General features: G+C 43.6%; 1 protein-coding gene and 1 long non-coding RNA gene across 3 annotated transcripts in view; both read right to left on the bottom strand.

Moving 5' to 3' along the window:
• Positions 1 to 11960, bottom strand: part of PRRC2B (proline rich coiled-coil 2B) — a 103258-nt gene extending 91298 nt beyond the window's left edge. The window contains 1 exon segment of the mRNA XM_077147246.1: positions 11771 to 11960. The gene's annotated coding sequence lies outside the window, so the exon portion shown is untranslated.
• Positions 11961 to 21626: 9666 nt separating this feature from the next.
• LOC143672812 (uncharacterized) lies at positions 21627 to 64757 on the bottom strand. Of its 2 annotated transcripts, none has more exons than XR_013170052.1 (5): positions 63775 to 64757; positions 62944 to 63093; positions 28664 to 28836; positions 26894 to 26975; positions 21627 to 21713 (listed from the first exon to the last, which is right to left on the bottom strand). It is a non-coding gene; the product is annotated as an uncharacterized LOC143672812 (long non-coding RNA). The 2 variants fall into 2 exon arrangements; XR_013170046.1 differs by lacking the exon at positions 21627 to 21713 and adding an exon at positions 24586 to 24803.
• Positions 64758 to 72089: the final 7332 nt, after the last annotated feature.

Here is a 72089-nt window from a genome sequence, read left to right as displayed (position 1 = left end):
TGTACATGTTAAAGAGTGCTCTGAAAGCTAAAAAAAATATATATATATTTAGTTGAGAAAAAGACAGATGTATCACACAGCCCTTCCTTTCCAGCTCGACACCGGGCAAATAGAAACATAAAAATACATAGCTCTATTTCAGTTTTCCCTTCTTTTTCTCCTTCAAATGATAATGAATTAGCAGGTAAGAAGTACTTTGCAAATGCCACCTAAATCTGCGTTCTTCACTGTAAAATCTGATTTAACAGAGAACATAAATTGGAAATGGCATTTGTATTGGATTGTTCGTTCTAACCACATCAATAGCAAGGTTTCAGAGAGCCACTGACACATAAACAGACATAGACTGAATCTGTTAGATTCACATGAACCATCAGTCTCCCCCACCCATCCAGGAGCCAAGGCACTTGAGAAAGGTCTAATCAGGAGGGAATTAAGCCTGGGAAAAAACTCTTACCTGACTATAATTTGAAATCATGCTAGCAGAAAGCCAAGGATGTACCACCTGCCCAATCCATCAGACCACTGGTCGTAGGACATAAGTGCTTTAAAATTTATGAGTCACCATTGTAAATTCAAAACTACTGCATGCTACTGATACACACCCAGTAAAATAAATTCAAATGATACTGAAGTGTGGGGAACAAGTCAATTTCACCAAAAAGGTAACTACTGATAACAATTTGGTAGATATCCTCCACATCTTTTTCTTTGCTTTTCAGCACATAATTGTGGTCTTCAAATTTTCTTCTAAAAATGTGGACATTTACAGTACAGTATTATGCTACAACCTGCCTTATTATCTTAATTTATTGTGGTCATCTTTTCAAGAAAACACATATTGATCTACCTCACTCTTTGAAATGCTGCATAATATTCCACTGTGTAGTTATACCATATTTTATTTACCCATGGCCTACAATTAGATATTTAAATTATTTCCAGCTGTATACTATGACAAATACTGCTACAATCAACATCTTAGTACATGCATCTTCACCCATAGACCAATATTTTTGTGCCACCTGACATTTCCATGAAGCACATTTTTAGGTTTGTGCCCAGGGAACTGAAAAGCAGGCAAAACAATCCTTCGTAAACTTACTTCAGACAAAATGCTAGAAGAGAAATGAGAACTATAATTCCATCCAAAGAAACCAGCAGTGCTGCATGACCCCAGACCTTTAAGAAGGTAAATTATACTGGGAGTCAGATGCCTTTAGCAGCAGATACCTGGAGGGACCCAGAGCCCAGACCACTTAAAACAATTTTTCTTTCCAACCCTCCTCCAATAGTCTACGCTCCCAGTTTAGCTTACAGGCAGAAAAGAGGCAACTGTGGCTTGTCTTCAGAAGCTCCAAAGAAGAATCCTTAACAACGTGCCATTCCACCCTGGATTTAATTTCTCCCTTTGAGAAAATACTACATCAGGTTCCCTGAATAATATCGTAGCTCTGAATATTTTTTCTAACAGTCTGCTGAGATGGGTGCCCTTATTATCACCCCCTATTTACAGATAAGGAGACTGAAGTTCAGAGGTGAAATAACAGGCCAAACTCACACTTGCGCTCTGTATCACACTGTCATATCATCTTTTTTTTTTTTATGCTGTATGGTGGGGTCACATTTCATTATTCTTCCATGTGAGTATCCCATTATTGCAGAATCATTTGTTGAATTTTTGTTTGTTTTATTGGTTTGTTTTGCTTGTTTGTTTTTTTGGGGGGAAGTACATGGACTGGGAATCGACCCCAGGTCTCCTGCATGGCAGGCGAGAATTCTACCAATGAACTACCTTGCACCACTTGCCATATCATCATATGCCAAAATGGGGGTGGGGAGGGGCCAGGATGTTTGTTTATATAGAGATGGTTCATCAACAATTCAGATCCAGCAAATCCCCCTTCTCTTTGATAAGAATAGATAATCCAAAGATATTAAGGGGGGAATGGTAAAAGGACTGAATGGATTTAAGGGTCTCTAGCAAAACCCAAAGGGTTGTTCCCCCGAATCCACTTCTTTTCCAAGCCTCAGATGCTAAAGGAATCCTAGGACAATTAAAGGCACAAGACCAAATCTGGAGTAACAAAGAGGGAGAACCCAAAAGTAAGAGCCAAGTGCTCCCCAGGAGTTTTCACAAGTATGCCAAGTTGTGATTTTAGCAAGGGGGAAAAGAGGAACATTTGTCCTCACTTCAAATACATAATGTTATTCACATATTTATAACAAGCTAATGTTACAAAGACCTTACCTGCAGATCCCTTGCCCTGCCACTAATAGAACTCCATTCTCACAACTCCCTGAACCCTTCCCACTCCATTAACATCCCCCCCTCCAAAATTCCTAAAATATTATTAGTGTTTTATGCTATCCCCTGACCTAACCAGTTCACATCATAGGGTACACTGGTCCACCTGCCTCCACCGCCCAACCTCCCTATGTCAACACCAAACTATTTACCTGTACCTAATATGCTCTGAGATCTCTGGAGAGCAACAATTGATTAAATTTATGCTTTGCCACCACTGAGTTCTACCAATACAGTGCTATGATTTGTCCAGAAAGTGCAAAGAATTACAACGCCTTTTTTTTTTTAATCACTTAAGAGGACAGGAAAGGACTGAAGTGATCCTGCTGGAATCATGTGTAAAATAGCTAACTCTTACTTAACTTTATTTACATTGAGATATACCTATAAACATTCACAGCCTCTGTTTTCCAATGGTCACTTTAGTTTTAGACTTTATGTGCATAGTTAAAATATTTCTATTGGTGAAAAGCAACTGTTTTCAAGACAGCATTCACCTCCTGAAAATGGATCTTGAAAAAGGATAGCAAGGATGAAGGAATGATTTCATTTTCTACTTTGTGTACTTCTGAAGTGTCAGACGTTGTAACAAGCCTGTACAGTTACAATTTTTTTAAGGTCTCAGTAAACTGAGCATATACCTTCTACTTATACCTATACCCATAGAGAATACCTTATACCATTCCTGACCTGAACAGGTGCCCTGCATTGCACTAAAAACGTTACAGGAATTATGTCTATCTTCAGAGCAATGTTGTGAGATAAGACCCATCACTATTCGGCAATACTGAGACTCAAAGAGACTTTCCCACACTTCTATAGCAGATAAGTGGCAGAACAGAACATTCATACCTGTCTGATATCAAATCAGGGCTATAGTACGCTAAGCTGCAGCGTTTCTCTTGCAGCTGGAACCCAAGAATGGCCTTAACATATATACCTTCCAAGAATTTAACTAAAACTCTCCAAAAACTGAACAGACTCAACACAGGGTGGCAGCCAGTAATCACAAGCCTTTGTTAGCTAGAAGAGCTCTCCACAGTGGTATTTACCTTGGAGAGAGAAATGGATGGCAAAAAGAGCTCGTTTGCCCCACAGGAGGTCCTTGTTGATTAAGATGTCAGTCTTGGCTCCTGTAGGTGAGGGCAAGGGCTATTTGATTTGGGTCCAAGCTGCAGCATAGCACAGGATTCAGCACACAATTAGAAACCCCAACATTTAGTAAACAAACAAGCCCCAAGTGTATAAGTCTGCCTACTCCAAACCCCCAGGCCCTTCCCTAGTGCTGAATCCAGCAATCATTAATAGCTATTGTTTATTGAGAGCTTGCTTGCCTTGTGCCAGGCACTTTAAAAAATACTTCACATACATGACCCTCTGAATCCTCCCACCGAGTCTATGAAGTATTACTATGCATATTTTGCAGACAAAGAAAACAGACACAAAAAGGTGAAACAGTTGACCCCAAGTCACCTAGTTCACAAGTGGTGGAACTTGGATTTGGAGACTGCTGACCCAAATCTGGATCACTGTATTACGTACTTCATGCCTACTAAAGAGAGCCATTCATCATTAGGAGAAACAACAGAGGAGTAGGCAAGGCATTTCAATGATTTCTCTCTAGGTTCAAGCTAACAGATAACAAGCCCCGAAGAGCCACAACAATGTGATTCCACATTGTACCTCCTTTGGGCACTCATCTTTCCAGAGCACAAATCTTTACTGACCCAACCTGATGAAATAGCATCCAGGCATTTCCAGGTGCTTCGTTTCTGCAGTCATTTCAAAGATGTTCACTAGGTGTGAGCTGTAATAAATACACAGAAAAACAGGGGACCAGAGGCCAAGTGGTGGAGCAGGGAACTGAACCAATCTACAAAACAGCCATTTTCAAGAGAAAGCACAAAGGATCAGCCTCCAAATAAATTCCATGTGAATAGTAAGAAATATTAACAGCCACAAAACAACCAAGGGCTGCAAAATGTGAGCCTCAGAAATCTCCAAAAGGACTATGTGAAAACTTCAAATGGAGGCAGTATTGGAATTTTCCCTGCCAAGCTCTAGTGCATAAAAGCTTGGAAAAAATATCCCAGGTAGCATCATTTGGGTTGACACTGAAATTCAAGCATAGATCTGACTACTCACAGCACTCGCTACAAACCCCTTCTTCCCCACATGGGCCTTTACGTAGTGAGATGCCCAGAGCAATTCCTTCCATGGCCATTTCTGCACTGGAAGACCACAGTGAACAGAGTTGAGAGTTTCTAGGCTATGCTTGTCCAAACGATCAAATCACAAGAAAGTCCTTCACTGACTATAGCAATCCTGAAAACAGTGATTGCTTCTGACTTGAGAAATGTGCACCCCAAAATGCTATTCATTTAGAAAATTCACACTGCGGAAACACTCACATGTATTATTTTATATAAACTGGCACAATATTTTTGAAAAGGAACTTGGCAGAATCTTTACCAAAATTCTATTCAATTAGAAGAGTCCATGCTGCAAAAACACTCTTCTACCCTATTATAAATCGTATGTTTTTGAAAAGAAATTTGGCAGAATTTTACCAAATTGTGTAATGTCCAAAAATCGGAAATAGCTCAATAGGAGATGGGTTAAACCAAGATTATTCACAAAATAGTTTCTGCAGTTGCTAAAATGATACAATCCATGTTTGCACTGTCATGAAGCATGCCAGCACATTTTATTAAGTGAAAAGAGCAGCATGCTTTAAGAATGCAAATACATGTGCGTGGTTAATGGGCAAAACATTTTTCTGGAAGGAAATCCCAATAAACTTCTCCAGGTGGTTTCCTTTCACAAAGGGATTGGGAAAGAGTCTTTGTACCTGTGTATTCAGCTTGAATTTTCTAACTGCATGCTAATAATGCCTTTTTTCTTTTTTTTTTTTTTTTTTGAAGTCCACTGGGTATATCTGGGCCATGGGGGTATGAGCATTTTTTTGTTTTCTTCTTTATACACTTACATATTTAAAACAAACAACTTAATAAAGATTTTTAAAACATTAAAAGAATAGGGTAGTTCTGTATATATTAATATGGGAAAATGCCCATGATATATTTGCTTGAAAAGCGTAAGTTGCAGGACAAGAAAGAGTATGATTCTGTTTTTGTTTAAATATTCTACATAGGGTCATATTTATATGTGCAAAGAAAGTCTAGAACGGTAAAGACACCAAACTGTAAAGAGTGATTATTGCCTGGCAACGTGTGTGGGGGGGCCTTCTTTTCCTTTTGGTACACTTGTATTTTTTTTTCTTTTCTTTACAATGAGCATGTAATACTTCTGCAATTTAATTTTTTATCAGTGGGGTGGGAAAAAAAAAACAACATAAAAGTCTGCATTATATTTCAGGACAACATTCTACTCTCCCAAACTATTTCTGAACACTCAGCCCATTCAAGGCCCAACAGGTCAACAGGCAGTAGTGGCGGTACCCCTCCCAGCCAGACCTGTGTTTTCTGTACCAGCCTGAAACAGAGCAGTTCTTTAAGCTCTCAACTGCATGTAAACAGCACCTGCTGGAAAAGGCTCTAGAAGATACAAAGGAAACATGGAAAGTGTGTTCTGAAGATGACCTCCTTTTTCCACTTGGGCCTAAGTGACATACCCTTCCAATATCAAAAATTAAGAATTGCCGTAGCCCAAACAACTCAAAAGAGAGGTATGGAAAGATCAAAGGTGGTGGTGGAGTTATACATAGAAGACAGGGTTAACAAATATGAATGCTGAATCATTAAATTGATATCTCTTTTAGTCTCCAGTATTTTAGAGCAGCTAGAAGTAAAAACCTAAAATTGTGAAACCGTAACCCATGTCAGTCTGAAATATATTCTACAACTAATTGTGGTGCTGTGCTTTGAAATTTATAGCTTTTTTGTATATATGTCATTTTTCACAAAAAAAGAAGGAAAAAAGTCGACTGTGATGATAAAAAAAATATTTAAGCCCTCTAGCCTCCTATGTTCTGGAGCAGCTAAAAGGAAAAATATGAGAGGATAGCATGGTAACCCACGACAAAGTCTGGGATCTGTCCTGTAACCACTTGCTGAAGAGTGCTTTGAAAACTATTGCTTTTTATTTCTTTGCTTTGTGTATATATATATATATATATACACACACACACACTATACTACAGTAAAAAACGTTAAAATTCTAAAACAAAGTGCTGCAAAGAAAAACAATACGTACAGGGCTACAAAAGAATCATGGAAGGAGATGATGACATAATTAGATTAAAGGGTTCATGATGGCCTCTTTAAGGAAGTGTTGCTACCTTCCCACTAGACCCTAAGTGCTTGACAAATGCACATAGGGTGTCCACAACTCCATGTCCCAGAACAATAAATGACTTGGCCAAAGTCAAATCTGTAAATATAGACTCCAAGTTGCCATCATCAAAGGCTTAAGCAGGATTCAGATGCCCATAACTTAGTGGCTCATGAAGAAAGCCACCTTGGGCTCAAGGATGGAGACTGAAGGAGAAAATCAATACTGAGCAGAAGATACTGTGCATGCCCTCTGACCTGGAAATTCCACTTATGGGAAATAATCAGCCATGAGGACCAAGACTTACATGCAAGGATATTCCTTCAAGTTTTGTTTATAAAAGCAAAAAACGGGTAACAATCCAAAGTTCAAATAAAGATTTAAATAAATCAGGGCATATCCATATAAAAATAATTATACAGCTTTTAAAATCATATTTTCAATAATTTAGGTAAATACATTCTTGCGTTAAGTGGTAAATGCAAAACTGTAACACAGTATTGTTCTAATTTAAAATATATATATAAATATAAAATGAGAGGAAAGAAATATATCAGAATCTTTACTGTAATTATCTTAGGTGAGATTACACGTGATTTGTACTTTTATTTCTGTCTGTATTCTTTTCGATATTTTCCCTTTTTTTTGTCAGTGAAAATACTACTTTTATGAAGAGGAAAAAATGTACTTAAGGGAGCTCACGGAGTATCTGTTGACTGTTAAGTGAATTAACAATGGTGTTGCTTCTACAACACCATAAAGACAAAGACTGAGGGTTCTTCTTGGAAAGGAAGAAGAAAGGATATAGACCAGAGCTATGAGCTAAAAAGAAACTTGCTGCAGAAATCAAAACAGAAGAAAATAACATAAGAGAGAATGTGAAAGAACAACTGCGACTCGAGATAAGACTTCATTTTGTCCAATGATACCCCCTACTGCATAAAAAGCTTTAGAAACCAATGTTTAGAAACAAGCATTTTACACGCACAACCAAGCCCTCAATCTCAGGCAAAAGATGTTTCTCAGGTCACATGGAAAATCAACAAATACAGCTTAGACCAAAGCCAACTAAGACTTCTGGCTCAAGTCACCAAGGCAAGCCTCCCTCCTGATACAGAGAGATGTCCCACGTGCCACCCACAGATATAAACAGTGATATCACCAATAACTAAGGCCCAGATCTGTGAGCTCCCAGAGGTGAGGAGGCCCAGTCTAAATTGCACCTTTTAAACCTAAAAGCTCATCATAAACAAATTCATTTCATGAGAACAGTGCACAATCTTCCATTTTTCACTCTCCTATCTCCAGCACCACAGGGAGTGTGCCTTTCTTTCTTTGTCCAAATGACAATGGCAAACTCAAGGTTCCTTTACAAACCCCAGAATGAATCTTAAATAAATCGAGTTTTGATTTAAAAAGACAGTTTACTTAGCCCCAACTTTCTACACAAAATTTATTTAAAACCAAAAAAGATGAGATTCAGAACACAAAGCCCAATAGTTTTCTGCTGGAAATTTTATTTTTCAGGGGGGAAATGTACTGCTTTAAAATATTGTCTAGATAGGCTCTATTTAATACCTGCCCAGCCAAACAAGCATACATTTCACAGTAGAGAAGCTTCATTATCAAACTTAGAAATACATATACTCGCCCACCTAGCATATTTTAGTTTGAAATAGAAACCAACATAGAAGTGATCAATTTTAAACAGTAGAAAATGAGATATATAACCACCATACAGCCACTAGCAACATGAGACAGTAATTTCTGCAAGACAAAAGCAAAAACAAAAACTTAAAAGTACAATAAAATAATCCTTCAGGAAAAAAAAAAAGAGAACTGAAATTTAAAGGGAGATGATGAACAGGCCAACCAAAAGGCATAACAAAAACCCCCTGCCAAGCCCACGGTAACTATTCCCCTACTGAAACTTGTTCTGGCTTATCCTTCCTGAAATTCTACTCTCCCCCAGGTTCTTTTCCAGTTCTTCCTTCCTCAGGCACTTTCCCCATTTGGGCCTGAAGGAGACAGGAGATGACCCCACCTACCTTCCCCACACACCCCTCACCTAGCTACCGGCTGAGGCTTGGCCCTTTCATTGTTACCCTGGCAATCAGCATCAGGGAGTCCGTCGATAATTAAAATTCACACAAAGCTTGATGGGAGAGGGAGCTAATTTGGTCTTTTTCCCCAAATAACCAGCAAGCAAACAAGTAATGAGCCAGACGAGTCTGGGCTTACCATGCAGTTAGATGGCAAGATCGGCCCAGTAGCAGGAAGGAAATTTAAAAAAATCAAAGGTGACAAGACCCCGCTAAGCCATCTCAGTCCCAGAGCCAGGAGCAAGCCAGGAGGAGACTCCACAGAGGCTTTAGGGAAAAAAAGGAAAGATGGTTGTGGGAATGCCAAAAGGTGATCGAAACAAATTTCCCACCAGGCTGCAAAAGAACTGTATGTTTATGCAGTGTTATGGCAGGTGGGGGGGTGGGGGGTGGGGGGTGGGGCTGTTTATCAATAAGTTATGGGTTTAGACAAGAAGCAATCTGGGTCTCACACCTCACCTGGAGTCTGGGCTTCTTGGGCCAATCTATCCCTTGTAGCAGCCTCAGTCCTTCCCAATGGTCTCTAATAAAACATCAGCAACACCTAGGTTTGGTTAAGGCTAATAAATGGTTTCTGATAAACATCCAAGATACCCAGGTTAGGTTAAGCTCCCAAACTCTTCTAAGCCAGAGTCTGGTGGTTCCAGCGGTTGGGTGGTATTAATGACATAAAAGCATTAAGCTAGGGACATAATTTCGAGTGGAGTGGTTACAGTTACATCAACCAGGAGAACAGGAGAAAGTGGTAAAGAATTAGAGGAAGGCACCAGAAACATGGGCAAACAAAGAAAACAACATACATTTTCATCACCTTCCTATAAATTAAGCACTTTTTTACAAATCATATCTAAGGCTCCAAGGACACAGGCATAATTATTCTCATTTTATAGATGCAGGAACGGAGGCTCAGAGGCTTGCGTAAGGTAACCCCATGAGGACCAGAAACCAGGTTGGGAGGCTCCAAGACCCACACTTGCCTGAATAAGTAGAGGTTTCCCAAATGATTATTTGCCAATCCCAAAGGAAACCAATTATCCTCAAAAGATAGGGCTCCCAGGGCCTCTGTTCATTGTTGTCCTGAGTATCTTGTACGTTTCCAGCTCTGCCTTAAACCAAGATGGAGGAACGGAATCCAGATGGGCAAGTATCTGGGGTCCAGGGACAGTGATCTACTACCACAATACCCAGGACTATCAAGTTAAGGGCTCCAAATACTACTCTTTCCCATCTCTGTCTCCCCACAGGGGTCCAGCATCTAATGAGTGCCCAATAGTATACTGTGCCTTGAATTTCTTCTCCCTTGTCTGAGCCGTAGTCCAGCACCCATGACATCTACCTGCGTAGTTCAGCTCTACAGGTGGGACAAGAGGCTAACTTCTGTCTTAAGACTTGATGGAAGGTACATAAACAGCTGTAGGAGGAACAATTCTCCAGCACCAACTGCACACCAGGCACTCTGCTAGGCCCTTTACTATCATCCCAACCCTACCAGATGGAGGGTAAAATGTTCCAATTCATATCAACAAAAACTCAGTCCTAAAGTCTCTGGGTTTTGAGGCGAAAGAAGCAGAATTTACACTCCAAAGCCTGAGCCTCCCCAACCCCACATCACACCACAGCACTGGGCACAGACAAACCTAAAAGGCTGCCTTCAGATTTGAAGAAGACTTGCTGAGACTTCAGATGGACAGTTAACAAAAACCAAAAGGACAGTGACGTATAAAACCACCAAAAATGCACACAAACCTCGAAAAGAATCTTTCAAGGAAAGTTTAACAATCCTGTAAGCGGAAGAGTTTTAAAGGTTTCTCCCAAGCAGCCATTTAGCAAATGACACACTCAGGAGATCCTCCTCAGCCCCCCTTTACCGGCTTCCTTGAAATTCGCCGGTCCCTGAAAGAAAAACACCTCTTCCTGCCTAAAGGTGGGATCCGACCCCTCACGGTATTAAAAAGGAAAGAAAAGAAAAGAAGGTAAAAATCACCGTCTAATTTTATGGAAGCAAATCCACACGTCAGAGGTCCACAATTTGAACAGTGATGTGTTTCTTACTTAGAAGGGAGGCGGGGAAAAAAAAAAGAAAAAAGAACGGGGGTAAAAAACCCAAACCATCTGGTAGGCCCTGAGAAGCGACATCCTGTTTGTTATTAAACCTTTTTAGCAACAGAGCATTAAGTATTTTGAAAATAACCCTCTTGTTCCCACACTCAATCCGAAACTGTCTCTGGAAGCTATTAACCTCCCTAAGCCTTGCACACAGTCCCACATTAGGGGACATACGGGGGAGGGGGCAGCCTGCCCCCTGCCCCACGCCCCAAATCGGCTCTCCGACTGCCATTCCCAGCTCTCGGGTCTACCTCCACACCACGGAATTCCACCTCCGGGTGGTGTTTTGCAAAAGTAATGGTGGGAAAGGGGCTCGGCAAACCTTCCTTGGTATTTCCAGACCACAGACGCATTCTCGGTCCCTGGAATCTGGAGGCGGAAAGCCGACCTCTGGGACTCTGGCGGACCCCCCCCCCCGCCCGCCACCATCAGACTGTTAAACAAGGTGGGAGGGGGCGACCCAGCCGCGGTCTGGGCCCCAAGCCGGAGACTGGCCTCGGCGCTCAACCCCGGGCTTCGCGCTGCGCTCAGGCCCCGCCAGGCTCCAGAAGCGCGGGGCGGCTGGCCGGGCCCTGTGAGCAGCGCCGCCGCACGCCCCAGCCCGGCCGGCAGAGCCCCGCTGCACCCGCGCTCGCCAGTCCGAGCCCGGAGGCCGCGCGGCGCCACCACAACAATGGCGAGCGGGCCCCGAGTCGGCCCGCGCCGCCGCCGCTCCCCAGGCCCGCCCGGCGAGACCACGGCCCTGCAGCCCCAGCACTACTGGGAAACGGCGGCGACGGCGAGGATCGAGCCCGGCCACGCTCGCGGATAAAGGTCGGGCCAGGCCGCGGGGCTCGCCGCTGTCAGTCAGTGGGCGCTGGAAACAAAGCCCCGGCACGACCGTGCCGCCTCCGCGCCTCCATCTTAGCGCCGCCGCCGCCCACGGCCCGGCCCCGCGCCGCCCCGCGCCCCCGGGGCCCACCTGGTCTGGTTCCGCGGGCACGACTGGGCCAGGCGACGGCGGTCGGGCGGCGGTCGGGCGCGGAGGCGGCGGGATGGCGGCGGATTGCGAGGCGGCGGCGCGGGCTGCTCGCTCGCTCGCTCGCTCGCTCCCTCCCTCCCCGGCTCGCTCGACAACAGCTCGCAGGAGCTTCGGAGCCTGTGTCTCGCCGCTCGCCTCCCTCTAGCGTTCGGCTCCCCGCCCCCCGCCTGCCGCCGCCCCCGCCTCCTCCGGCCTCCTCCTCCCGCCGCCGCCGCCCGCAGCCGCGCCTCAGTCTGAGTGCAGCGCCCCCTGCCGGGCCTCGGGGGAAGGATCGGCGGCCGCGCGCCGCCCGCCCCGCCCCCGGGGAGCTGAGGAAGGGGAGGGGGGCCAGGAAAAGAGGGACAGGGAAGAGGAAGCAGACCCGGGAAGGAGGCTGAGGAAAGAATGAGGAGGGATTGTGAAAGAGGGACATTGGGAAGAGGAGAAGACCCGGGGGATTGGGCTAGGAAGAGAAGCGAAGGAGGTCTGGGAAGAGGGTCTGGGTAGGAGAGGCAGAGGTGGCCCGGAAGAAGGGGCACTGGGATGGAGGGGGCGAGGGCGGGTGAGGCCCAGATCGCTGCCGCCTCCCCCTTCAGAACTGAGGAGCCTCCTGACACTGTAAACCCGGATTTCGTTAAAATATGTAGATAATATATGCACAGAAAGGAAACAGAAATAATACATTGTTAAAACAAAAGACAAGATTGTTGCACAGTATAGATACTGTATCCCACTTTGTAAACTAAATCATTTTGTAAAATGAAAAATAATACTGTTGAGCATGTATATGTATAAATGCAAAGCAAAAAAGTTTGGGAGAATGCACTATTGGGGAGAGCTACGGAGGATTTTTGCTCTTGATTCTAGATGCCTTACCAATTAAGGTGAAAAAGATAAAGAATTAGCAATTAGGGTGAAAATGATCAACAATTTGAAAAAGCGCAGAAAAAAGGAAAAGTAGCTGGGGTCTGCAATCCAAATCATCCCACTGCCCTTCTTCAGACACTTTTCCTAATATACTGTAAGCACTCACTGGGGCCATACCGTATGTTAAACCCCTTGGCATGGATGGTCTCATTTAGTACCAGCTCTGGGGCAGGTATTATTGCCCCAATTCAAAGGTGAGAAAAAGGAGTTTCTGAGAAGTAAGTTACTTAACATATAGCTAGACAGTGACCCAGGAGGATGGTTAACTCACATCAGACTAACTAACCCCAAAGGCCAGTATCATAAAAATCCTAAAATACAGGCCCATCTTCATTGTGTTAATCCCTTCCACATACATTGGAAGGAAATGTGGTACATGGGTATTAGGATTGTGGGTAATTTTATAGTCTCCTTTATGCTTTTCTGAATTTTCCTACATTTTGTCTATGGTCATTTTCAATGTTTACCTTTCTTTAAAATAATCAAACTTGCATTGCCTTCTCACCAGTGTCTTCATTCCTTAACCACTTCCACAAAACAGGTAGGATACCATCCTAATCTCCATTTCTATCTAGTTCCTTGACCTTAAACTTATCTTCCAAAAGGCCCATCAAACCTACCCCATCCTCATCACAGAGCCAGCATTTGAACTCAGCAATTCCAGCCTTCAGAACTTGAGCATTTTTGCAAAGGGGGCTGTGTCCGTGTTCTGTGGTTTTCAATGACGGCAAGAGTCTATGATTTCTCCTGCCTCCAGGACTCGGAAGGTACCCATCCCAGCTCCTGCTGGAATTCAGAAGCCAGAGAGGACAGAGACAGAAGGAAGAAAGAGAGAGCAGAGCATGTCAGCTTGACCAACCCCCCTGGAAACACTTAGCCCCAAGAGATTGCCTGTCAGGTAGAGGGAACATTCGGGGAGACATTTTCAAATCATCAAAGTTACTATAAATGAAACAACATCTGACCAGAGGTAGAATATTGAAAGAAAGCAAGAAATAGGTAGAAAAGACAGCGCAAAGCTGGGAAGAGTTGGCACAAAAACCAATCAATAAGGTTGTTTTGTTTTGTTTTCTTATTAAATATTAGGGCATTTGCAACCCTGCAAACTGAACCAGTATAGATAGAAGGATCCAGAGAGGGCATTTCACTCATCCCTCATGGCCTAATGGAGATTTTATGGCTATACAATTGTATTTTTCCCAAAATGTGATCACTCGTTTTTGTTACATTGAAATTTAACATTTTTGTATAATACTTATAAATGTATTCTTTATCCTTGATTTTTTTAAACTTTTTTTATTGTAGAGTATAACATATATACAAAGTAAAGAAATAAAAAGGCAATGGTTTTCAAAGCACTCTTCAACAAGTGGTTACAGGACAGATCCCAGAGTTTGTCATGGGCTACCATACCATCCTCTCATAGTTTTCCTTCGAGCTGCTCCAGAATATAGAAGGCTAAAGGGCTTAAATACATTTTTATGATCACAATTGACTTTTTTTTCCTTCTTTTTTTGTGAAAAATAACATATATACAAAAAAAAGCTATACATCTCAAAGTACAGCACCACAATTAGTTGTAGAACATATTTCAGACTTTGACATGGGTTACAATTTCACAATTTCAGGTTTTTACTTCTAGCTGCTCTAAAATACTGGAGACTAAAAGAGATATCAATTTAATGATTCAGCATTCATATTCATTTGTTAAGTCCTTTCTTCTCTGTATAATTCCACTATCATCTTTGATCTTTCCATCCCTCTCTTTAGGGGTGTTTGGGCTATGGCAATTCTAAATTTTTCATATTGGAAGGGCCTGTCACTAATATGGGGTAGGGAGATGGAACTACCTGATGTTCTGGTGAGGCTGGGCTAGGTTTCAGGACTTATCTGGACCCATCTGGAGGTCGTAGGTGTCTGGAAAGTTACTCTCATGCCTGGAACCCTTGTGGAATCTTATATATTGCCCTAAGTGTTTTTTAGGATCGGCTGGAATGGTCCTGGTTGGGGGTGGGCAGGTTATGATAGGTAGCAAGATCTACCTGAAGCTTGCATAAGAGCAACCTCCAGAGTAGCCGCTAGACTCTATTTGAATTCTCTCTGCCACTGATACTTTATTATCTACACTTATTTTCCCCCTTTTGGTCAGGATGGAATTGTTGATCACACAGTGCCAGGTCTGGATTCATCCCTGGGAGTCCTCTCCCATGCTGCCAGGGAGACTTTCACCCCTGGATGTCATGTCCCACGTAGGAGAAAGGGCAATGATTTCACTTGCAGAGTTGGGCTTAGAGAGACTAAGGCCATATCTGAGGAACAACAGAGGTCCTCCAGAAGTAACTCTTAAGCATGCCTATACGTAGTCTAAGCTTCTCCGCTACCTCCATAAGCTTCATAAGAGTAAGCCTCATGATCGAGGGCATGGCCTATTGATTTGGGTGTCCCTAAAGTCTGACACAGTATCAGGGGGTTCCCTGATGGAAAGGTTTAATAGTTCCATATTCTTTCTCCCCTCCCTCAGGGGACTTTGCCAAAACTTTTTGATCATCTGCTTAATATACTCTAGGATGTTTCCAGGCATTACAATAATCCATACCAGATTAAAGGACCTCTTTCTTTTTTTTTTATTTTAAAAAACTTTTTTTATTGTGAAATACAACAGATATACAAAAAAAGCAGTAAGTTTTGAAGTACATTTTAACAAGTAGTTATTCAACAGATTTCAAATTTGATATGGGTTACAGTTCCACAATTTCATGTTTTTCCTTCTAGTTGCTCCAAAACACTGGAGACTAAAAAGAAATATCAGTGGAATGATTCATACATACCCATTTGAGATTCGTACTCATTTGTTAAATCCTATCTTCTCTGCTACTTCACCTTCTCCTCTGATCCTCCTCCCAATCTTTAGGGTTATTCGGGTTTTGTCCATTCTAACTTTTTTCATATTGAAAAGGGGTGTCAACAATATGGGCTAGGGGGATGGAACTGGTTGATGTTCTTGAAGAAGCTGGTACCTCTGGGTTTCAGGACTTAGCTGAAGGACCTCTTTCTTATTCAGTGCTTCCTGTGTTTCAATTGTTCAAATGAGTTATACAGATAGGTTGAATTAGATTCTACACTACAGAAAATTTCAATTCCAGATCAAATAAACCTTTCTTCCATCGGTCTCAAAAAATATGTGTGGTTCTGTCTTCCTTACCCCATGTTCTGAATTACTTTAACCCCAACCTGTTCTGCTTTGTTCTTATCTCTAAATATCAGGTTATATATATAAAATAGCCTCTCAAAGTCCAGAAATAATAATCACCACTCTGGACATAATGTGTCTGCTGTAAGAATTTACTATCTAGCCCCTTATTTTCTTATAGGCATTTTCTAAAGCTGACCATAGCGCTGTTGTTTTTTGTTTCTGGCTTATTTTGTCTTACCAAATGTCGCACATGTTCATGCACATTGTTACATGCCTTACGGCATTGTTCCTTTTGTAGCAGCACAACCTTCGTTCATAAGTATACACTATCGTTCGCCAATCTAATTCTCTGTCAGGGCATCCTTCAGCCACCTTTATGCTGGTCATAAAAGTGGAATAATATAGTAGCTATCCTTTTGTGTGGCTAACTTCAGCACTATGTCTCCGAGGCTCATCCATCTTGTCATGTGCTTCAGGATGTCATTTTGTCTTACTGCTGCATAAGTATTTCATCCTATATATATACCACATTTTGTTGATCCACTCATCTGTTGATGGGCATTTGGTTTGTTTCCGTCTTTTGGAAGATAATGCTGCTATGAATATCAGTGTGCAAATGTCTGTTTGTGTCGTTGCTTTCAGCTCTTCTGGGTATATACCAAGAAGTGCTATTGCTGGGTCATAGGGCAACTCGATATTTAGTTTCCTAAGGAATCACCAAACAGTCATCTATAGGGACTGCACCATTATACATTCCCTTATGCAGTGCATAAGTATTCCAGTTTCTTCACATACTCTCCAACATTTATAGTTTCCTGTGTGTTTAATAGCAACCATTCTTATAGGTATGAGGTGGTATCGCATTGCAATCTTGATCTGCATTTCCCTTATAGCCAGTGACCTACATATGTCTGTTAGATCTAATTCATTTAAGTTATTTAACTTCTCTATTTCCTTGTTGATCTTTGTCTGATTATTCTATCTATAGAGGAGAGTGGTGTATTGGAGTCTCCTACTATTATTGTTGAAACATCTATCACTCCCTTCAGTTTTGCAATATCTATCTCATGTATTTTCGAGCTCCTTGATTGGGAGCATAAACATTTATGTTGTTTCTTCTTGGTGAATTGACCCTTTAATTAGTATATAGTGTCCTTCTTTGTCTCTTATGATGTTTTTACACTTAGAGTCTGTTTTGTCAGATATTAGTATTACAACTTGCATGGAAGATCTTTTTTCATTTGTGCTGGTTTGAAATGATATTTGTACCCTAGAAAAAACATGTTTTAATCCTAATCCCATATTGTAAAGGCAGCCATTTCTTCTCATTCCTTTTCAAGATTGTATGTTTGAAACTGTAATCAGATCATCTCCCTGGAGATGTGATTTAATCAAGAGAGATTGCTAAACTGGATTAGGTAGAGGCATGTCTCCACCCATTTGGGTGGGTCTTGATTAGTTTCTGAAGTCCTGTGATAAGAGGAAACATTTTGGAGAGAGAGATTTCTGAGAGACCAGAGAATGACCTAGCCATGAGAAGCAGAGTCCACCAGCCAGCAACCTTTGGAGATGAAGAAGGAAAATGCCTTCCAGGGAGCTTCATGAAACAGGAAGCCAGGAGAAGAAGCTAGCAGATGATGCCGTGTTTGCCATGTGCCCCTCCAGATGAGAGAGGAACCCTGACTATGTTCACCATGTGCCTTCTCACTTGAGAGAGAAACGCTGAACTTCATCGGCCTTCTTGAACCAAGGTATCTTTCTCTGGATACCTTAGATTGGACATTTCTATAGACTTGTTTTAATTGGGACATTTTCTCGGTCTTAGAACTTAAACTAGCAACTTATTAAATTCCCCCTTTAAAAAGCCATTCTGTTCCTGGTATACTGCATTCCAGCAGCTAGAAAACTAGAACACCATCCTTTCACTTTCAATCTATTTGTATCCTTGTGTCTAAAATGAGTCTTTTGTAAGCAGCATATAGCTGGATTATGTTTCTTAATCCATTCTGCCAATCTCTATCTTTTAATTGGCAAGTTTAGTCCATTAACATTCAAAGTTATTACTGAAAAGGTGTTTCTTGATTCCACCATCTTATCTTTTTTATTTTATTTGTCAGATCTACATATTCTTTTCCCTCTTTCTCTTTGTATTATTTGAATTACCCTTAGTGACATTCTTCAATTCTGTGCCCTCTTCCAGGCCTCCCTCTCCTGTCTTTTTTTTTTCAGCCAGCAGAACTCCTTTTAGTATGTCTTGTAGAGCCAGTCTCTTGTTGACAAATTCTTTCAGGACTTCTTTGCCTGTGAAAACTTTAATCTCTCCCTCAATTTTGAAGGACAATTTGGTTGGGTACAGAATTCTTGGCTGGAAGGCTTTCTCTTTCAGGATCTTGAATATATCATACCACTGCCTTCTTGCCTCCAGGATGCTAGTTGAGTAGTCTCAACTCAGTCTTATTTGATTTCCCTTATATGTAGTAGATTGTTTTTCTCTTGCTGGTTCAGGATTTTCTGTTTCTCTTCAACATCTGACAGCTGATTAGTATGTGCCTCAGGGAAGGCCTATTTGTATTTGTTCTATCTGGAGTTCTTTGGGCTTCTTTGACTTGTATATTTATGTCCTTTATGAGGGTTGGGAAGTTTTCCCCGATTATATCCTCAACTACTCTTCTCATTCTGAGACACCAATGATTCTTATATTTGGGCGCTTTGTTTTCTATCATTTCCCTGAGTTCCCATTCAATTTTATCCATCTTTTTTGCCATTCACTGTTTTGAGTCTTTGAAGTCAATTATCCTGTCCTCTATATCACTTTTTCCTTCTTCTTTTTCTTCAAATCTGGTGTTGTGTGCCTCTGATATGTTTTTTATTTGGTCAACGGAGTCTTTACTCTCTGTGATTTTGCTATTTTTCTATTTATTTTTTCAAATTCCTCTTTGTGCTCTTCTACTGTCTTCTTGAACTCCTTTATTCATTTGATATCCCGCTTATTTTACTAAGTAGAGCTGTATAAACATCTTTGATGAGTTGTTCCAGCATCTATGTCTCTTCTGGTGCTTTAATTTTGGTCATTAGGCAGGGCTATATCTGTCTGCATTGTGATATGCTTAATGATCTTCTGCTGTCTACATGGCATGTAAATATCTTGATTTACTTTGGGAGTTCATTTCTTTCAGTAATCTAAGGCCTTGTGTTTGCGGGATGGTTGTACAACAGGGAGCAGGGTACTGGGTGGGCACTCAGTACGGTGATTTGTTTCAGGGCAGGTATTGCTGCAGGTTGGGGATGCTACACTAGTGCTTGTGAACATGGGCACCCAGCGACCAGGGAGGATGTAACTATGTGGGTGCACCAGTCTGGGGGGCATAACCCTGGTGTGCACTGGTCTAAGGCATGGGACCCTTTCTGCACATGCGTAGAGCTGTGGCAGCAGGTTGGCATTATGCCTTCGTGGCCTGGGGGCAGATGTGACCCGGCTGCACGGGTGAGCACTTTCTCAGAACTGGGAAGTGAGGCTGAGGGCTGTGCGAATGCGCAGTTCTGGGACTGCTGTAAAGTTCGGTTCCCAGAGCTGAATGACGTGATTGGGGGCTGTGCGCATGCGTGGGCCTGGGAGTGCCCTAAACAGATGTGCTGAGCTGAGGCTATGCGGCACTATGGGCAGGGATAGCCTAGGTATGGAGGTTAGTGCCTACAACCTTTATGTGCTGGCAACAACCTGCAGGGAATAGGGAAGGGGAGGTACTGCTCTAGAGGGGTGCAGCAGAGGTGGGTTGGGCTGCACTTGGGGTGGGGGTGTGGGCAGGTACATGCGCTGGGGGCTGGAGGGGTGGGAGCACCTGGAGGGTGGGGAAGGGGAGCAGGTGAGGGGTTCAGGTGCTTGGGGTGTGGGGTGAGTCGCTGGTCATGGGGCTGCGCCGGTGAGGGTAGTGCGCCAGGGAACACGGCCTGGCTTACTTTCTGGTCCTGCGCTCTCGTCCATGCGCTCCCGCGGGCTCCAGCTTTCTGTCTCTCAGTTCCTTGATCTCTGCAACCAGGGCTGCCGCATGTGGTGCAGAAGGCTCTCCCAGGTCAGCCACACTCCCGTATTGCCACCTCAGTCGCCCTCCTGTCCCTTCTCTAACTTTTCCTTGAAGCAGGGCTAAGCTCGAGCTATTCTAGTCGGCCATCTTCCTGGAAGTCCCTATCCTTGATTTTTTAAAAACTATATATGGCCACATATGGATCTTCTTTGCATTCATTCTGCATGGAATATGTAAAGCCATGTTATTTGTCAGATTCAGGTTTGTTGTTTGTTTTAATTCATTTGGAAAGTTGTCCTTTTGTGCTCTCTCTTCTATTTACCCTGGTTTCTTCTTCTCAACCTCTACTGTTCAGAGATGACCCTTCCATCTCCAACCTTTGTATCTTTCCAAGGTCCAAATTCCCCTTCTCATCCTCCATGGCTCAGTTTGAGGGCACCTCCTCCGTGAAGCCTCCCTGACTGCCCAGGATGGACTATGCCTACCCAGGTTACCACTGCACACTCCAACTGTCCCTCTATCTGAGTCCTAGTCTTGCTGATGGTCATCATGTCTTTCTTCCACACAAGACTGGGATCTCATCTGCACAGAAACTCTGAAGAATCCCAGCATCCCAGGGCTAATTCCCAGGGCCTAGTGCAAATACATAATAGGTAATTCATAAGAGGTTATTTATTTATTTATTTATTTATTAACACAGACAGGCACCAGGAATCGAACGCAGGTCTCCAGCATGGCAGGTGAGAACTCTGCCACTGAGCCACCGTGGCCTGCCCCATAAGAGGTTATTGAATGAAAAAAGAAAGGAATGTAGGGAGGGAGGGAGTTGAGACTCAAAAAGGAACTTGACCTCCTCTGCTAGTGTCATAACCAATCTCGGCTTTAAAAAAAGCCAGAAAAACTTCCGTTAATCACTCCGTTGCCAGATAGTCTAGGTCTTTGCTGGGTTTCTTTCCTACCCCTATAACTAATAGTTACCATTTATTGGGCACTTTCAGGAAAGGGAATTAAAACACAGACAGGTTTAGTGACCTGCCCAGCTTCACACAGGGAGCTGATGATAGAGTCAGAAAGGAAAGAAAGGCTTGAAAAGAGAACTCCCACGTGTTGAGGACTTGCTGTGGTGGTATCCCTTTTCTGTAAACCAGGACCTCTTCACAATGCTTTTACGAGTTAGGGTCTATCATTACCCCATTTTACAGATCATTAAACTGAGGCCCAAGAAACTTCACCCACCACTGCCTAGCTGCCAGATGCTGCTTCATACTACTATGATTGGGAAAGCCCTTCCCATCATCCAGACTCCAGCAAGATCTGGCAAATCATCCCATTGCAGGGAGAGGAAGTGGAGGACCACATGATGCTGTGAACAAAAACATGGAGCAGGCTTTTAAAGCTTTGGTCCAGGAACACAACCCAGGGGGCAGACACGGAGGTCTCACACGTGGGCTCTGTTTGGTTGGAGGGACCAGCCTTCCTCCAGCCATTCTGAGCCTCAGCGATGTCCATGATGTAGCCGAGCATTAGCATCCTCTAACTTCAAGATGAGCAGCCCGTTCTGCTCACCTTGTGCTTCACAGCAGGACCTTCCAAGCTAGACCCAGCAGGCACTGAGTCTGTACCCTACCCCCTGTGCTTGGTCCCCTGTATGGAGCCATGGTTAAGAATTCAGGATTTGAAGTCAGGCAGATGTGAGTTGAAGTCTGTCTCTATCCTCATTATCTGTGCATCTTCAGACAAGTGACCACAATTCTCTGAGCCTCTGAAAAATGGGGGAGAGGTTTGTTGTAAGAATTGAGTGAGATTATGTGCATTGGCTGTTAATACAAGCTGGTATGTAGCAGGCTTTCAACACATGTTGGTTATTAGTCTTAGTACCACTTACTTTCAGACAATCAGACACTTCTGTCACTGTCTTCTATTGCTGTGTAACAGACCACCCCAAAACTTAATGACTTAAAACAACACCAATTTATTTCTCCTGATTTGGAGGGTTGACAGTTCTGTGGTGTGCTGACTGTGGTCACTCTTGCAGTTGCATTCAGCCTCTTCCTCCACCTGGTGTCGTCCTCCAGGATTCTTGTGGCCTCTCTTGCCAGCAAAATATTCTGGGCTTCTTTACAACATGGCAGCTGGGTTCCAAGACAGTGAAAGTGAAAGGTTACAGGCCTCTTGAGGGCATCACTGCTGCTGCACTCCATTATCAAAGTGAGGCATGGGACCAGCCCAGACTCAAGGGGAAGAGAAATAAACAACTCTTGATGGCAGGAGCAGGCTACATGGACAGGGAGGGAAAGATTTATTGGTGGCCATTTTGCAGGTAATCTTCTATAGCTCCCTTCAAGTTCTCAGTACCTCTTGCTCTCCCCCACCTTATCAAAACCTTCCCTCATCCTTTAGACTTTCTAAGGAAGATCTTCCATCTGACTTCAAAAGTGTTTCTTGAGATCTATTATGGCAAGACCCATTGGAGTGCTGAGAGATGGCAAGATGAGAAATGAATGATCCCTAAATTCAAGCTAAAGGGCATTAAAACCAAATAACAGGGTGCACAGGCAGTTCAGTGGTAGAATGCTCAACTTCCATACGGGAGACCTGGGTTTGATCTGCTCAAAAATAAACAAATAAATAACAACAATAAAAATTGTAGTTTATCGAGCTCTCACAACTTACCAGACCTGGTCTGACCTGGGTCTGAGTCTCAGGTCTGGTCCTCACCTGGTCTATGGCTGCCTCCTGCCCGTGAAGAATGGAAGGACAGAGGGTGATACGTGCACAACTCACTTGTTGTAGTGACCATATGTTCCAGGATTTGGGAACGGACCTGATTTCATATTCTCTGCCCCTGTTCTCCAAAGCGCTACAGTGTGCTTATGATAGGGAGAGCGAGTCCTGGTTTTCACTTTAGAAAATGTGATCATCCCTGAGGGGAAAACCCAATAATATTCCATGAGACCCTCAACAGGGGGAAACTAATTCCAGCTGGGGAGACAGAGAGCCATTCTGGTGCAGGTGCTTTTGAAGCCAGGCCTTGAAAAAAAGAGCAGGTTTAATCAGAGGAGACTGGGGAAGGGCACTCCAGACAGAGAGAGCTTGAACAAAGGCATGGAGATGGGAATGTCTGGGCGCTGGGAGGGGACCACGGGCTGGTGAGTGGCTGTGGGAAGTGTGGCGCCATCTGAGGGAATGTGCCCTCTGGCAGGAACAGGAGCCTTGAGCTAAAAATACTACATGCTGGCATCTGAACCCGCAGCAGGGAGGCCCTGCACAGACCTAGGAGCTCACACCAGGCAGGGCAGCATCTGAGTCTCAGTAACCATCACACACCAGCTAAAAGGGTCTCAGGGACACAGACGGTCTGGGACTGGGGAGCTCTGACCCCTTTTCTCCAAATCATACCTCCATTTTCCACCAAGGAAGATACTGGAGGAGGAGGAGGGAAAAAGGGAAAGAGCTGAGAATGGGGAATGAAAGAAAAGTGAGGGTAAGATTTAAAAATTGGGTATTTCAGCTGAGAAATAGGAGCAAAACAACAACAACAACAACAACAAAAAACTATTGGGGTATTGGGTTTGGGGAAGGAAAGGAAAAGAGAGATAGCTCTCTAAGGAGGTTCTCAAATCCAGACAAAGATGGCAAGTGTCCCTTTTCTGTGCCCATGGCAGACTTCCCAAATTCTGGTCCTCCTCTCTGCCGAGCTACTTCAGAATCCTTCTCAACATGAAGCCCCAGGAAGCCATACCAGTAGATCAAGCTGACACATGAGGTGGAGATGGTAGGATAAAGGAAACTTTAGTAGTCAGGTGTTGCCCTCTGTGGTCAATATCTCAGAAGTGCAGGCCCTTATCTGGAGGAATAATGGCTTTCAAAATCTAATTTGAAATGACACTTTCGCAGGGCTCTTGGTTAGTTATGTTGCTATATAATGTTCGTATATGTATCATTTTGATTTCCAACCTTCCAGATGACAGTTAAATTACAATGGCGGGACACTTAAATATCTTAAATTAAAACACATAAAAGACAGATATCCTGTCTGTCTGTCTACTTCTAACAGGCTCATCCATCTGAGTCTGGTGACATGAAGTCTGTGAAGTCAGGGACTCCTCTCTACATGGCACCTGTGGAACCCCTGGGAAGGAAACGCCTTGCTTCGACAGTTGGGGTTCAGATACCTACTAATGGGTCTGGTAGGCTGAGGGGCAGCCCAGTGGGAGGCAAATCATAGAAGTGGACAGGAGATCCTAGCAAAGAATTTACCCCGAGGGAAGGAAGAGTCCATTTTGGTAAGTAGAGTCTGCAGATCTGAAGAGAAGCGGCTTTGAACATTTCAATAGCTACAACAACCTGTGGAATGGCAGTTCATACAGGCTCTCTCATGGGCTTGAGGTAAGGATTAGAAGAGTTATTACTCATAAAACAGAACAGGTTTGGTACAAAGACAACACTCTAAATCAGCAGTTCTCAAACTTTTTGGTATTAGAACTCCTTGGCAGTCTCCAGAGAACCCCAAAGAAATTTTTGTGTATGTAGGTTATATCTCTCCATATTTACCACAATAGAAATTAAAAGAGACAAATTTTAAATATTTATTATTTCATTCATTTTAAAAGAACAACAAACACCATTACTTGTTGACATAAATACTATGTTTTTATGAAAAATAATTATATTTTCACTGAGAAAACTGACACTGCTTTAAATTTCTGTAAATCTCTAATAGATTTCTGTAGATCTCTTTAGTAGGCTTAATGGAAAACATCTGAATTCCCATAGCTGCTTCAGAAACCAATCTGCTCTGACATAGTCTTGGTTGAAGTACATGAAGTAAATGCAGCCTCACACAAATATGCTGTTGGAAAGAGAGGAGTATTTCAAGAGTCTTTTCAGATCATTGTGGATATTATTATTTATTTTTTTATTTTTATTTTTTGCATGGGCAGGCACTGGGAATCGAACCCGGGTCCCCAGCATGGCAGGCGAGAACTCTGCCTGCTGAGCCACCGTGGCCCGCCCTGGATATTATTTTTTGATGCTGCACCCAAACATAAAAAGTATCAGTATCTTAGTTGTCATGTTGAATGGAATTACCATAACAATGAACTTTTCTTACCCTGCTATGTTAAAATCCATTGGTCTACCTTTCACTTTCAATAGATCCTTTACTCATACATGATTTTGTAGCATCAGGCATTGGTCATTTGGAAAATATTGATTCACTGAATGATTTGGATCTTCCAGATGTTAACACAATTAATTTTACAATATCCAAAAATCATATTTGTTAATATCACCCCATTCTCAGAAAAGTTTTTTAATACTGGGAAACTATCAAGCTATGGTGGCTGATATAAGTTTTCATTTGAAAATTTGAATTTTATCATCAGAAGCAAATCCTCTCTGTTGCAGCATTTATTCATTTTGGGGGGCTTTTAAAAAATTTTTTTTATTGATAAAACCAAACAACATACAAACACGAACATTCTTAACATATGAACATCTCATACTTGGTGTGCAATCAATGGCTCACAATATCATCACATAGTTGTATATTCATCACCATGATCATTTCTTAGAACATTTGCATCACTCCAGAAAAAGAAAAAAAAAGAAAAAAAAAAAGCTCATACATACCATACCCCTTACTCCTCCCTTTCATTGACCACTAGTATTTCCCTCTACCCAATTTATTTTAAGATTTGTTCCCCCTATTATTTATTTATCTTTAATCCATATTTTTACTCATCTGCCCATACCATAGATAAAAGGAGCATCAGAACAAGCTTTTCACAATCACACAGTCACTTTGAGAAAGCTGTATCATTATACAATCATCTTAACGAAACATGGCTACTGGAACACAGCGCTACAGTTTCAGGCACTTCACTCTAGCCTGTCGAATACATCTTAAACTAAAAAAGTAATATCTATATAATGTGTAAGAATAACCTCCAGGATAACCTCTTGACTATTTGAAATCTCTCAACCAACATGGTAAGCAAACTCACCACCCTCCCCCTCTCTACGTGGGACATGACTCCCAGGGGTATAAACCTTCCTGGCAATGTGGGACAGAAATCCTAGAATGAGCTGGGACTCAGCATCAAGGGATTGAGAAAACCTTCTAGACTGAAAGGGGGAAGAGAGAAATGAGACAAAATAAAGTGTCAGTGACTTTATTCATTTTTTAAATAAACAATGTCAGCCATATACCAAGTCAGGATAACACAGTTTGTCTGTCAGGTAGAAATGGCGGTACATAAAAAAAGCAGCTAGTCGAGTTGGCAACTCAATCATTCGAGTGCTTTTCTTGGAGACAACTATTTGTACGCAGTGGAAGTGCTTTTTGTGTACTTCCCATTTTGTCACACACTGTATTAAAAAGTTGTGCCCTCAAGGGTTGAGATTTAATAAAATAGTTTTTAATGCTTCATTAAGGACATTCTTAAGTAAAACTGGCTTTAATTTTTTCTCAAGAGCATAGTGTTGAAGAATGCAATGACTACTAGGACATTTTGTTGTCATTACCTCAATTTTACCCACCATTGCTTTTGCACCATCAGTGCAAATGTCAACATGGTGTAAAAAGCAAATAATGTCAGTATCATCATGAAAATAGTTTTGATCTTGCAGGTCCCTGAAAGGGTCTTAGGAACTCCCAAGGATCTGTAGATCACACCTTAAAAACTACCGACCTAATCTTAATTCCTTTGGGTAATTTAAAAGGAAAACAGATCAACCCACACAGAAGCAGTAGGCTCACTTAGAGTTACTTATTGAGCACACGATACATAGCAGGTGCTCAATAAACATTTTTAAACCTTGAATATGGCTTCTACTTAACTATATACCAAGTATTGTGCTAAACATTTTACGTACAACGTCTCAATGAATCTAGCATTCCCATTTTACAGATGATAAAAGTGAGGTTAAGTGACTTACCAGACAGCTAGTGAAGACCAGATCCAGGAGGTTTTTGGACTTCAAACCCCTGTGCAATACTAAACACATTTGGTGGCAAAATCTTCAGTTAAAGGTTAGATCAAGTCCAAAAGAGGAAAATAATTAAAGGAAAAAAGAGGGAAATTTGTAAATAAGTTCATATAACTTAGCAGCCTCTGTGAACCTATTGTTTACTTTTCAGACAATAAACTGAATGGAGTTATACTCTGTCCCATTTACCTGTGCTGGGTTAGTGGCTAATTGTTGCTGGTAATGTTGCTGGTCTAAAGAAGAAACATTAAAAATGGTGGACAGCAATTAAAGCATGTTTTCACAAGAGCTAGGTGTTTTGTGCTACAGATGTCATCATCTCAGTAGAGGACCATGCACCAATAAGAGCCGGAGGGGGAATGACAGGCCGGTGAGGCCCAGGTGTGGAATTTAAAATGCAGCAAGAATGAGACAACTGAGCTTCTCTGAGTTGTGTCCCCACAGGTCAGGGACCACACCTGCAAAAGTTCTTCCAGAGGGTTGAGCAGCAGCTTTTCCCAGGCTCTCAGCCCTGCCACATTCCTGAGAACCTGAGCTGAATTGCTACTGAGGTTTCTCTAGTTCTTTCCAGTGGAGGAATTAACCAGTGAAATATCAGCTACTAGTCTTGTCAGGTCTTCATTAGCGCCTCAGGCCAAGCTCTTAGGCATCCCAGCATAAACATCTGGCCCCTACTTACCTCTCCAGACTCATGTCTCACCTCTTTCTCCTTCTAGAGTCATCTACCAGTGGGATGACTTGAATTCCCCGAGTGTGGCCTGCTTTCTCTCACCTTCAGACCCTGCTGTTGCCTGTACCTGGAATAAACTACCCCCATCCTCAAACAACCTCCTTTCCTTAGGTGAATCCTATTCAACTCTCAGGACTCAGCTTGGCTATCATTTCCTTTAAGAATCCTTTTTGTTAGTGCTCACCTCCAAACTGCCACACCACCAGTTTTCTTACCTTCATCACTTATTCAACACCAGGTGCAGACATGCCACGGCTTATAGACAGATATGAAGTTCATGGGGCTTACAGGCCAGTGTTTTACACAGGAAATACTACTTACTTGTCTTGGTGCCCATTAGGCTGTAAGACCCTCTGGACAAGGACTGTGTGTATGCACCACTATCTCTCCAAGTCTCACACAGTGGCCAGCACAGAGCAGACTCTCAATAAATACTTCATAAGGTCAATGAGTGAATGAATGAAAAAAATGAATCAATTTAAAGGGGAGAAGAGAAGTAAAGGTGGGAGAGGAATGCAATGAATAGGAAATAACCTTGGCACTCCAGCTGTGGATATTTAACCCTCTGGCCTTTCCACAGTAATTTGTTGAGGAACTAGGTCCTGGGGAGGTGGGGCACAGGGCCGGGAGGGAGGATGCGTAGAAGAAACAGAACTCAAAGTGGGGTTTACAATCCTGTTGAGGAACACTGAGCACACATTTAAATTGCCATCACACAAAAAAACACACCGTCAAAAGCACAGTTAATCTTGTGCCAACTGAGGCTAGAAGTGTTGAGGGGAAAAAATAATATTAATATAATAATAATAGAAATGGCTACGTAACAGTCAGGTTGGCTAATGGCTGTGACAAACAACCCCCCCCTCCCCCCAGCATTTCAGTGGTGCATTACAATAAAAGTTTGCTATCTCCCAAAAAGCAGTCCCAAGCAGGTTTTCCTGGTTGAGCCACTCTGCTCCTAGTTGTGCTGCAAAGATTCAGGAACTTACCATCTTCTGGTTTCTTTACTACTCCCAGCTGTGCAGAGATCTCTGGAAACAGAGATCCAGGGGAAGGCAGGCCTGAAGGTGTGCACATCACTTCTCCCACTGGCAACAGCTCAAACCTTTGTCACCCCACCTAGCTGCACGGGAGGCTGGGAATGGTAGCCTGGTCATGCACTCTGTAGGAAAAAGAAATGAGAATTGATGCACACATACCTATCACAGGTCTCATTTACTGAGAATCTACCATGTGTCATGCACTGTATTAAGCAAGTTACATGCATTTTTTCCCCCATTTTCTCCTTACATCAGCTCTCATTCACAGAGGAGGAAACCAAGGCTTAGACAGTTTAAGTACATTTCATGAAAGACTCAATCTTGAAGAACTAATTTGGAACCGTTTGACTCCAAAGCCTGTAATTGATAAAGAAATAAAACCAGATAACCCTAGTAAGCCCCTACCTACTCTGAGACTACATCCACCCATCAACATTATCATCATTTATTAAGTGCTTATTATGGGTTAGGCATTGTTCTAAGCACTTTCACGTTAACCCATTTTATGTTAACTCATTAGTCCTCACAAAAACCTTCTGAGATAGATACCGTTAGTACCCTTATTTTAAAGATGAGGGAATTGCACAGAGATGTTAAACGACTTGCCAAGATCACTCAGTAAGTGTGTGGCGGGGACAGGACTCAAACCCAGGCAGCCTGTCTCTGGAGTCCGCATACACGCAGGTCTTCTTCTGCCTCTCTACAGACAACAAAGGGAAGCGCTGTAGGGCAGAGTCTCCCAGGTAGGGCGCTGGTACCCGGGGGTGTGGGAACAAGCTGGTCCCCTGAGATGCAAGAGGAAAATATGATCCTTCTATTTATGTTTATCTTTATGCTAAAAAAAAATCAGAGAGATATTAAACTTTACTAATGCATATTATTCAAATTAACCCTGGCATCCTCATTGAGTCAGTGTGTCATATGATGTGGTATCACCTACAGCGTTTGGATAAGAGGACTAATGTGGTACGTTTAGTTTTAACTAAACTCTCATAGCGTGGATAGATAGCGCAAAAAGATTCTTCCGAAGAATATACTACAGACCATCCACAGCAGGTAACGCCCCTGACTCCCTCACGTATGTCCAGAACCTCGATATCGCAGCGTCGCAGGCGGAGTCTTTTGACCACACCTCTATCCTTTTCCCCGCCTTTTTTGTTTCTTCCGGACACATCATTGGCTGCTTCGTCTTGCGCTCGGGCCAGACGCGAGGAAAGAAGCGATTGGGCGAAGGGGCCGCCTCTCGTCCGGTGGCCAGTTCCGATTGGCCGATTGGCGGCTGGAAGCTCAGGCCCGAGTTTTGCTAAAGTGCCGCGAGAGCCAGGTTGAGGCGTGCGGGAGCGTCGCGGCGGCGTAGGGTCTTCGGCGGCAGGGAGATTGCGGGGCCGCCGGCGGGGTGGGATTTCGGCGGGTACGTGTGAGGGACAGACGGGAGTTCTGGTGGAGGAGATTGAATTGAAGCAGGGCGCCGTGGTTGACCCCCAAGACGTGGTCCCCAGCTTGCTGCCGAGCCTGAGCTCAGAACCCGGGTTGGAGGCTTTTTTTCAGAAGATGAACACGGTCTGTCAGCAGTTTGTACAGGAAACGGTGTGACCACGCAGGTGGACTGTCTGTGGCAGAGGAATAACGCGCGCAGAGGTTTCTGAGCAAGGGACCCGAAGAACAAGCCATCTCTGAAGGCAAGTCCTTTCAGTCTACAAACCCGTCCTTAGAGCCAAGTGAAGACATTTGGCCCAAGAAGAAGGAACCAGAAGAAATGGGACCAGGAGGAATCCGCAGCTCCTCACATCTGAAGATCCGTGGCCAAAATAAATCCTGCTCCTGTAGAAAAAGAAAGAACCTCTCTTGGAATGAAATGATTTGCAAAGGTCTTCCTGACGTTGTGGACGTTGAATGGAAGACCTGGAAGGAATCCGTCTTTACAAAAAGGTTTTTCAGGGTGGAGATATGCTTGATTTGTGAGCTGTCTGCGGCCCAGAGGAGATCGGATTCGCTTTCTGAGAGGACGTTTTCCTCAGGCTAACTTAAGTTCTCAGCGACTCACTCTGTTTTTGGTGGTGTGATAAAGGCAGACAGCGGTAAGAATGGCAGTGACAGCAACAGCCCGAAAACTGGGCTGCATTTCCATGTTATCAGGGAGAAAGCCACAAAAGAAGATACTGGTAGATCCTCCCGACCGTGCCACTTGGTTATACTGACTAAGCTGAAACTGACTTTCCTGTCTAGGGTGGGCCTCTGCAGGTGGTGCCCGCTAGGCTTGTTGAACAAAGGTAACCTGCTGTCAGAAGGACTTAATGATACCAAAACGTGGAGTCCACTAAGGCAGTCATCATCATGATGGTATCTCCAAGAAATCCATTGATTGCTAATGCATATAAAGGGGCGCAATATGAGATAGAAATATAACGACTTCAACAGCAGTCCATGTTAGAGTGCTCTTGAAAACACCCCCGGTTTAGGTCCTTAAGAGCATTCTAGGTCATTAAAATTGTCTCAGGAGAAAAAACAAATACACACATGGGGTTATTCTATCAATATATGACTACCCAAAAATGACCTCAAATTTTTATTTGTTGAGTAAACAAAGCTGATAAAGTGAAAAGTTAATTGTTCTTCAGAACCAGCAAAGGGCATGCTGAGATACTGATAATACTTAGTACTACATAAATAACTTTCTCAGTTTGTGTCCAGGTAGTCAGCAGGTTCCTTACGTGCGTTATTTCATTAAATCCTTACAACAAGCTTCTAAGTCAGGTACTGTTATTATCCCCACTTTGGAAATGAAGAAAGGGAGTGCTAGAGAAGTGAATTGCCCAGGTAGTAAGTGAGAGAGTCAGGATTTGAACCTACCAGCTGACTGCACATCCTCTGCTTTCAATCATTATGCTATTCTTTCTCCCCAAGATGGCACCTAAGGACGTGCTCCAGCAAAGAATGGTGGCCCATTTACAGCATAATGGGATTTTGTATGATTTTTATTAGGAAGAGTTCAAATATCAGTATTTGTCTTCTCGAAATGGATCCAATAAGTAGGTTGTTGTTAGTAATGAGTAAGTAAAGTTAAAAAATGTAAGGGTTTTTAATTATCATGAACTCTACCCATCCTAACCATTTAATTGGTAATTGATACAGTACGATTTGTGAACCCTATAAGCCTTTTCAAGACAATCTGCGTACTAAGAATAATACTAATCATTCCATATAAGTTATCTTCCCAGATAACGAAAGGAAACTTCTTCAATTTTAAAGTTGTTGGTTTTTAATGGCAAGTTTAAAGTCTATCTTAACTACTCTTTCATCAGCAGTAACAAATGTACCACAGCACTGCTAGGCAAGTCATATGGGATGTTTTGGGTTTTCTCTTTTTGGAGTAATGAAAATGTTCTAGAAGTGATTGTGGTGATGAATGTGCAACTATGTGATGGTACTGTGAGCCATTGATTGTATACTTTGGATGGATTGTATGCTGTGTGACTATATCTGAATAAAATTGCATTAAAAAAAGTCTTTTGTCTTAAATAGGGGATCTTGGACATGGTTATCCTTTTCTTTAGTGCTACTATTTAGGTTAGTGCTACTATTAATATTTATTATCATCTTGTGCTTTGATAGAATTCAGTCTTATTCTTTGGATTACTTTTACCTTAAATTTCACACTTCCAGCCAAAATTTTCTTTGTGGCCCCAATCTGCCTCAAACAAGACACTTCTCCAACTCGTCTCTCCCCACTTCCACTCCCATTATATGGCCAATAAAATGCTTCAGGCTAAGAAACCAAATAAGTTTATTATGAATTGTGTTTTTAAAAATTGCTCTGATTTAGCAAAGATAAATTTTTCATCCCCAGAGATCTTATTTTCCCCTTAATTCCTGTTTAAGAATACAATTTGGAGGTCAGTGTTGCTCAAAAATTGACCAGCAGATAGGAAGATTACATATGTACTTATCTATTAGTCTCCTGGTTAAGTATGCCTCACAATATAAGTAGGAGATTCCTTTTTACAAAAGGCTGAATTACTCTAGCACATAGGTTGGCAAGTTTTCCTTAGAAGGCCAGATAGTAAATATTTTAGGCTTTGTGGGCCACAGGTCTCTGTTGCAATTACTAAACTCTACAATTGGAGCACAAAAGCAGCCATAGACATTACATAAATGAATGAGTATGGATTGTGCTTCAGTAAAACTATGAAAATAAGCAGTGAGTCAGATTTAGACCAACAGTAATTTGCTGACCCATTTAGCATACTAAAAATTCAAATTTGACAATTTGAATACCTTTGCAATCAGATGTTTGCAAAGTCCTTCACATAATATGCAATAAACTTCTTCAGTTGGTCCAACTCTGGTTGGTTTGTCCAACCAACTCTTGGGGAAATCACGTTAATACACTAATAAAAGAAAGGAGAAATTCTGTCCCACATAAAAGGAAAATAAAGGGCTCCTTTTACCTGGGTTTGGTGAAATGTCACTTCTAAAATCCACTAATGTGAAAAACTAAAGTTGAAGTTTAGTATTTCAGCCCCTAATGTTGTCATAGAATATGGCAAATATTTTTTTCTTTTTTTTGTTTTTTTATTTTATTTTTAATTTTTTATTAATTAAAAAAAATTACAAGAAACACAAACATTCCCAACACATATACTCAACAATTCACAGTATCATCACATAGTTGCATATTCATCATCATGATCATTTCCCAGAACATTAGCATCAATTCAGAAAAAGAAAGAAAAAGACAACAGAAAAATATAACAAACAGAAAAAAAAAAATTTTACATGCCATACCCCTTACTGATCCCTTTCATTGATCACTAGCATTTCAGACTAAATCTATTTTAACATTTATTCCCCCTATTATTTATTTTTATTCCATATGTTCCTCTCATCTGTTGACAAGGTAGATAAAAGGAGCATCAGACACGAGGTTTTCACAATCACACAGTCACATTGTGAAAGCTATATCATACAATCATCATCAAGAAACATGGCTACTGGAACACAGCTCCATATTTTCAGGCAGTTCCCTCCATCCTCTCCATTACATCTTGGATAACAAGGTGATATCTACTTAATGCATAAGAATAACCTCCAGGATAACCTCTCGACTCTGTTTGGAATCTCTCAGCCATTGACACTTTATTTTGTCTCATTTCGCTCTTCCCCCTTTGGGTCGAGAAGGTTTTCTCAATCCCTTGATTCTGGGTCTCAGCTCATTCTACAGTTTTTCTCGATCCCTTGATGCTGAATCTCAGCTCATTCTGGGATTTCTGTCCCACCTGCCAGGACGATCCACACCCCTGGTAGTCATGTCCCATGTAGACAGGGGGAGGGTGGTGAGTCTGCTTGCTGTGTTGGCTGGAGAGAGAGGCCACATCTGAGCAACAAAAGAGGTTCTCTTGGGGGTGACTCTTAGGCCTAACATTAAGTAGGCTTGACCTATCCTTTGTGAGGTTAAGTTTCATATGAACAAACCCCAAGACTAGGGGCTTAGCCTATAGCTTTGGTTGTCCACACTGCCTGTGAGAATATCAAGAATTCAAGTTGGGGAAGTTGAGTTTTCCCTTGTTCTCAACATTCCCTGAAAGGGACTTTGCAAATACTTTTCCACTCATTGATCAAATCGCTCTGGGATTCATCAGGGCATCACCTGGACAAACCAACAAAATGTCATGTTGTATACAAAGTTCCATGTACTTAAGGTGTTCAATCAACTATCTACATAAGTTATATTAGGAGATGCACTAGTCAAAGTGTAGATTTGTACCAAATAAACATTTTTTGCTTTAGTCTCACGCATTAGTTGAAATTTTAAAATATTAAGTACCATCTATTTTCAGCACACTGCAGTAATGACATTCTTTTGTTCTTCCTCATGCAAAAACATTTTTTAAATTTGTACATTTAGTCACTATCATCATACACTGTAGGCATTCCTAGATTACACCATCTCAATCTTTGTCATCTATCTTTCTTTGTGATTTCATTTATGCCCCAGCCCCCCTCCCTCTATCATTCTCATATGCAGCTTCATTCAGTGTTTTAACATAATTGCACTACAGTTAGGTAATATTGTGCTGTCCATTTCTGAGTTTTTATATTCAGTCCTGTTGCACAATCTGTATCCCTTCGGCTCCAATTACCCAATATCTTACCCTATATCTATCTCCTGATGGTCTCTGTTACCAAGGAAATAATCCAAGTTTATTCACCAATGTCAGTTCATATCAGTGAGACCATACAGTACTTGTCCTTTTGTTTCTGGCTAATCACATTCAGCATAATGTCCTTAAGGTCCATTCATGTTATATACTTCATAACTTTATTCTGTCTTACAGCTGCATAATATTCCATCTTATGTAAATGTCACAGTTTGTCTAGCCAACTGTCTGTTGATGGACATTTTGGCTGTTTCCATCTCTTGGTAATTGGTAATAATGCTGCTATAAACATTGGTGTGTAAATGTCCATTTGTGTCCTTGGCCTCGTGTCCTTTGAGTATAGATAGCATATAGATGGGTCCTGTTTTTTTAATCCATTCTGCCAGACTATGTCTTTTGATTGGAGAGTTTAATCCATTAACATTCAGTGTTATTACTGCATGGGTAGTACTTTCTTCTACTATTTTGCCTTCTGGATTTTATATGTCATATCTAATTTTCCTTCTTTTTACCTTTACTCATAGTCTTCCTTTCTACACTCTTCTCCACATCTCTCTCTTCTGTCTTTGTATCTGTCTCTAGTGTTCCCTTTAGTATTTCTTGCAGAGCTGGTCTCTTGGTCACAAATTCTCTCAGTGATTTTTTTGTCTGAAAATGTTTTAATTTCTCCCTCATTTTTGAAGGGCAATTTTGCTGGATATAGAATTCTTGGTTGGCAGGTATTCTCTTTTAATAACTTAAATATATTGTCCCACTGTCTTCTCACCTCCATGGTTTCTGCTGAGAGATCTGCGCATAGTCTTATTGGGCTTCCCTTGTATATGATGGGTTGCTTTTCTCTTGCTGCTTTCAAGATCCTCTCTTTCTCTTTGATCTCTGACATTCTGCTTATTAAATGTCTTGGAGTATGTCTATTTGGATCTATTATCTTTGGGGTACACTGCACTTCTTGGATCTGTAGTTTTAAGTCTTTCATAAGAGTTGGGAAATTTTCAGTGATAATTTCCTCCATTAGTTTTTCTCCCCCTTTTCCCTTCTCTTCTCCTTCTGGGACACCCACAACACGTATATTCATGCGCTTCATATTGTCTTTCAATTCCCTGAGTCCCCGCTCATATTTTTCCATTTTTTTCCTATAGTTTCTGTTTCTTGTTGGATTTCAGATGTTCCATCCTCCAGTTCAGAAATTCTATGTTCTGTCTCTTGAAATCTACCATTGTAGGTTTCCATTGTTTTTTTTCATCTCTTCTACTGTGTCTTTCATTCCCATAAGTTCTGTGATTTGTTTTTTCAGACTTTCAGTTTCTTCTTTCCTTGCCTTCTTTATATCCTCCCTCAATTCGTTGATTTGGTTTTTGATGAGGTTTTCCATGTCTGTTCATATATTCTGAATTAATTGTTTCAGCTCCTGTATGTCATTTGAATTGTTGGTTTGTTCCTTTGACTGGGCCATATCTTCAATTTTCCTAGTGTGATTTGTTATTTTTTGCTGGCATCTAGGCATTTAATTACCTTAATTAGTTTATTCTGGAGATTGCTTTCACTTCTTTTATCTAGGGTTTTCTTTCTGAATGAATTTGTTGTCTATCTGTTCTTTGACATTCCGTTCAGCTTTATGTGGACCTTTAGCTTAAGTTTTGTTTACCAGAGGATAATTTTTCAGTTCTTGTTTTCTTGTTTCTTGCCCTGCTTGTGTGGTGCCTTCCCCCCACACACACACTTAGGAGGATCTACTTAGATATTATAGACCCCAGCCAGATTTTCCCAGACCAAACTGGCCTCCTATCAGGGGGAAAGAGTCACCTGCATCGGTTTTCCCTGAGGGTGAGACCCAGCAGGTTGAAAGACTTTCCTGTGAAGTCTCTGTACTCGGTTTTTCTTATCCTGCCCAGTATGTGGCGCTTGTCTGACTGCAGGTCCCACCAGCATATGATGCAGTACCTTTAACTTTGGCAGACTCTCCCTGCTGGGGGCGTGGTGGAGACAGAGGAGAGGTTGTAGGGTGGTTTTAATGGCTTCAAATTACCAAGCCCTGGTGTCTGAATTCCTTGATGGAGGGACTCCACCTGGGTGGGGCTTCACCCCTCCCCTGGGGAAGGCACAGGCTCCAGATATGCCCCCAAAAGAGCTCACTTCTGCCTATGCCTGGGGCAGTTGCAGCCTGAAAAGTCCTGCCACTGTATCCAGAGGCAGTCAAGCCTTTGTAGATACACAGCCATGAAAACCTCTGTTTCCTTCTTTTTTTTCCCCCTTTTTCTGTCAGTCCTGCTCCCTTGGTGCCGGGGCGAAAATGAGCAACCTCCGCTTTGATCAGTTTCACCTAAGCTGGGGGCCTATTTTTAGTAGTCAGAATTTGTTAATTAGTTCCATATTTGGCGTTTGATTGTGCCCAGTCCCTGCTGCTGGTAAAGTCCTTTCCTTTCCCCTCTGGGAAGCTGCCTGTGGGGGAGGGGCGCCGGCCACTGCAGCTTTGGGAACTCACAGTTCTGGGGGGTGCTCGCAGCAGATCCAGCTGGTCCAGACTGGGATATGATGTGTGTCTGGTCACTGATGTGGCCCCAGGAGCTGTTCTGTACTGTTTCTGGTTATTTAGTAGTTGTTCTGGAAGACGAACTAAAATGCGCACATTGTTAAGCCACCATCTTGACCCAGAAGTACTGCATACTTCTTCCAAATATTGTTTTGACGTTGTTTCTTAAAAGTTTCATTTTCCATGTTGAGGAATTCTTCTTCCCCTTTGTTTAAAAAAAAAGTTAAAAGGTACGATTTTCAGAACTTTTACACTTCACCATCAGGGAATCCCTTGATACTGTGTCAAGCATTAGAACACCCAAATTAATAGGCCAAGCCCTTGATCTTGAGACTTACTCTTGTGAAGCTTATGTAGGTAGTGGAGAAGCTTAGCTTAACTACAGGTATGCCTAAGAGTTACTTCTGGAGGACTTCTTTTGTTGCTCAGATGTGGCATCTCTTTAAGCTCAACTCTGTAAGTGAAATCATTGCCCCACCACCACCATGTGGGACATGACATCCAGGGTTTAAAGTCTCCCTGGTAGTGTGGGAGATGACTCCCAGGGATGAGTCCAGCCCTGGCACTATGGGATCAATTATTTCATCCTGACCAAAAGGGGGAAAAGAAGTGTAACAAATAAGGTATCAGTGGCTGAGACTCTGGAGGTCACTCTTATACAAGCTTCAGTTAGACATTGTTACCTATCATAACTTGCTAAACCCCAACCAAAACCATTCCATCCGATCCTAAAGAACACCTAGGGCATTATATAAGATTCTATAAAGGTTCCATGCACTAGGGTAACTTTCCAGAAAGTTACAACCTCCAGATGGGTCCCTAGACCAGAGAAGTCCTGAAACCTAGAGGGCCCAGCCTGTCCAGAACATCAGCTAGTTCCATCTCCCTACCCCATATTATTGACAGCCCCTTCCAACATGAAAAAGTTAGAATGGCCAAAGCCCAAATACTCCTAAAGAGTGGGAAAAAGACCAAAGGTGATGGTGGAGTTATACAGAGAAGGTAGGGTTTAACAAATGAGTATCAGTGCTGAATCATTATATTGATATTTCTTTTAGTCTCCAGTATCTTAGAGCATCTAGAAATGAAAACCTAAAATTGTGAAATTGTAACCCGTACTAAATTCTGAAATCTGTTTTACAACTAATTGTTCTGTGCTTTGAAATTTATTGCTTTTTTTGTATATATGTTATTTTTCATAAAAGAGAAGAAAAAAGTCGATTGCGATGATAGAAAATATTTATTCCTTCTAGCCTGCTATATCCTGGAGTAACTACTAGGAAAAATCTGAGATGATGATGGTATTGTAGCCCATGACATACTCTGGGATCTGTCCTGAAACTACTCTTTGAAGAGTGCTTTGAAAACTATTGCTTTTTTCTTTCTTTGCTTTGTATACATGTTATATCACACAATAAAAAAAGTTAAACAAAAAAAAGGTACCATTTTCATAAGTAGCCAATGAAAGGCAAAATTCCACTGGGTACCATATGTTTATTTTGTTAGATATATATGTAAGTGTTTCATGTTTTTTGGTGCTGTTGTAAATGATACCTTAAAAATTTGAATCTAGTAGTTTGTTGCTGGTGTGCTAGCAAGTTCCTATGATGGCCCTCAGTGATTCTTGCCTCCTAGTATTCATTTCCTTGTCTAGTTCCCTTTCACATCTAATAAGACTGACCTATGTAACCAATAAGATATTACACAAATGACATTGTAACTTCTGAGGCTACATCACAAAAGCCTCTCTTGGCTGTGAGGACACTCCAGCAGCCTTATAGAGAGATCAAGTGACAGGGAAATGACCTCCTGCCAACAGTCAGCAACTTGCCAGCCACGTGAGTGAGCTATTTTGGAAGCAGATCTTCCAACCTCAGTCAAGCTTTCAGATGACGGCAGCCCCAGTGAGCATCTTGACTGCAACCTCATAAGAGGTACTGAGCCCCACCTCAGCCACTTCCAAATTCCTAACCCACAGAAACTATGTGAGATAATAAAAATTTGTTAGTTTTAAGAGGCTACATCTTTGAGTAATTTGTTGTGCAGCAATAGTTAACTGATACAACTGATATGCAGAAATTCAATTGACTTTTATATATTGACCCAATATTGTGTGTCTTTGCTAGGTCCATTAATTAGTTCCAGTAACTTTCATGGGTGAATGTTGAATACTATCAAATGAAAAAGCAAGGTATAATTTGGGAGCAAATATTCGCAAAACCTATATTCAGCAAAGAATTTATATCTAGAATATATAAAGAATACCTACGACTCAATAATATGAAGATGGACGATTCAATTTTTCAAATGGGCAAGAGATCTGAATAGACACTTTACCAAAGAAGAAATATGAATGGGAAACACACGAAAAGATGTTTAAGTCACTAGGGAGATACAAATTAGAACCACAATGAGTATTACTTCACACCCACTAAAATGGCTAAAATTTAGTGCACAAATGTTCATAATTGTTGTGATAGAATAATGCACCACTCCCACCTCCCATCCCCCTTCCCAAAGATGTCCATGTCCTAACCCTAGACCTGTGAATATGTTACCTCACAGGGCAAAAGTGGCTTTGCAGATGAGATTAATTTAAGGCTCCTGAGATGGGAAGATCACCCTAGGTTGTCTGGGTGAGTCCAATGTAATCACAAGGGTTTTATAAGGGGGAAGCAGGAGGGTCAGAGTCAGAGAAGGAGATATGATGATGGAAGCAGAATCGGAGGGATGTGGGGATACAAGCCAACAAATGTGGATGTCTTAGAGAAGGTGGAAAAGGCAAGGAAATGGGTTGTCCCCTTGAGCCTCCAGAAGAAATGCAGCGCTTTTGACACCTTGATTTTAGCTCAGTGAAACTGATTTTAGACTTCTGATCTCCAGAACTATAAGGTAATAAATTTGTGTTGTTTTGCAAGCCACTAAGTTTGCAGCAAGTTGTTATGGCAGTGATAGGAAACTAATGCAGCAGCTTTATTTATTATTAACCCTTTGAAAACAAACCAAATAGCCATCAATAGGTGAATGGATAAACAAGTTGTGTTCTATCCATTATTTCCATTTCCTAGACTGCTTAAAGCAGATACCGTGAAATGGTTTGACTTCAACAATGGGAATTTATTAGCTTACAGTTTTGAGGCTGAGAAAATGACCAAATCAAAGCATTATCAAGACAGCGCTTTCTTCCTGAAGCTCCGTGGCCTGTGATCCTTGACAAGGCACATGGCGGAGTCTACTGGTCTCTCTCTTCTCTTCCAGGTTTTTTTGCTTTTAGCTTTTTGCTTCTGTGTCTTTCTTTCTTAGTCTGTATTCAGTTTGTTCATAAAGGGCTCCGGTAATGATTAAGACCCATCCTGAATGAGGTGAGTCAACCTTAACTGAAGTAACCTCCCCAAAAGGTTCTGCTTACAATGGGTTCACACCCATAGGAGTGGATTAGATTTAAGAACATGTTTTTCTGGGGTACATACAGCTTCAAATCACCACACCTATACAACAAAATACTATTTGCAATCAAAAGGAGGGAACTATTGATACGGTCAACATTTCTGAATCTCAGAATAAGCCTGAATGAATGAAGCCAGACAAAGAGTACACACTGTATGATTCAATCTGAATACAATTCTAGAAAATGCAAATAGCTCTGTAGTGGCAGATCAATGGTTGCCTGAGGATGGTGGGAGGAGAAGGAAGATGGATTATAAAGAGGCATGAGGAAACTTTTAAGGGTGATGGAAATACTAAGTGTATTGATTATGGTAATGGTTTCATAGATATATCTGTATATGTATGTCAAAACTCATCAAATTGTACACTTTTTAAAGGTGCAGTTTATGTCAATGGCATCTCTATAAAACTGTAAAAGAATAATGAGGCTATCTCGGAAAAAGAATAGATGAGGGTAATACTTACAATACAAGCAGAAGATACAATGAGAAAATGTTGATGCTGATCTTTTTCCCAGTCCCAGGACTTGAGTTGATTCAGAAAACTATTTGAAATGTGGCTTTGCAGTCAGTCTGTTTAAATGAAGAACCTCATCCTGAGTACATTGGCCTTGAGCTATTAGGTTATATAATATAAAACTATCCCAAGTAGCAAAACATGTAAAAATCAAATCTTTACTGGTCAGACAAACCTTTACAGTTTTCCAGGGATGTTTAAAGTTGTGTCATATACTCAATCAGTTCTTTATAAAATTTCTTTAAATTTAATGATAAATATTTCAGCACCTTTTTGAGATTTCTTAATAACAAAAGCAAAAACTTACATACCACTGGGAATCATTTGATCCTCCTACTATAGTAAATATGAGTTAAAAATCATTTGATCCTCCTACTATAGTAAATATGAGTTAAAAATCATAGCAAAAACACCCACAAAACAATACGGCAATGAAATAAAATGCGTTTATCACTAAATATTATTGAAAGGCAGACAGAAAACATGACTGAAGGAACACATATTAGGACAAAGTATGGCGTGTATTGTTCAGTTGGAAGGATGTTACAAATGTTTTACCATGTCTCTGTTTATGGCATTTGCTAGATTCTGCTTCAATAATGAAAGATGAAAGCACTGTTTTTTCAATTTCTGTAAGTCCCTGAAGCAAAGATGAACTAGAGAAGATATAGCCTCAGCAGTAAGCAGCTCATTTAATAAAAACAGTGATTCATGAAGAGAGAGAAAAAACAACAACCCATGAGAGTCTGACTATTGATGAAGCTATAGCTTCGAACTATAGTAAAACAAGATTCTGTGAGATATGATTAGTGAGATAGCAGCACAAATGAAATTTATTCAATCTGTCATTCTGCTGCAAAGAAATAGAAGCCATGTGCACTTTAAATTGAATCTTCCAATAGATTTTAATGAGGAGAAGAATGACCACGAAACATTTTTGTACCACAGACAAGTTCATTGGTGTCTCAAGGCAAAGAATCCACAAGGACTCTCTAGCAAATGTGAGTTTTGCATTTTTCTTTTACAAAAAGGCATGTGTTTCAAATTTACTGGCTTTTTCTACAATAAGTAGCTGTCAGTAGTGTACTATCCAACTGATATTTCATAATAAGCACCTAAGTAAACAATCAAGCATGCACACTATCTGAAGTTTAAGGCAAAGAGGCCATTTTACCAAAGAATGAGACAAAAATTGCTTTTTGACAGAGATTCTTGTTATGGAGAGGACATTGTGAAAAACGACATTTGGGAATGTTTCTAGTGTTATATGATTTGGCCACATATATAACTTTTATAACTGCAAACTTAAATAATTTAGAAATGGAATTTTCTAAATTGTTTAAAAGTTTCCCAAACAAAGAATTTAAGCGGATTTTTGATCCATTTGTTAATAACATGAAAATAACACCCCTTTCGTTTGTGAGAGCAACTCCAGTTACCCCTCCCACATCACAGGGCTTAGGGCATGCCCCCTTCCCCACCTTCAGCAACCTGGAAAATCCACGTAAAAGGTTTTGGCCCTCTCTTCATATTAGAGAATTCCACCTATTTTCTTTCTCTTTTATGGGGTGTTTAGGTACCTTATTGTAAAATGTGGATCAAGTCTTGGTCATAGGCTGTATATGTCGCTGCCAGTCTTTGTGTGTCATCTGCAGCTTCCCATTTAATTTCTTATGCTTATCCGCAGTATATAGAAACCGCAATGGGGAAAATAATGATGTGGAAGAGAGAACTGTAGCTGATATTGTGGAAGATGAATCTTTTATTTATTTATTTATTTTATTAAGATCATTCCATTCTACATTTATAATTAGTAATTCATAATATCATCACATAGTTGCATATTCATCATCATGATCATTTCTTAGAACATTTGCATCAATTCAGAAAAAGAAATAAAAAGACAACAGAAAAAAATTCCTACATACCATACCCCTTACCCCTCCTTTTCATTGATCACTAGCATTTCAATCTAAATTTATTTTAACATTTGTTCCCCCTATTATTGATTTTTATTCCATGTATTTTACTTGTCTGTTGATAAGGTAGATAAAAGGAGCATCAGACACAGGGTTTTCACGATCACACAGTCACATTGTGAAAGCTGTATCATTATACAATCATCTTCAAGAAACATGGGTACTGGGACACAACTCTACATTTTCAGGCAGTTCCCTCCAGCCTCACCATTACATCTTGACTAACAAGGTGATATCTATTTAATTCGTAAGAATAACCTCCAGGACAACCTCTCAGCTCTGTTTGGAATCTTTCAGTCATTGACACTTTATTTTGTCTCATTTCACTCTTCCCCCTTTTGGTCGAGAAGGTTTACTCAATCCCTCAATGCTGAGTCTCAGCTCCTTCTAGGATTTCTGTCCCACGTCGCCAGGAAGGTCCACACCCCTGGGAGTCATGTCCCACGTAGACAGGGGGAGGGCAGTGAGTTTGCTTGTTGTGTTGGCTGGAGAGAGAGGCCACATCTGAGTAACAAAAGAGGTTCTCTTGGGGATGACTATCCGGCCTAATTTTAAGTAGGCTTGTCCTATCCTTTGTGGGGTTAAGTTTCATATGAACAAACCCCAAGATTGGGGGCTCAGTCTATTGCTTTGGTTGTCCCCACTGCTTGTGAGAATATCAAGAATTCAACTTGGGAAAGTTGAATTTTCCCCCTTTCTCACCATTCCCCCAAGGGGACTTTGCAAATACTTTTTTATTCACTGTTCAAATCACTCTGAGATTTATTGGGGCATCACTCTGGACAAACCAACAAAATCTCATGCCCTACTCAGGGTTCCATGTACTTACAGTGTTCAATTAAGCTGTCTGCATAAGTTATATTAGGAAATGCACTATTCAAAATATAAATTTTGTACCAAATAAACATTTTTTGCTTTAATCTCACACATAAGTTAAAATTTAAAAATATTAGTTACTATCTATTTTCAACACCCTGCAGTAATGACATTCCTATGTTCTTCCTCATGCAAAAACATTTTTAAATTTGTACATTTAATCTCTATCATTATACGCTCTAGGCATTCCTAGCTTATACCATCTCGGTCTTTATCGTGTATCTTTCTTTCTGGTTTCATTTGTGCCCCCAGCCCTCCTCCCTCTATTATTCTCACATTCAGCTTCATTCAGTGTTTTAACATAATTGTATTACAGTTAGGTAATATTGTGCTGTCCATTTCTGAGTTTTTACAATCAGTCTTGTTGTACAATCTGTATCCCTTCAGTTCCAATTACCCAATATCTTACCCTATTTCTATCTCCTGATGGTCTCTGTTACCAAAGAAATTCTCCAAGTTTATTCACTAATGTCAGTTCATATCAGTGAGACCATACAGTATTTGTCCTTTTGTTTCTGGCCAATCTCACTCAGGATAATGTCCTTAAAGTCCATCCATGTTGTTACATACTTCATAACTTTATTCTGTCTTACGGCTGCATAATATTCCATTGTATGTATATACCACAGTTTGTTTAGCCACTCATCTGTTGATGGACATTTTGGCTGTTTCCATCTCTTCGCAATCGTAAATAATGCTGCTATAAACATTGGTGTTCAAATGTCCGTTTGTGTCCTTGCTCTCATGTCCTCTGAGTAGATACCTAGCAATGGTATTGCCAGGTCATATGGCAATTCTATATTTAGCTTCCTGAGGAACCGCCAAACTGCCTTCCACAGTGGTTGCACCATTTGACATTCCTACCAACAGTGGATAAGTGTGCCTCTTTCTCCACATCCTCTCCAGCACTTGTCGTTTTCTGTTTTATTGATAATGGCTATTCTGGTGGGTGTGAGATGATATCTCATTGTGGTTTTGATTTGCATTTCCCTAATAGCCAGGGAAGTTGACCATCTTTTCATGTGCCTTTTAGCCATTTGTATTTCCTCTTCTGAGAAGTGTCTGCTCAAGTCTTTTGCCCATTTTGTAATTGGGTTGTCTGTCTTTTTGTTGTTGAATTGAACAATCTCTTTATATATTCTGGATACTAGACCTTTATCTGATATATCATTTCCAAATACTGTCTCCCATTGTGTGGGCTGTCTTTTTGCTTTATTGACGAAGTTCTTTGATGCACAAAAGTATTTAATTTTGAGGAGTTCCCATTTCTTTCTTTCTTTCTTTCTTCAATGCTTGTGCTTTTGAGTGTAAGGTCTAGGAAACCACCTCCTATTATAAGATTTATAAGATATCTCCGTAGATTTTGGAATATGAATCTTTACTTGTCAAATTTATGCATTTGATATCAATGTCAACTAACCTTACAAAGAGAGAGACTACCAGACATCTTATGTCCTCCTGATGGGATAAAAGAAGCTTCCTAATAAATACTTTTGAAAAAAATCAAACCTGAATCTTATCACTACCTTTAGTTCCAATTCTCAGTTTATGTGAAAAAAAGAGGACAGAAGAATATGTTAAAGTATATCAAGGGGATGAAGTTGCCACAATCCAGACTGAGGAAGACACTCCAGGACAAGCAACTGGGTTTCTCCAAAAAGGAATTGCAAAGGGAGGGAGAAAAGAGAGATGAAGGGGGAACCTGTAGGTTAAAAGACACCTTAAACTATAATAACCATGTAAAGGGCCAAAAGGCATACGAAAGATGTTCAACATCAGTAGCCATTAGGGAAATAGAAGTAAAAACCACAATGAGATATCACTTTACACCCATGAGGATGGCTAGGATTAAAGAAAAAGAAGTCCTGATGAAGAGAAATTAGAACACTTGTACATTGCTAGTGAGAATGTAAAATGGTTCAGCAGTTGTGGAAAACAGTTTGGTGGTTCCTCGAAACATTGAACTTAGAGTTACCATATGACCTGGCAATTCCATTCTAGGTATATACCCCAAAGTATTGAAACAAGGGCCTCACGCAAGTACTTGTACGTGAATGTTTATAGCAATACTATTCATGATACCCATAAGGTGGAAAAAACCCAAATGCCCATCAGTGGATGAATGTATAAAGAAATTGTGGTATATCCATACAGTGGAATATTATTCGGCCATAAAAGGGATGAAGTACTCACACATGTTACAACATGGAACCTTGAAAACATTATGCTAAATGAAAAGACATCAACCAATCACAACATATAGATCTTACTGGGATCATGATTAATGATAATAATAATAATAACCCTACACAATTTTGCCATTTGTGAGACAATAAGGAACTTCAACAGACTGGATATTGGGTGACATTAAGGGATTATCATTTTTAGGTGCACAGGTAGTCCAGTGGTAGAGTGCTTGCCTGTCATGCAGGAGACCCAGGTTTGATTCCCAGCCTATGTACCCATCCCCCCCAAAAAAAGGATTATCATTTTTCGGTGTGATAATGGTGTGGTGGTTTATGTGTTTTTTTTTTCAAAAGAGTCCTTATCTTTTAGAGATACAGAATTATTTGTGAAAAAAGCTGTAATATTTGGGGTTAGTTTTGAAAAATATAGGCAGGAGGTTGGGGATTGGATGGGCTCAGCTGAAGGTCAATGGGGCTAGTGATGGGTTACATGGAGGTTCATTAAACTACCCTGTTCACTTTCGAATAGTTCAAAATTCTGCATAATGCAAAGTTGGAAAAAAAAAAAAAGAAAGCTAAATGTAGCCAAGAACTTTTGTGTAATTGGTAGATGGGATTGAAAAAAATAGTACTGTGATTTACTGGATATAGCAAGGGATGCTTTTCTTCCTTTAGACCTGTGTGTCTCGGTAAAGTATTTTTTTTCAGCTATCACATTCAGGCCAAGTATTGAAAAGACCTGAAATTGTTTGACTAGTTCTATCAAAGTACTGAACCAAGGTATTTTTTTTTAAAAACAAGGTATATTATCATTTCTCTTACTAATATGTAATTGTTAATACTATTTTAGAATGAGAGCAAACTGAGTTTTCACTAGCAATAAAGAAAATAAGGTGCAAGTTATTTACAAATATTTATTTTACCCCACCTTTTATTTTATTTTGGATTAAACAATATATTATAATAATATACTCCAAGACCTGCCCACACGTGGGCTGTTAGAAGCTCTGTGACTGCTCCAAAATAGTGTCTCAAGCCATTGGAATGTGAAGGTTTTGTGCATTTGTCCTAACCTCAACTTCACTTCACAGCTGAGAACTGCACTGCATCTCACCCCTGCAGCTGGGCAGTTGTGTATGGCCATAAACAACCAACTGGTGGGAATGTACCAAAGCCCATCTGGTTGGCTAATTGAGAGGTTCTCCCTTCCCACCTTTGTCTTTAGCATAGCAGCACAAGTCTTAATCTCCTTCCCAGAGCTGAGAATCAAGTGGACCCAGCAGAGAGAGCCCAGCACAGGGTTAAACGTTCAGGCTCTGGGGTCAGAAAGCCCTGGTTCCTAATGCTAGCTAGCTTTGTGACCTTGGACAGGTGACTTACCCTCTCTGAATCCCAGATTCCTCATTTATAAAACCAGGACAATGATAACACTTGACTCCCAGGATCATGTAAGTGTTATAGGAGAAGATGTATGCAAGGTGCCAACTCGGTACCTGGGGTCCTGCAGGAGCTCAACAGGTGGCAGCTATTGTTATTTATTAACATGGGTGCACAGCTCTTTTCTCCCAGGACTGGGGTATTTTGTGAACATGTTTCCCTTGTAAGCAAGCCTTGTGACCATCCTAGAGGCATGCTAACCACATTCTCCAGGTGAGAAACCACAACCGCATGACCACAGGGGATGCTGGGCTCTGCTCACCCAAGTTGTTTTCAGGCCAGTGGTAAAGCAGTCGCTGAGGATTGGTCACAGTCCAAGCCTGAGCTGTATGGTGTTTCATGGGCATTTCCACGAGCAGTTTCACTTTGGCCAGAGCTTCATTCATGCTTTGGCCTCAGGAATGGGGAAAATGCAGCTCATACATGATCTTCCAAAGATGTGACCCTCAGAGGATGGCCTGCCTGGCTCTGGTTCTCATGAGACCCTTGAAGGGAAAGGAGAAGATGAGTCACAGGCATGCTTAGGGCTGGGAAATGGACCCAACAAGGAAAGGCTGAGCACAGGGGCTGTTGAGTGCAGGCAGAAAGAGACTCCAAAGAGGAAACTGAACTTATAATTCAGGGTGGGGTGAGGAGGAGAGGAGAGGAGGAACTGTAAGAAGTCTGAGACAGATGCTGAAATCCATAAGGGGATATGAGCACCTGTCTCAAACTTCTTAGGGGCCCACTAAAGTACCCAGGTCCTTCCTGCCTCAGAACCTTGGCATATGCTGTTCCCTTTGCCTGGATTGGAGGAAATTCTCTTCACCTGGCTATTTGTCACCTAACTCCTGCTCATGTTTGCAGTCTCAGCTTTAATGTCATTTCTCCAGGGAAGACTTCTTTGACCCCATGGCCTCCTGTGTACTCTCACTGCACCATGGACTTCTAGCACTGAGAACCATAGCTATTAATAGATGATATGTCAAATTATGTGTTTCCAGTTTGCATTCTCCCAGGCTAGACTGTGAGATCCTAGAGGGTAGGGATGAGGACTATCTTGATCAAATCTGACCCCCAGCATCCAGCTCAGTGCCTGGTGCTCAGAAATGTTTGCTGAGTGAGGAAGGACGCTCAGCCACTTTCCCAGGGGACCCAGGCACCCATGAGCTCTAGACCAGCTTTCTTCCCATTTTCATCTTCCCTCTATTCCTTGCCTTCTGAGAAGGGCATTCCTTGGCCCAGCGATGAGGGTTAATATAGAGGGGAAAATGTAACTCCAGCAGCCTGGCACTTCCAAGTTGCCTCTGGAGGTGGGAAGAGGAGGAGTAGGGCAATACTATAGAAGCCACACTGCCCCAGGGGCACAGAGCCTGGGCCAGCCTCTGGGGGTAGCTGGGCCCTGGGTGCAAGGTTTTACAAATGTATGCAACATAACCCACCCATGGTGTTGTTTTGCCAAAAAATTAATCCTGAATCTGATCAAGCCTCTGGAACTGCACTATCCAGAATGGAAGCCACAAGCCACATGTTGTTATTTAAATAATTAAAGTGAAAATTAAGATTCAATTCCTCTGTCATACTAGACAAATTTCAAATGCTTAATAGCCACTGTGGCTACTGGCTGTCCTATTGGACAATACAGATATAGAAAAATGACCATCATTACAGAGAACATATAGGACATCACTGAATAGAAGCACATATTAAATGACACCGTGGGGATGCAATCAGTGGAACCCAGACTGTAGGGAAATCTACATGACAAACAACAAATAGTTTACAAGGTGATGGGGAGAACAGGGGAAACTATAGATTAGAAGAGAGTTAAGAAACATATCAACCATTCACAATTACATGCCTGCTATTTGCCTCCTAATTCAAACAAACTATAAAAAGCTATGACATTAGAAATTTGATTCCTAGCATTAAATGACAAGATGTTTGAAGGCATGAAGGAATTTTAAAAAATGTAATAACACTGTTATGGCTGTGTGTAAAAAGTACTTATCTTTTAGAGATACATACTGAAATATTTGTGAATTTTTAAAAAGTGTGCCAGCTCTCTGGGAGCTGATATAGAATATTCTCCAAGATTGTTAGGTGGCGAATGCCAGGGCCAGAGTGTAGCAGCTGTTCCAGATGTTCCCACTTGTGTTTGAAAAAAAAAGGAAGTGTGGAGTATGGCCTTAAGCACACAAAAGCATGTGCCAAGCTGTGTATCAGCCCCTGGGGGAGACCCAGCCACCCGGCCACTCTGGATAAACAGAGCTGGGCAACTGCCATTTGGAGAGTGGTGTGATAGAGAGGTTTATATTTCACTGCATACACTTTCATTCTTTGAATTTTTCTTTTTACTTATCTTTTTTCAAAAATTGAAAAAAAAAGTATTAAAATGTTGACACAAGAAAAATTACAAAGAGCCCAGTGTTTGGCGCCAGATAGATTTGAGTTTGAATCCTGACTGTGCCACTTACTATTTGGGAAAGCTTGGCCAACTCATTTAACTTCTTTGAATCTCAGCTTTCTCATCTGTAAAATGGGGCAATGATATAGCTGCTGCCTTTCAGGGGTTGTAAGGGTTAAATGAGATAACCTATAAGGCATGTCCAGCACAGTGCCTGGCACATAGCAAGCCCCAACCCATAGTGGTAGTAATTATTACTCTTATTCCCAACAGAAACCCACACTTATCATGGTGTCCGTGTACTTCATCCTCCCAGTTTTTCTCCCAAATCTGGCCTTTCTGTTTTAGTCTCGAATGGTGGCTCCTCTTCTTCTCATTTTTTTAAATTATGGAGCCTCTGGGGCTCTGACCTTGGTGCCTTCTTGTCTTATTCATCCAAGCCCCTGGCTCCCAAGACCATTTCTAAGCAGCTGATGGTGGTTCTTGAATGTGGATCCCTGGCCCAGATCTTGCTCTTGTGTTCCAGATCTATGCATAAGTCCATCTGTCCACAGCACATCAGTCACCAGGTGGACTTCCAGCAGGTACCATGGTAACGCCTCACTCACCTCCCCAAGCCCTTTCCAGCATTCCCTATCCCAGGAACAGCCCCACTGAGAGGACCAGGTATCTCCCTCGAAAGTCCTCTCTCACCTCCTCATACCCCCTTTCTCTGGTCCTAACCTCCTAATAAACTCACGCTTTAGAAGAAGTGCTATTCATCCTAGCATCGGGACACTGGTGGAGTTCAGGGTCCCTGCTGGGTGCAAGAGGATGGACCCTCAGAATCCTTTGGACTTCCTGAAGTATATAATACCCAACTCTTTTTCTTCTGTGTTGGGGATGTTAATATGACATGCTAGTATTTGGTAACTTCCCCTTCTCACCACTAAAGTTCTCTAAAGAGGATCCTTTGTTGACTCCCAAGGCTCCTGGAACTTTTCTATGATGTGAGAAGATGTCAAGGGTAGGGCTAAAAGATGGGGAAATTCACTCCACTCGGAAAAGAAGCGGCTGCAAGAGGAAGGAGATGACATGGGGGAAGTGAGGGCAAGAGAGGGGCATGCACCGAGGAGTTGAGAAGAGTCCAAAGAGGGAAAGAACATAAGCAGGAATTGCTGTGGACCTGTTGGGAGAGAGGACACTGTTGAAAGAAGAACTCTAGGGAGCCTTGCTATGTGTCATGCAGCTCCCCTCCCCCAACTCCCTGGCTTGTCAATACATCCCCATTGGAAATGTGTGTTTATCTCCATGACCCTTGGAGTCAATACATGCTAATTGGAAGGCTACAACATGTGAGGCTGGTTTGAAGGTGGCAGCCATGAGGCCTGGCTTCATTCTGGTTTCAAAAGTCTGGGGCCCTAGTGGACCCTAAGGTCCTCCAGTGATGGGTGCCGGATCCCCCACCTTTACCCAGCTCCAAGCACAGACAGAACCTGGTACCCATAGAATCTCAGCCCATATACACGCAGTGAATTGAATATTAGCTGCCTGGGCCTGACCAGGAGTGGCTCTGGGGCAGCCTAGCAAGGAGGAGACCAGGTTCAGAAGCAGTACTACCTACAGGGCAGACAAGGAGGGGTAGGAGCAACCAGAGAAGGATTGGCAGAGGCTAGTCTCGCAGGGCCTCTAGATTCAACTCTTCCTTTTTGTCTCTAGAACTCGCAGGTCCAGGCTCTCCGGTCCTCTATCCCCTGAGATCACGTGGGCTGAACTCACCAAGGCAAACCCATCTTTCCACACTATTACGAAAGACCTCCGCTGCTCCCCCCTAATTTGGGTCAGGTCTTTAGTACATAATTTTCTTTTCCTCCTTTCCCCTTGGTGCCCAAGGGTCCCTGCCGCCTGTCCACCACTCCGATACCTGTACTGGGTTGCAAGTTGGGGGTGGGGGGACGCGGAAGGAACATCTTCAGTCGACATACCACCCTGCTTATTTACCCATCAATCACACTATTTACTGAGCATGTGTATGTGGCAGGTTCTTTGCTGGGCACAGCAAACAAACTCAGAGAACAAATGCAGCTTCCAGCCACCCCCCCATTGAAGCAGGTAGACAAGGAGCGAGTGTCATGGAGAAGGGCAGGGCGCCACACACACGTATCACAGGGAGACCAGACTCTGGCTGGGGCTCGGGGTTCATCACAGGGAAGGGACAGCTCAGCAGAGACACAAGGGAGGCTTTGAGGCCGGCAGGCTAAGAAGACCTCACCCTGGCAGCCGGAGTTCTGCCAAGAATCTCACGATTCCTGGAAAGCCTGAGACGAGAGCGTCTGCGGGCCTCGGCTCTCCCTGGCACAAAAGGCAGCCTTTTGTCAATAGAAAGGCATCCTCGGCCCGAGGTGACACAGGGGCCTGGGGGCGGGACTTCCAAGCTGTGGCCCCAGAATGGCATGAAGGTGACCGATCATCCACAGCTGTTCTCATTTCCAGTGAGTGCCCATAGCTTACGGAATGTTCCAGAAATGAGGTTGGCACCTGCATAAGATCCACCCAGCAAAGACAACCAGCAGGCTGATAGGCTCATCCATGTGGTCATTTCTCATTCATTCATCCATTTTTGCATTCATTTATTCTTCAAATAGACATTGAATGACGATAACAGTCCAGGCACTGTTCTAGGCACTGAGGATACAGCAGAAAATGTAACAGAAACCCTTGCCTGCGTGGATCTAACATTCTTAATGGGGGATTCAGATAGTAACCAAGGAAACACATACACTATTTTGGATAATAAGGATGTGAAGGAGGGAATGCAGCAAAGTGAGCAGAGAGGGTGGAGATGGTGGTCAGGCCTGTCCTAGGGGGTGACATTTGAGCTGAGACCCAAGTCAAGGGAGGTTTAAGCCTTGTGAAAATTTGGGGGGAAGACAAGTACGAATGTTCTAGGTTGGGGCTTTGCTTTGCTTTTTGTTTTGGAACTATCTTATGTGTATTGTAGGTTAAAGGAAATAAATAAATATGTAAGAAAAAAGGAATAAAAATATAAAAGAAAAATGTTCAGAAAAAATTAATTTTAAATTTGAATTAGAAATAGCAATATGAACCCAGGTTTGTTTGTTTGTTTTTGGTATACTTCCTATCTCTAGAGCACCGGAAGGGCACATAAGCAAAGACAATCCAGCAGCGAGGAGCGCACCAAGCACTCAGCGACTGTGGTGCTTCGCCTTTGCCACCCACCTTCCCTGGGACAGAGGCCCCGGATGCCACACCCGCTCTTTCGACACTCAGCTGAGGTCAAGGCGGACACAAAAGTCCGTGGCTTGAGGTAGCTGGGGGTGGGGGTGGGGGTGGGGGTGGTCCCTGCACGTTACAGACCCAGGCTGGGGTCCTGGTCCTGGCTGCAGGTGTCGGATTGAGAGAGATGGGCTGTAGCCAGGCCAGCTCCCTCCTGTTGCAGATGGGGGAAACTGAGTCTCAGAGGGACGTGGCTGACCTTAGACTGCAGAGGGCACTGGATAAGGGCTGGGGCCAGGGTCAGGTCTTCTTGAGACAGGGTCTAAGCGCCCCCACCATTTTGCCAGGCCTCAGCTCAGGTATCCGTTGCTCCGGAGGCCTCTCTGGGCGCTCGTTATGGGTCCTGTAGCACTAATCAGGAACCACTTCCTCACCTCCTCCTGCCTTGGACCCATAGCTTCTTACTATTCCTCAAGCCCACCAGACCTGCTTCCTCACGGAGTCCTTGTTCACCTCCAGATTTCTGCAAGGATATGGTTTTGGTTTGCTAAAGCTGCTGGAATGCATTACACCAGAAATGGATTGGCTTTTATAAAGGAGATTTATTAAGTTACGAGTTACTATTCTAAGGCTGTGAAAATGTCCAATATTGAAAGCATCAATAAAAGGATACATTCATTCAAGGAAAGATCATGTCCAGGATTTTTCTGTCACATGGGAAGCCACATGGCAATGTTTGCTGACCTTTCTCTCTCCTGGTTGGTTTCAAAATGGCTCTCTTGGCTCCTGTGAGTCCTTCCTTAACATCTCCCAGAGCGTTCTGTCTCCAAGTGTCTGCTTTCTCTGTGGTCTCTCCAAGCATCTACACTTTCTCCAAAATGTCTCCCTCTTAAAGGACTCCAGTAAGTGGATTAAGACCCACCTTGTATGGGCGAGGCCACATCTCCATAGAAACAACCTAATGAAGAGGTCCCACCCAACAATAGATTTGCCCCCACAGGATTGGAGAGAGGGAGGCGTCTGAGGGAGAAATGGACCACACACGTTGGAGTGCAGGCGCCTGTTCCTGAGAGACGTGGACAGAGGGATAGGAACACTGGGGTCGTGTTAGAGCAGATATTTGGAAAATGAGGCAAAAAAGAAAGAGAAGAAAAAGAAAGAAAAGAGGAAAGGAAGGAAGGAAGGGAGAGAGGGAAGGAGGGAGAGAGAGAAGGAGGGAGAAAGGGAGGGAGAAAAAAAGACAATTGTGAAATTCAAAGAGTCAGCTGCTGTACCCATCTCAAATAGCTTAGAACTCTGACCGTCTCACCCAAAATTGCAGCATCTATCCAATGCCATTTTAGGTAAGATAGCCAAGATTCCAGCCCCATTAACCTGCTTTACTTTTCTTCGTAGACTTTATCACCTGGAATATATATTTGCTCATTTACTTATTACCTGTCCCTTTCCCCTCCCACTGTAATGTAAGCACCGTGTAAGCAGGGTATTGGCTTTTCTCTCAATGCCAATTCCCAAGGCCAAGCACATATGTGCTTAATAAAAATCTACAGACTGAAGACAAAATCCTAGAGAAATATTTGGCTCAGCAGGAAACAATACATTATCATAATAAATTCGTTGGTAATTTTGCCAAACTTGCAATGTAACCATTTTGGGAAGATGTGGGGAAGGTCAGCCGTGCATGGCAGGGTGAGAAATTAAATGCTTACATACTGTGATGCAGAGTTAATGGGTACTATTTAAAATTGATAAAAATCAAGGAATAGCTGGGTGAAGAACGTATTGGAAAGATGAAAGCAGATGCTCAGGAAAACAGCTGGAAGATTGAGGGATATGCCTCTGGGGAGCTGGCCTGGGGAGGCGGGCTGAGGTCAGGCAGGGGACAGCTATTTTCATTGGAGGGTTTTTATGCACTTCTTTTCTATTGAAACTCTGTTTTTATTGTTTTGGAAAAATGAAAGTTAGTGCAAATTAGTTTCCAAGAAACAGAGACTCTCTAGATTGGCTTTTGAGTTCAGCTAATTCAGTTCTCCACTCAGTGGTCGCACCTCTTCAACCCCCAGCCACACAGTTGGCCGCTCTGCGTAACGACCCCCAGGGATGGGGCGTGCACGGCCTCCCGAGGCACATATGTGACCGCCAGAAGAATTCTATGCTCAGCCAGTCTCTGGTCCTCTCTTGTCTGTACTTAACTGGTCCTGATACTGTCTTTGACAGGTCCAGGATAGAAAGGGTTTTCCTGGGATGGGGGAATGGAAGAGACCTGGAATATGGGATACTTTTTGGGTTGAATAGGCTGGGAGCCTTCTTTATGGGGAGGCTCCCAGCAAATAGGCATCAGTTTGAGGACACCGGGTGCTCAGCCTGGGGGACCCGAGGGCGCTGGGATGAGGGGAGAAGACACACTGGGTCTGCAGTAGGCAAATGTTCTGCTTTGGCAGCCTTGGAAAGGGTCCCCTGGGGGTTCCCAGGGCTTCTCTCTTTGAGTCCACCAGCACCCGCATCAGGGCCTCTGGCTGCAGTGGACCGAATGGCACCCAGGTGCTCATGTGTGGCCACCTGCTGCATGATGGTTTCCCAGAGGCTTGCCTACTGTGTATGGCATCCAGGGCTTCATGACCCCATTTGCAAAGGTGGACTCTGCAGCTCAGGGAGGTCACTGCAAGTCCAGGCCCCAGTTTGGCAGGGAGGAGCGGGGGAAGGGCCAGGGCTTGGTAGGTGTCCCAGATGCCTAAATCAAGCTGCCCTCCTATTCTTTGAGCTTCCAAAGGCAAGGGAGTGGGTCTCCTTTCTCTCTGTCCTGCCTTGACCTGGCATGCTGGAGCATAATGGCAGCCGTCAATTTAAGGAGATCAGAAAAGGCACAGTTTGGACTCCTTGGGGTTCAGAAGGAGCAAAACCCCACACAACTTGGGTAGGGAGCCCCTGCAAGATCACCTCTGTCCACTAGAGGACACCGTGGCACAGAAGCCCAGGAGAGAATGGCCCAAGGTGGCTGCTCTAGCCAAGTCAGTTAAAGCAAATCTGACCCCCAAGGCTGGCCTTTTTCAACAACCACCTCCTTAGGTCCTCACAGCAAAACCAGGAACCAGGTACTAGGTACCCTCCCCAGTTTAAGAATTTGAGGGCTCAGCATTAAGTGATTTGTCCAAAGGTGAGAAATGAGAGAGCTAGAACCTCAACTGGATCCTGACCCCAAAGCCCAGACTACTGACCGCACCACCCCCTGGCCCCCACCCCTGCCTTCTGACTCGATCTTTCCTCTGGCATCCCTTCTAGATGATATCTGCAAGCTGAGAGAGACTCACCCAGGTCTGCTCAGCAGTGGGAGGGGTCTCCCCCTATTAATTAGGGCAAAGGCTGGACCTGGGGCTGCTAGCTGAGGCCTGGGGAGGGAGCCGGGGGCTGTGGAGGGGCTGTGGGAATGAGGCGGGGAAGTCCCAGGCCACGTGGCCAGGATTCCTTTTGTTCTGGCCCCTGGCAGAGCTGGTCCCCTGGGAACTGGCCAGACTTATTAATATCCTGCAGAGTCAGGGGGCTCTTGAGTTTCAGCATCACAAGACTCCAAGGCCAAGAACAGCAGGGATATTCTTGACTCCTCAGTGTCCTCTCCCTCCCACCTGGCCTGCTCACCTCAGGCGGGGAGCCCCCCAGGCCTGGTCTGCAGGATAGCCAGGGGTGAGTCCCTTCACCTGCCTGTGAAATGGAGACAAGAATCTGCCATGTTCAGAGCTTAGATGAGGATTCCATGATATAATGTTCCCAGATGGCCTGACCCACGGGAGGGGCTAAAATATAAGAGCTGTTCTTTTGGAAAATATTCTTGGAGGGCTGTGTGCCCAGCCCTGTCCTGGACACAGGGCGTCCTGTGGAGGCCCAGAAGTCTGCTCGCTCTCTCAGAGCTCACTGTCAGTTAACACGGGACCTCGAGCCAGCAGTTTCAGAGGACTAACTTGGCTGGGGTCTGGACACCGGAAGCCCCTGGAGACAATGGCAGGGTCTTTCCAGCCCTCCCTCCCCTGGACTCTCCCATGCCCCACACGCAGCCGGCCTAAGACTGTGCTCCTGGCACGTGTGATTGGTGGGCAAGGATTCATGAACATTGACCCCTGCTTAGCTTGTTCAAGAGGGAATTCAGCTTGGAAGGCCCTTGTAGGGCCCTTATCAGCCAGCCCCGTACATCTCGGAGAGTCCATGACAGGGCAGCCCACCTCATCCTGAGTCCCTTACAAGCCCCTTTATCAGGGGGAGACATTCCAACCCAGGCCTCTTCTCATAAGGAGGGAAAGATAAAGCCTGTGACTTTCCGGCCTGACTTCCGAGTGTTTTCAAGTGGGGAGGGGGCCTGCCAGGGGCAGGAAAGGGGTTACTGTAACAGGAAGACCTGACGCTGTGCTTGTTTCTTCATCTGGTTCGAGGAAACACTGCTGGGCTGGCCTGGTGGGCCCTCGGACCTGGAACAGGGCTACTCAGGACGTACCACCCTCACTGGAGGTGGGGTGATGGGGGCCAACATATACTTCTTCTGAAGCCTAGGGTTTGCTCTCAGGAGGCAGGATGTGGCTGGGGAGGGCGGCCAGGGTCTCGGGCAGAAGCTGGAGGATTCCTCTGGGGAGGGTCTCAAAGGTGATCAAAGCACCTTCCTCACCTGGTCAGCCTGTCCTTGTTGCCCAGCAACTCCCACCTGCACCCCAGGCCTGGACAGCACCTGGATCATGGGAGGGGCTCAAAAGGTATTTACTGAAAGAAGCAATGGACCATGATACTTCAGATATGAGGGTGCAGATAAGGGTCTGATTAGTTGGGTTTTCTGTTAAATCAAAATTTCCATTTCTTTCATGCCAAACTTGACAAGTAAGAGTTGGTAATGGGTGACTGAGGGCTTAGAAGACACCAGAATCAGATAGACTGGAAAAATCAGTTAGTTGCCTTAAGCCTTGATTTTCTCATCTTTAAATTACAGACAATGAAAGTACTTACCTCGTAGGGTTGTAAGGCAAAATAGGGCTTGGAGTAGAGCCTGGTACTGGCGAGGCACTTGTTGGGGATTGACTCATGCCCCCCACAAAAGGCATGTCCAGGTCCCATCCTCTGGTCCCATGTGTGGGAACTCTTTTGTAAATGGGACCTGTGAAGATGTTATTAGTTAAGGTGTGCCCAGAGTGAACGAGAGTGAGCCTTCATCTCATATGACTGAAATCCTCATAAACAAAGGAAATTGATCACAGAAAAGGAAGCCACAGTGAGCAGCCAGAAACCGAAAGAACAGAAGCTGGAAGAGAAAGGAGCAGACGCCTCCGTGTGCATTGCTATGTGATGGAAAAGCCAAGGAATCCCAGCCAGAAAATACTGACCTCTAAAGGAAGCCAGCCATTTAGCCTCTAAAACTATGAGCCAATAAATTCCTATTGTTAAGCCGTGATGTGGTATTTGTTTTAGTAGATAGGAAACAAACAGCACTTTCAATACTTGTTAACAGTCACTGCTGAAAAATCTCTTTACCTCTGTGTCATTGTTTTTTTGTTTTTTGTTTTTTTTTACATGGGCAGGCACTGGGAATCGAACCCGGGTCCTCAGGCATGGCAGGCAAGCACTCTTACCTGCTGAGCCACTGTGGCCTGCCTGTGTCATTTGTTTACACTCACATGCATACACAAACACACATTTCTGTTTCTTTGTTTGTTTGGGTTTTTTTGTTTGTTTTGTTTGGTGGAGAAGAAAAGAATTTATTCATGATCTTGCAAGAATGGGCACAAAACCAAAATGTGGCTGGCGCACCAAGCGATAAAATGGCAGATTACATACCCGAAGCCCTGCACACAGGTCCCTCCCCTGTTTCTCTACTCTTTGGATACTCCAGAGGTTACAGCCTATCTGGAAGGTCTAACTAATTCAAATTTCCCACCAAGGTTTCCAGCTTTTGATTACATTTTCTATTTTAGTGACCCTGGCCATTACTCATTTAAACTTGTTTTTACCTGTATGACAATTTGGTGCCGATTCTAGGCTTGCTTCAGAGGCGCTGCCCTTTCCCTGCTGCAAGGCCAGTCCGAGCTGTTTTGCAGCCCTTTGTTTAGTGAGTTCCATTTCCCTCATCCCGTGCCATCTTGTGTGAAAGCTAAACTTAATTTTATTCTTACAAATTCTCCCTCTTTCTTCTTGAACTCTTTCAGTTTTCATGTGTCTTTTTTTCAAACTTGATGAGAGCTTTTTCACACCCCTCATCATAGGGCTCTTCCTCTTTAGGGGTGCACATTGTTTTGCCTGTACTGAACAGGTGTTTGCTTGGCTAGGGCTGCGTCAGTAAGTCTGTGTGCTAGCCCTCAGACACACGGGATAATGCAGCACCCACGGGCCGTGAGTACCCAGCTACGATGATTAAAGAAGTTAGCATGCACAGCACCACCCCTTTCCATTTCCCAAACCAGCTTTCGAACCATCCCGTGAGGAAGTTATCAATGCCTAAATTTTCCACCAATCCTTCAGATAAGACCGTTAGGCCTTGTAAAGCTTTGGTGATAGTTCCATCTGGGGCTGTATTATTGGGGATAAATGTACAACAACTACCTTCATCCGTAACACAAACGCTTCCCTTTTCGGCTAGTGTCATGTCTAGGGCCATCCTAGTCTCCCATGTCATTTGGCTAGTAACATCCAGCTGTCAAACTCACATTTTTTGAGCACTAACTAAATTGTCTGGATAAGCACACAATCCTCACTACCACTCTAGGAACAAGATACCATTTTTATTCCCATTGTGTGGATGAAAAAACTGAGGCTTAGATGGATTAAAGCACGTGATCTGGGCCACACAGCTCTAAGTGGAAGAATCAGGGTTGGATTCCAGTCTGTCTGATGTCAAAGTATAAGCTCTCAATTGCCACATTACCATGCCATCGAATGCATTCATTTATTGCCTTGTCTATTTACGCAGATATCTAATCTCTCCAGAGGTCTCACAAATCCTGACCATGGCCAAGGAAATATGCAAAAAAAAAAAAAAAAAGGCCTGTGCAAAGCAAGGTCAAAGTAGATGGCAGAAAGTCCGCACTCTATAGCAGGTAAGCTTTGATCACAGGTAAGCTTTGATCACAGGTAAGCTTGCCAGACTCCATTTGCCTTTGCCTAAATCTGAACAAGCTCAGAACCAGGTCTGTCCAGCCCATGGCAGACCAGTGCTGCAAACCCAAAGGGGAGGCAGGTTTGCTGCAGCCTGGTATACCGTGGCCCCACCACCAACTGGCTTCTGTGGGCCTGGCAGCAAGGCAGATGTGGGAAAGCTTTTGGAGGGAGTTGGAGAACTATAAAAACAAAGCAGGTTGGGGACGTTCTGTGTAAGGGCAATGGCTTGTTCTACATTGCCAGTCCTTGAGGGCGTCATGGTAGAATCACCAAATAGTGAGAAGCCTGGGACACAGCAGAGATCTCAGGATTCCAGCTGCACATGAGTGGCCTCAAACTTCCACCCTTGAGGCTCTTGCGTAGTGGCTGTGGAAGGTCTAGGGGGCCCATTTACACCATAACAACTGAGCCCTGAATGAAGCATAATCTTTGATGCATCACTAGTCTCACTGAAAGGAGGAGAAGATTCCAGGGAACGCTTCAAGTGAATAAACAGAAGACAAATGAATGAATGAATGAACAAACCCACGTTGGGTTCAGAGTGGCTGAAGAATGAAGTATGGGCAGACAGGCACTGGGTCCACAGAGATGGCAGCTGGGGCCAGGGCAGAGGGCAGGACACCGGTCTGGCCTGGCAGCCATCCAGGTGGGCAGGAGGGCCTGGGGGCCAGGGTCCCATGGAACACTGCGGTGGGAGTGTCTGAAGCAGGAACAACTGTGAGGGGAGTGGGTGGCGGTGGACCAGCTTGGGGCTCCAGCTCTGAGCCACATCTTCTGTGGGCGTCTGGCTACAGGGCGAAGCCAACCCTCTCTGAAGGAAAACATCTTCAAGGTAGGTCCCCAGGACTCACTCATTAAGGTCAAGCTGAGTTCACAAAGAGGAATTTACATGGGAAGACAGATCACTATGAGTCAGAGTCCACAGACACGAGAACAATCAAGGACCACAGATATCAGAATTGTCATATTCAAAGTGAAGAACAGCTTATGTAGTAAATTTGTAAGGACACCAAGGATGCAACATAATGAAGCATGCAAAAAGAAAGTGTCAGGAATGAGTACACAGACTGAAACAAAAATAATGGAATCTCTAGAAGCAAAAAATATATTAAAATAAAATAAATAACTCTATTGATAGGCTAAACAGGAGATTAAATACAGCTTTAAAAAAACCCAAATGAAATAGAAGACATATCTGATTTAAAAAACCTGATTTCTTCCCCCAGAATGTAACCAATACATAGAATAAGGGAAATATGAAAGAGAGACAAGAGATACGAGGATAGAACAAAAACTGTGAAAGTTTACCAGCAAGACACCTGTTCTAAAGGGACTTCTAGAGGATGCACTTCAAGAAGAAGAGAAATAAACCCCGGATGATTGAAAATATAACAAAGCATAAATAAATAAAATGGCAAATATGTAGGTAAACCCAAACAAGCATTGACTGTATAAAATAATAATAGGACAGTGCAATGGTGGCTGAGTGGCAGAATTTTTGCCTGCTATCCCGGAGACCTGGGTTCAATTCCCGGTGCCTGCCCATGTGAAAAAAAGAATAATAATAGTAATATTTTTCCTTTGGGGATTTATGAATAAGCCCAGGATTATTTGACAAGACTTTATAAATCAGATGAAGGTATTTTGATGCTGAAGACCTTGCATTTTTGGAAAGGACACTGATATTCGTAAATTTTAGACTTTGTAAGTTAAATATGCATGGCAAAATTTTGACAGTGACAATTAATGGAATAGAAACAATATGTATTCCAAATCAATAGAGAGAAAAAGTAAAAAAGGAAAACAAAAGCTCAATTCAAAAAAGGGCGAGAATCACTCACATGATGTTGATAGAAATGCAAAATGGTGCAATGCTGTGGAAAACAGTCTGGTGGTTCCTCAGAAAGTTAAGTATAGAATTACCATATGAGCTGGCAATCCCATTTCTAAGTATATACCCCAAATGACTGAAAGCTGGGACTCGAAGAGGAATTTGCACACTGATGTTATTACAGCATTATTCATAATTGCAAAAAAAGGGAGCAACCCAATTGTCTATCAACAGGTGAATAGATAAACAATGTGGTAAATACAGGTAGTGGAATATTATTCAGCCATGAAAAGGAATGAAGTTCTGATGCATGCAACAACATTGGTGAACCTTGAGGATATCAGGTTGAGTGAAAAAAGCCACACCCTGTATGATCTCATTTCTATGAAATAATTAGAGTAAGCAAACTCACACAGTCAGAATCAAGAATGTAAATTACCAGGGGATGGATGCAGAAGAAGGAGATAGGAGCAAGATGGCAGCTTAGTGAGGTGTGGAATTTAGTTCATTCTGCAGAGCAGCTAGTAAATAGCCAGGAATAGTACCTAATAAGTGCTGGGGCCACGTCAGTGACTGGACACACAGCGTACCCCAGTCTGAACAAGCTGGACGGGCTGAGACCCCACATAGAACTGTAAGTTCCTCAAGCTTCAGAGGCTGACGCCCCTCCCTCGCAGGTGCAGCAGCCTGGCTCCCTGAGGAGAAAAGGAAACAGACTTCACTAACAGCAGGGGCTTAGCTCAACCAAGCTCCAATTGCAGAATTAAATTACCAGGGGATGGGTTAGGAGTAGGGAATAAAACCTAAAACATTGTTTAGGCATATTTATAAGTGATCACATTTTTTAGAACTTTTTTTATTGTAAAATATATGTACAAAGCAAAGAGAAAAAGCAGTAATTTTCAAAGCACACTTCAACCAGTATTTACAGAACAGATCCCAGAGTTTGTCATGGGCTACCATTCAATCACATTTTTTTTCTTTTTTCTTTGTTTCTACTGCTGAATAGCTTATTGTCACTTTTTTTTTTTAAGTGAGGGAATAATAAACACAAAATTCAGGATTTGGGGAGGGACACGTAAATAGATATATCAGTGTAATTTTACTGGTGGTTACATGGACGCTCATTATTTTATTAAACATCAGTAATTTTAAATAAACAAAAGCTAAACACAAAAAGTAGAATGGCTCGACCATTCACTGGATTATAATTAATCCAATCCAGGGCCTCTAAGGTCCATTAACAGGAATTGTAACTCAGCCACTTCCTGACTGTGACCTTGAGAAAAGACCTTCCTGTCCTAGCAGGTAGGATGGTGACAGCCGGTTCAGAGGGTCTAAGGCAGCAGTGATGCCTGTGTTTGGTGCACACTCACCGATGAAGGCTGTCAGCGTCATCCTGCCCGGGATGAAACAAGAACACGGAGGCAGCAGGATAACTGGACTTTCCTTGCCTCCCTGGAGCAGGGGCTGTGGAGCAGCGTCATCTCAGGCTGTGTCTGTCCTGCCCACTCTTCTGGCCCTCTGTGACCCTGCTCACCTGGTTAAAGTATGCATCTTACTTCCAGAAGCATTTGCCGAGAGCCTGCTGTCTGTGTCAGACTCTGTCGGTTGCAAGTAGGAGGAACTCAGCTCCCCAGTGGGCAGCGATCAGAAGGCTCACCATCAGCTGCCCCACCTGAGGTAGCCGAGGGGTCAGTCCAAGGGTGGCGAACTGAGCACAGCTGATTTTCCAAACAACCCCACGCTCCTACCGTAGAGGTGCAGAAACTGAGGCTCGTAGCTGTTGGAAGGCTTGCCCACAGTCATGGACATGTCCCTGCTGACTGCAGTGTCCACCTTGTGGGTTTCTCCGGGGGAGGAGACGCGGTTAATTAAAAATCCAATTGACTTTGGGAGCCGCAGGTCTTGGATGAATGAAGCAAACCCGAGGGAGTTCGCGATGCAAACTCGTTTCCAGGGTGAGCCTTCTCCTCTCGCCCACAGGGAGGACGGGTCCAGTTAGGAAGGGGAGCTGGGGAGAAGGCAGAGGGCCTTCCCTCACCCTGGGGCCAGCGGCGGCTGACTTCTCCCTTTCAGATGCCACACCAAGCCCCCAGGTAAATTTCAAATGCAATCCTGTGGCCTAAGCAAGGCGCTGCTGACCCCCTCACGGCAGCGCCGCCCCGGCCCCCGGCACCCCAGGCCGACGAGGAGCCTTCCAGGCCGCTGTTTCCCCGGGAGCCGAGCACTCAGTCACGGCCCCCTCCGGTCCCCGTCGCTGGGGCTCCTGCGGAAGGGGCGCAGGCCGGGGCGAGCCGCGTGGGGCGCCGCTGGCTTCTCCACACGGGGGGTTTGAAGCGCGGGCGCGGGGGTGCGCGCCTTTGGCTGTCATTAGAATCACCTGGGGGCCTTGGAGACCATTCTGACGTCGAGACCGCGCTCCAGACGGGTTATCTGAACCTCTGGGGGTGGGACCCGGGCTTCCTGCTCTTTAAAATGATTGAAAAACCCTGGCTCTGCCCTGTTTTGCGTGCCGTGAGGGAGGTCGCCGGCTTCAAGGGCCCCTCAGCTTGCGTCCCGCAGGAAGCGCCTGCTCTCAGCGCGGCGCAGGTGGTGGCCTCTCCGCGCCGCGGAGGTTCTTTAACAGAAGAAGGGAGGGTGTCAGGGACGGGCAGTCCACAAGGAATGAAGGACAAGGGTTCGCAAGCTTAGGAGAAAAAATGTTTAGTCTCCTTAAGTAGGGTAATTACGAAGGGCAAAATAAAATATGGTAATATTGATTCTTATAGTCAGATTGACAACAGTTAAAACCTCCTGCTTTTTTAATGCTCTCTCTCCTGCTCTGGCGGTGGAAGGGTCTGCTGGTGCAACTTCTCTGGTGATCCTCTTGGCCTCATGCACCCCATCCTTAAACATATACACACTCCTGGATCCCTTCCGCTTCCGGGAACGTAACACGATATAATAACTCAACGGTGCAAAGGGGCACAGACAAGGTGGATTATAACTGTTCTACTCACATTCAAAAAACCACCCAGGGCAGCCTTAAAAAATGATGGCTCATGGGTGGGCCACGGTGGCTCAGCAGGCAGAGTTCCCACCTGCCATGCCAGAGACCCGGGTTCGATTTGCGGTGCCTGCCCATGCAAAAAAAAAAAAAGATGGCCCTTCCACACAAGGAACCAACATGAAGCTGCTACAGATTAAGGGTCGGTGTGTAGTTATTGGTACAGAAAGATGTTCACAATATGTTACTCAGTGAAGAAAAGAGCAGGTTGCAAAACTATCGAGTATACTTTCTTTTTTTTTGGTTAGAGTACACGCATATTTTTATGTATGCTTAGAAAGAAACCTGAAAGGAATAACCAAAATGTTCTTGCTTTTGGTTTTCCTATATATTGCCATTTTTTTAAAGTAAAGAAAATACATCTACGTGTAACAAAAAAACCTAGTAATCAGGGGAATAAATAATTTCTTAAATTCACTCTGTTGAGAGGCTCTCGGAAGACTCACTGCACATCTGCTCATCCTGGGATCTGGCATGAAGTTCCTTTTTTCTAAACAGGGACAGGAGCAGACAAGAGAGAGAGGAGGCAGCCCAGGTCCTGTGGAGAGGGCTGGGCCTGTGTCCCCGAGCCTGTGTCCCCTCCCTCTGAGCTAAGGTTCACTTAGGGCCTTGCTTTTGCCAATGCTGCTTTACAGACCCTCCTGGTGGAAGGATTTAAACTGGGGAATCAGGCTTGTGAGGTGCCCTTCCCGGACTTGTCTCCCACCAGCAGCAGAAGAGCTGGGTGGAGAGGAAGCCAAGTCGGGTCTCCCGGGGCCCAGGTTGCATTCCTGACCCCAGCTGGGCTCCCCATGCAGGGCCCAGTCCCAGGCTTTGGGTCATGGGTGGGGTTCTGGGGACTGGGCCGCTGCTGCCAGACCTCACAGCTGGGCTGTTGGCGAGAGGCACTTTCTCAGGGTCCCAGCAAGCCCCGCGGCTCCCCAGCTGGAAGCCTATCCCTTTCCCACCAGCAAGCCTAGTCCTGGGGCCAGGTTATTAAATGGAGCCATCAGGGGCCTGGAGGTGCACCATGGCCGGGGAAGCAGCTGTGGGTCTAAGTACCAGGCAAAGAGAAAGTCTCCAAATGGCATATCCTGGGCTGGGCCTAGGGACCCTGATGACTTCATGAGTTTTCACGTGTGTGTGTGTGTGCACGTCTCCACTTTAGGGTCGCCAGATAAAGTAGAAGACACATACTTTGAATTTTAGATAAACAAATCAATTTTTTAAACATCTTAATTGTAAAATATGACATATATACAAAAAAGTACTAAATTTCAAAGTACGTTTTAACAGGTAGTTATAGAACAGATTTCAAATTTTGTAAGGGTTACAGTTCCATGATTTCAGGTTCTTCCTTCTAGCTGCTCCAAGACACGAGACTAAAAGAAATACCAATATGCTGATTCAGCAGTCATACTCATTTGTTAAATCCTATATTTTCTGTTATAACTCCTCCTTCTCCTTTGATCTTTCTCCCCATCTTTAGGGATATTTGGGCTATGCCCATTCTAGCTTTTCATGTTGAAAAAGAGTGTCAACAATACGGCATAGGTGGATGGAACTGGTGGATGTTCTGGAGAGGCTGGCCCCTCAGGGTTTCAGGAGTTATCTGGCCTAGGAACAATCTGAAGGTTTTAGGTTTCTGGAAAGTAATCTCAGTGTGTGCAACTTCTGTGGAATCTCAGATAGAGTCCTGGGAGTTATTTAGGGGTAACAGGAATGGTGTTGATTGGGGGTTGGCAAACCATAGCAATTAGCAACATCTAATTGCTGAAGCTTGCATAAGAGTAGCCTCTAGAATAACCTATTGACTTTATTTGAACTCTCTTAGCCACTGATAACTTATTTTGTTGCATTCATTTTCTGCCTTTTGGTCAGGAAGTTATTGTCGATCCCACAGTGCCAGGGCTGGGCCCATCCCTGGACATGATGTCCCATGTAGTGGGGAGGGCAATGATTTTCATTGCAGACTTCGTCTTAGAAAGAGAGAGGCCACATCTGAGCAACAAAAGAGGTCTTCTGGAAGCAACTCTTAGGAATAATTGTAGGTAAGCTTAGTTTCTCCACCACAGAAATAAGTTTCATAAGAATAATCCTCAAGATCAAGGGCTTGCCTATTAGCTTGGGAGTTCCTAACGTTTGAGAAAGTACCAAGGGTTTCCCAAATGGGTAAGTTTAATAGTTCTATAATTTTTTTCTCCAGTCCCTCAAGGGACTTTGCCAATGCTTTCTAATTATCTGCCCAACAGAGTCTGGATGTATCTGGGTATTAAATTAAACTGTATATAATTACAAGCCCTTCCTGAGCTCCTTGTGCTTGGATTGCTAAAATGAGCTATCCGGGCAGTTTGTGTTAGACTGTGTGCTACAGAACATTTGGGCTTTCAACAAAATAAACCTCTCTTCCTTTGGTCTCATACAGTAGGTGAAGTTCTAAAATACAGACATCATCCTTTCCCCTGTATTCTGGTTTATCTTAGTCCCAATTGGACCATCTTCATTCTTATCTCTAATTGAAGCCAGATCTCTTTTTAGTTGCTTTAACAGTTGTGTGTAACAGTGCTGACTGTCAGAGCTGCAGAACTCCAAGTCTGTGTCTTCGGGGTCACACAGGCACCCCAGGTTCCAGGGAGTCACCAGATTACACACATCTAGCACAGAATCTCAGAATCTAGCCATCACACGGCTCCGTTCCAAGCAAGACTCCTATTCAAGCCTATAATCTAGGCCCCAATTTCCTTAAAAGATTTTTCTAAAAGAGACCATACAATATTTGTTCTTTTGTTTTTGGTGTATTTTGCACAACTTAATGTCCCCAAGGGTCATTCACCACTGTGGCATGCCTCACAACTTCGCTCCTTTCTGTAGCCGCACATTATTCCATTACTTTATACACCACAGTTTGTCTTTCTGCTTCTCAGTCAATGCACCCCTGGCCACCTTTGTCCATTGGGCACCTGGATAATGTCCGAAATAAACAATCCATGTCTTATGTTGTACAATAATCAATGCTCTCAATTGTAGACTGTTTTCATGTCTACAATTCTTGTCTTACAAATCTAAGCCTTCCCCTCTCTCGTGGCTCCCCCCCTCCCACTTACTTACCCTGCTATTGCTGTGGTATTGCTGGTGTCCACCTGTTAACCGTAGGCCATAGCATGCAATATTAGTTTTCCTCCTATACTCCTCTATTGTTGACTCTTTACAAGATCAAACCTTTGAAGTAGTTCATGCTAAAACTTATTTCTAATTGTAGAGTTAATCAGTGAACTATGTGACTTTATACAACCCTTTCAAGCTTATTCACCTTCACAATGGCAATGTTACTTATTACCCCCCTAAAGAACCACCATCACTTCTATCTGTTCCCTTATGTTTAAGTTCAACCTCACTGGATTACCATTCACCCATCTCTAGCTTCCATGTATCTCTAAATCCCCTATCATCTACATTGTGAGCCTCTGAGTGTACCTTTACCAGAGTCATAGAAGCAAAATCATACAGTGTCTGTCCTTCTGTGTCTGACTTATTTCATTCAGCATTATGTCCTCCAGATTATTCCGTGTTGTCACATGCTTCAGGACATCCTTTCACCCTACTGCTGCATAATATTCCATTGTATGTATTTGCCACATTTTGTTAGTCCACTCATCTGTCGATGGGCACTTGGATTGTTTCCATCTTTTGGAGATTGTGAATAGGGCCTCTATGAACATCAGTGTGGAAATGTCTGTTCATGTCACTGCTTTCAGCTCTTTTGGGTATATACCGTGTTGCTGGGTCCTGGGGCAACTCGATATTTAGTTTTCTGAGAAACCATCAAGCTGTCTTCCACAAAAATAATTTTTTAATATAGGTATGTCCCAGTATTGTGCTCTTTACTTTGTTTGTATGCTGTATAGCGGGAGTCACATTTCATTCTTTTTCCATAGTGAGGATCCTGTTATTTAGTACCATTAGTTGAATGGTTGTTTATTTGGTTTTTCTTTCTCTGTTTGCTTGTTTGTTGGGGAAGTGCATGGGCCTGGAATCAAACCCGGGTCTCCTGCATGGCAAGCGAGAATTCTACCACTGAACTACCTTTGCACCCCGTGTCCTTTATCTTTATTTGCTAAACATAGCAGTCCTCATACACAAAGACGTGTGTGTGTGCAGGAGAACTGGCAAGTGTAGGCTGTGTACAGCTGTGCAAGAGCACACATATGTGTAAGCATAGATGTGTATAATATAAGCAAGGCTCAGGTACACAGATGCATATGCATCTGCGTGTACCAGATTGCAAGTGTGTGGCTTTTGTGATGGATATCATGCACCATTTATGTAGTGTGTATAAAAATGTATCTGAGTGCAAGTATGAACACATGTGTTTTCATGTTCACATCTGCATGCTTGTGTACCAAAGTGCATGAAATGTCAGGCCTGGAAATCTCTGGGTTTGTGCACATTACAGAATATTAAATTTGGAAGGAAGCTAAGTAAGCTTGTCTAGTTGCATATATGAGAAAACCGAGGCCCGCCAACCAGCGGAGGTGGTGTGTGCGCGTTGTCTGCTGGAGCTCTGTGTGGGGTGCTTGTGCCAGGTACCATGACGCCCATCGTCTCCTCCCCTCAACGGCTCTCATCATGAAGCCCATTCCCTGAAGGAGAGGAAGTCAGGTGAAGCAGGCCCAGGGCATCAGCCTGCAAACCACCCCCCTTGGCCTGTGCCACGCGCATGCACACGTGTGTTACATAAATGCTGTGGGACAAAGCAGCAGCCAGATGTTCCGTTTCTTTTGGGAGCCAGATGGCAGCTGATCCAGGAGTTCATGGGGTTTTCTAGCTCTTGCCCTCCCCTTCCCATGCTCAATCTGGAGTCGTCCCCAGGCGAGGAAGGGGGTGAGAACTCCGGGACTTCGTGCTGGTAATGATTACCTGGTCCTGGGAAGCGGCTTACCCTGGGCAGGGGCTCCTGGCGAGGAGTGGGGGAGCACAGGACGCCAGCGATGGCATCTATGCAGACGCCGGCTCCCCCGGGACCTGACTTCTTGCATGGTGCTCTTTCTTCACTGCTCTGAGGCAGGGAGGCAGGCCCAGGAGCTTTGTTCAGAGCACGCGGTCAAGTCCACCTTCCCTTCCTCAACCCCCTCAGGCCAGGACCCAAAGCACTGCTCTCTGCTCCAGACCTGCTCCCCAAACCATACCCAGAGTGTGTCCCGATCTCAGGTTTGGGCATTCTGTGGTGGCAGGCGACAACCAGCTGATTTGATCCTACACTGGTGCATTCTTGGGCGAAGACTTCTCCCACCCTACCCCCACCATCACCAGAAGGGAAGCCAAATAAAAGACCCAGAGCCGGGTCGGGAGGGAAGTCCTCAGTCCCAGAACCCCCAGCTCTGATGGAGAGAGGGTTTGGGCAACACGGAAGGAAAACGTGACAGGTCAGGGAGGGAGGACTCAGTGCAGCAGCCCCCTAGTCCCCCGCTGCTCTCCCTTTAGCCCCGACCCACAGCCTGGGACCAGGGAACCTGTTTGGGTGGACAGGCAGGGACTTGCTCCAGAGTGCTGGTACTTGGGGTGGCCCTCTCCAGGCCTCAGTCTCCCCATCTGAGAAATGATGCCCCTGGCCTGGGTGAGTCTAGAAACCTCAAGGTTTGAGGTTTGACGGTTGGCATTGGTTTTGGAAGATGGGCAGGGAGGCCAATGACCAGAACCCCAGCTGGGGTGGGTGGGGCTGGCACTGAGGGTTTCCTATGGCTGCAGAAACAAGGGGCCACAAGCCTAGTGGCTCTAAGCACAGCTTTACTGTCCTGCAGTTCTGGAGGTCAGAAGGCTGACCTGGGGCTAAGATCAAAGTGTCGCAGGGCTGCATTTCTTCTTGAGGCTCTAGGGGAGAATCCGTTTTCTTGCCTTTCCTAGTTTTGTTGGCTCGCGGCCCCTTCCTCTAACTTCAGAGCTGACAAAGGCAGGTTGAGTCTTTCTCACGTCAGTCTGCCTCCCTCTTCCACTTTTAAGTGTCATGTGATTAGGTTGGCCTCCCTAGCTTAAGGTCCGCTAATTCCACCTATAACCTTAAGTCCCCTTTGCCATGTGACTTAATTTATCCACAGGTTTTGGGGACTGGGATGTGGGCACCTTTGGGGGCCGTCATTCCACTGATCGCAGCCTATCCCACCCATGGTCTCATCCTTGGGCAGTGGGGGTGGGTGTTGTCACCCCAGATTGAGCTGCAGCTCGGCCAGATTGACCAGCCCCCTATTCCTTCAGGGAGTGGCAGAGCCGGGTCTCAAACCCACAGCTGCCTGACTTGGGGGCCTCTCGTAGCCCACGCCCACACCTCTGGGGTGGCTTCTGCTCTTCCGCCCTGCGCTTGTCCCCAGGCTTCGGACACGCCTGGCCGCACAGTTTGCCTGGTATTCTGTTGAAGACAGCCTTGACCAGGAGGCCCGCAGGTGAGACTGCCTGAGCCCCAGGGTTCCCGGAGCCTAAGTTCTTTCCCAGCCACCCTCCTCCCCCTGCTGGGGTGAAGCAGATGGCAGAGGGGGGATGTGAGGAAGAGAAAGTCATCCCCATGTCCCCAGACTAAATTCCCCTCCAAGGGCTGGTGCTTTCTTTTTAGTTGATGTGGCTCAATGGGGCCACTTTTCCAGAAGGAAAATGGGCATAAAGCAACTTTAAAAT

Source organism: Tamandua tetradactyla, chromosome 2 (genome assembly GCF_023851605.1).
Source record: "Tamandua tetradactyla isolate mTamTet1 chromosome 2, mTamTet1.pri, whole genome shotgun sequence".
Lineage (NCBI taxonomy): Eukaryota > Metazoa > Chordata > Mammalia > Pilosa > Myrmecophagidae > Tamandua > Tamandua tetradactyla.
Note: the sequence above shows the minus strand (reverse complement) of the source record. Positions and strands in the feature narration are given on the sequence as shown.